The 71,277-nt window shown below is 44.9% G+C and overlaps 2 protein-coding genes across 3 annotated transcripts; both read left to right on the top strand.

The window, feature by feature from the left end:
• The first annotated feature begins 17,269 nt into the window (after positions 1–17,269).
• TMC7 (transmembrane channel like 7) lies at positions 17,270–50,327 on the top strand. The gene is made up of 15 exons (XM_021698029.1): positions 17,270–17,315; positions 18,209–18,357; positions 21,189–21,356; positions 23,120–23,202; positions 27,161–27,306; positions 28,794–28,941; positions 30,195–30,368; positions 32,291–32,448; positions 34,737–34,854; positions 35,173–35,270; positions 37,742–37,928; positions 40,726–40,856; positions 43,603–43,758; positions 48,902–48,980; positions 50,247–50,327. Exons 2-15 carry the CDS (start codon positions 18,228–18,230, stop codon positions 50,325–50,327), a joined length of 1,857 nt encoding a protein of 618 aa, XP_021553704.1. The 5' UTR covers positions 17,270–17,315; positions 18,209–18,227.
• A 5,489-nt stretch (positions 50,328–55,816) lies between these two features.
• On the top strand, positions 55,817–64,308 carry COQ7 (coenzyme Q7, hydroxylase). 2 transcript variants are annotated; one of them, XM_021698242.1, is made up of 6 exons: positions 55,817–55,963; positions 60,193–60,371; positions 61,774–61,888; positions 62,798–62,937; positions 63,624–63,692; positions 64,104–64,308. In XM_021698242.1, the coding sequence occupies exons 1-6, from the start codon at positions 55,888–55,890 to the stop codon at positions 64,179–64,181; spliced, it is 657 nt and encodes a 218-aa protein (XP_021553917.1). In that variant the 5' UTR covers positions 55,817–55,887; the 3' UTR covers positions 64,182–64,308. The 2 variants fall into 2 exon arrangements, with proteins under 2 accessions (XP_021553917.1, XP_044771012.1); XM_044915077.1 differs by lacking the exon at positions 63,624–63,692 and having other exon boundaries at positions 55,839–55,963.
• Positions 64,309–71,277: the final 6,969 nt, after the last annotated feature.

Genomic DNA, 71,277 nt, shown 5'->3' with positions numbered 1-71,277 from the left:
TCATGCTTCTTTGGCTTCTGGGTTTGGGTCAAACTCAGTAAGGGCTTCCCCTCAGTGATACATTAAAAAAAAAAAAGATTTTATTTATTTGACAGAGAGAGAGCAAGAGAGGGAGAGGGAGAAGCAGACTCCCCGCTGAGCAGTGGGCCCCACAAGGGACTCGATCCCAGGACCCTGGGATCATGACCTGAGCCGAAGCAGACGCTTAAGCGACTGAGCTACCGAGGCACCCCCCCTTTTTAAAAAGATTTTATTTATTTGTCAGAGAGAGAGAGAGCACAAGCAGGGGGAGCGGCAGACAGAGGGAGAAGCAGGCTCCCCGCTGAGCAAGGAGCCCAATGCAGGACTCGATCCCATGACCCTGAGATCATGACTTGAGCTAAAGGCAGACGCTTAACCCACTGGGCCATCCAGGCATCCTCGGTGATACTTTTTTAAAAAAAAAACTTCCTTTTTCTTTTTTTAGTACCTCTATGGTTTTACTTTTTCATTTATATCTCTCTCAAATAAATAAATAAAATCTTTAAAAAAGCATTTATATCTTTGTTTGGATTTTCTTTTGTGTAGGTATGATATTGGCATCGAGATTAGGATTCCCCCTGCTCCCCCAAATGTTCTGCCAGGCATTTCAGGTGAGTAATCTCACTACAGACCAGGACCTAGTAATATATCCTCATTTTACAGGTGAAAAAAACAGAGGCTCAGAGAGGTAGAGGCACGTGGTCCAGCTCACTCAGGGAATAATAGGAAACTAGGTTCAAAAGGGAAACCCAGTGACCCCACCCTTAACTACAACAAAAATAGTCTTTATTTTGAGCCAAGCAATTACTGTAAAAAAAATAAATAAATTTTCTATTTTGGAACAGTTTTGGAGTTACAGAAAATAGCCCACGAAGTACAGAGTTTCCATACAGAGAATGGTACAGAGAGAATAGTACATAGTTTCCATACACCCCAGACTCAGTTTCTGATTACTACTATCTTACCTCACTATGATACATTTTTCACAATAGATGAACCAATATTGACACATTCTTATTATCTAAAGTCCATCCTTTATTCAGATTTGCTTAGGTGCTCCTTTTTTTTTTTTTTTAAGATTTTATTTATTTATTTGACAGAGAGAGACACAGTGAGAGAAGGAACACAAGCAGGGGGAGTGGGAGAGGGAAAAGCAGGCTTCCCGCTGAGCAGGGAGCCGGATGTAGGGCTTGATCCCACGACCCTGAGCCACCCAGGCGCCCCAGTAGGTGCTCCTTTTTTTGGTTCCACATCCCTACCCTTCCCCATCCCTGCGACACTTACAGGGGTCATGTCTCCCTAGGCTCTTAGCTGTTCACAGTTTCTCAGACTCACTCTGTTTTTTGATGAACTTGACAATTTAGGGGAGTAGTAACCAGGTATCCTGTTAGAATGTCTCACGTGTGGGGTTTGTCCGATGTTTTCTTATGATTAGACTAGGGTGACAGGTTTTGGGGACAGAGACCCCACAGGTAGTGTAATTCTCATCACATCATACCAGGAGTGCATACCATCAACGTGACTTATCACTGTGGGTGTTGACCTTGAAAGTCTGTCTGAGAAAGTGTTTGCCAAGCATTTCTCAGGTAAAGTTACTTGCCCTCCTACCCATACTGCCCTGTTTGGGAGGAAATCACAGTGTGCAGCCCCCATTTAGAGTGGAGAGTTCGGCTCCACCTCCTTGAAGTATCTCTATATAAATTATCCGGAACGCTGCACAGGAGATTTATCTACACTTCCTCATTTATTTATTTAATTTGGCAATTACTCATATACAAATGCACATAGAACTACATTTACTTAATCATTTTACATTTATTTATACTTGGCAATTACTTTTAATTTTGTTTGAAACTGGCCATGGATAGACGTCTGGCGATGAAACATGGATATGGTGTGAAATGTATAACACAAACTCATTAGGTGGTGACATCCTCCCTTGCACCGCACTGAGCCTCCCAGCTCCCCACCCGCATTTACAAACCTGTACAAATACTCTCCCCCCACCCAACTTTTTGGACCCAAATGGTAACTTACTAGATACACTTGTTCAGAGTCCCGGTTATTTTTATTAATAACCTTTCTTAAATTTAGTAAGACATCCGGGAGGTCGCCCCTTCTCTCGGCCGCTGGGTGGAGCCTTCCGGGGCCTGCGGCTCCGCGGTGTCTCGGATCCCCGCTCCCACTGCCCGCCGCACTCCCACCCCGCGCCTGGGCCCCCGGGGGTCCGGCGGCGGCGCGCGGGGAAAGGGCCGCCTCGGCGCAGCGCCCCGCCCCGGCCTCTGTGACGTCCGCGCCGGAACCTGGAATTTCGGCTCCGGGAGCTGGCGGCGGCGGCGGCGGCGTTCGGAGCGGGTCTCCGGCGGCCTGTCGGGGGCGCGGGGCGTAGCCATGAGCGAGTCCAGCGCCAGTGCGCTCCCGCCAGGCAGGCGCAGCAGGCAGCCCTTCATCCACCCAGGTAGGGCGGCGGGGACCGCGCTCCCGGCGGCCGGCGGGCGAGCTGCCCGGGGCTTGGAGCGGGCCCAGCCCCTCGCCACCTGCCCGCGCCGGGCGCTCCTGGCTTTGGGGGAAAGCGGATCTCTCTTTCTCCTGGTCTCCCTTCTGCAACCCATCCTCGCCCAATTCCGAGGGCGCGTGCCCTCTCCCAAAGAAGCATCAGAGTGGGAGTCCCGACCGTGTGGTGCCTTCCCGATACTGCTCTAGGGATCCCTTATCTGTTAACTGAAAAAGAGTGTGAGAGCCCCGCCAGCCCTACCATTCTGCCACGAGGTGCCTGCCTCCCAGACATTTCAGGCTTTACAGTTAGACAGACTTGGAAAAGAATTCTGCCTGGGCTGTTTATTGCTGTGTGATCTTTGGTAAGTGGCTTGCCTTCTCTGAGCCTCCGATTATTCAGCAGTAAAATGGGATGAGGGTGGTGGTGGGATCAGTTGAGAGAAAAATTTGTGACGTGCCTACCACACTGCCTGCTACGTAGAGAGGCACAAAAAATGGTAGCCAGCCAAGTGTTACAATCTTTGTCCTTTTTTACTGAGTGAAACTTACAGTGACGTGTAAACTCTGTGAATTTTTACATAAACATGTACAACTGCCACCCAGTCGAGACAGAAAAGTTATCAGCACCTAGGCGCGCTTCCTTATAGCATTCCCATCTTACATTTGCCCTTTAACAAAACACAAGACCCTGCTGTGAGTTTTATAAGCAGCGTTTCCTCTGTTTCAATTTGAGAATAGAAGTTTTGTTACAAGGATTTACAGTAAACCATGAGGTAGATTTGGGCATTGGGTCCTTCTGATTGGATTGTTCTCTACATCTAGAAGGAGAAAAAGAAGAAGAAAGACATCTAAAGAGATCCAAACCCTGGGAACTTGCTCAGGAATCAGAAAACAGAAGTCAAGTTCCGTTCGATGCTAATTATTTTCTTGCTCATTATTAATAGTGCTGTTGTCAGCTCAACTTCAGCCTTTCAATGATAGCCATTCAAGTATTTTTCTAGTTGGCTTCCATTTATCTTCCTCTTATTTTAGCACAATCCATCACATTTAAGATGCTGACCCTGGTTTCCCTACAGATGAGATTCATCTATCTTGGATCTTTGCTGGGTGTTAAAGGAGACTCTCTAAGCATCTTTTTTAGAAGTGTCATAAATGGCCCCTCTTACTAAAAGGCCTTCCCTGTCCCTTGCACAAATGATGCTTTATGAACTTGTATCCACCAACATGGCTGGGAGGCTCAGAAGGGACCGCATTTGTAACTTTGTTGTACTTTGTAAATGGTGGCCTGCTGTATGGACATCACGGGAGGACAGTTGGAGCCAGGCAGGAGACAAAGGGGTTCTGGTTTACAGATTGGGAAATATGCATCCTTCTAAATGATAAAACAGATCATATGGCTCCCCTTCTTAAATTAAAACTTCCCAGTGGTTTCCCATTGTGCTCAGACTAAACTCCAGGCTTTAATGTGGTGCCTGGTAAGGCCTGGTGATTCCATCCCAGCCCACCTTTCTAGACCCTCATCACCTACGACTCTCCCTTAACCTGTCCAGCTCCAGCTACCCTTGCTGCTTTTCCATTCCTCCAACATACAGTTACTGCCTCAGGGCCTTTGCACCAGCTGTTCTCTTTGCCTGGACTACATGTCTCTTTGATCTTCTTATGGCAGCTTCTTCCTCCTCCTGTCAGATCTCTGCTCAAATGTCACCTCAGAAATGCAGATCTCTGGAGCCTCCTTGTCTGAAGAAGCACCCCTAGCTCCCTTCCCCTGACTAGTTTCCTTGCTTATTTCTTCAAAGCACTTACCACCATCTGAAGTCATCTGGTTTGATTGTTTTCTTGTCTATTAGCTGTCTCTCCTTCTAGAATGTAGGTGCCATGAAAAGCAGGGACTTTGTCTTCTCCTAGGACCTAGAACAGTGTCTGGCACATAGTAGATGATAAATATGTGTTGAATGAATGAATGAATGAATGGGTGAATGAAGTATACCCGAGGCCACACTGACAGCTATGGTGTAGAGGTTGAGAATCTGGCCTCTGGGTTCCCAGATGCAAATCCTCATTTTTCATGCCCTGGTCTTGTCTTTGGGCAAAGTGCTTAAGTGCTTTGTGCCTCAGTTTCCTTATGGATTAAATGGAAGTCATGATAGTATCTACTTCAGGGGATCAATGTAAGGATTAAAAGAGTTAACACAAAAAAACTTGGTAAGTACTTGTATTAGTTATCTATGCTGTGTAACAAATTATCCGCAAACTTAGAGGCTTAGAACAGTGATAACCACTTCTTATCTTACAGTTTCTGCAACTCAGGAATTTGGGGATGACCTATCTGGTTCTTGCTCAAGGTCTCTTACGAGGTTGGATTCATGATGTGGGCCAGGGATGCAGTCCTCTGAAAGCTTGCCTGGGGCTGCAGATCCCTTCCAAAGATGAGTTGCTCATAGGGATGACAAATTGACATTGGCTTTTGGTAGGAAGCCTCTCTATATGGACCTTGCAGAGGCTGCTTGAGTGCCCCATGGACAAGGCTTTCCCTGGAGCATGTGATCCAGGAGAGAGTATAGAAGAAGCCGTAATGTCTTTTATCATCTGCTTTTGGAGATCACACCTTGTTATTTCTGCAATACCTTATTGGTCACATGGGTCACCCTGTTCAGTGTAGAAAGGACCCATGGAAGGGTGTGAATGTCAGGGCATTTAGGGGGAGAGGATCACTGGGAGCCACCCTGGAGACCTGCTGCCACAGCACCACATGTTAACTGTTGTTATTAATGTCCCTGTTCCCTACTAGATGATAAGCCCCAGGAGAACAAGGGCTGGGCCTGTTTGGCTCACCATCATGTCCCCATGCTTAGTGCAGTGCTTGGTGCATAGTAGGCCTTCAGTAAATATTAATTGAGTAGATGCCTTTCATGATTTGGCCCCATGATGCTTCTAGAGCCTGTGAAGTCCCTTATGTTCCCTGTGCCATGGGTCCCATTCATTACCTTATTCCATTATAAGGCATACTACTCCTCTTTCAATCCGGCGTCACTTCCTCCTGGAAGCCTTCCCTGACTGCCTCCCCTCTCGCAAGCTGGACTCTCTGTCCCTGCTCCATGTCCACATGGCCCACTGGCCTCACCCTGCCCAAGTATCCGTTGAGCTGTATTCTTGCTTCTCTTGAGTTATATCATTTTTAAGAGCAGGGATTTTAGAATGGAACAGACCTAAGTTCAGACAGTGATTTGCCTCAGTTTCCACCACTATAAGTGAAGGTTCTGACAGGAGTAAAAGCTGGAAGACCACCTTCTGGGGCCTCTCTGAGCCGGCCCCTGGCTACCTCTCCTGAGCCCTGCTGCTTTTCCTTGCCCCCCAGGCCCCAGCTACCCACTGGTCCCTTCCAGTGTTCTCCTTCTCAGGTCTTGCAGTCACTATTCCTCTGCCTGATCTCAGCTTGAGTGTCACCTCCTCCAAGAGGCAAAGACCCCACCCTATCTCAGGCACCCCCCAGGAGGCATTTGCCCACACCCGGTCCCTCAGCCCCATGGTTCCTGGCATGTTCTGTGTTTACTGCATGGAATGACTTTTGGTGGCTTTTCCCGTTTACCAAACGTTTATCATATTCCATTCGGTAAATACTTCATCCTAGATCATCTTCAACTAGCTCGTAGTCAGTGACTTTTAAATTGAGTTATGATTCACATAACAAAATCAACCACTTGGAAGTGTCCCCTTTGGGGGTGAGGAAAGGACATTTTCCTCACCCCCAAAGGAAGACCTGTGCCCATTAAGCTATCACTCCCTGATTCCCCCCCTCCGCCCAGCCCCTGGCTACCACCAATCTGCATTCCTTCTCTATGGATGTACCTATTTCGGACATTGCATATAAATGGGCTCATACAATAGCATGACCGTTTGTGACTGACTTCTTCACTTAGCGTAAATAATGTTTTCGAGGCTTGTCCATGTTGTAGCCTGTATCAATACTTCATTCCTTTTTATAGCAGAATAGTATTCCGTTGTATGGTTATCCTACCATCTGTATATCCATTCATCCATTGATGGGCATTTGGATTGTTTCCATCTTTTGACTATTAGGAAAAATGCTGGGGCGCCTGGGTGGCTCAGTCATTAAGCGTCTGCCTTTGGCTCAGGTCATGATCCCAGGGTCCTGGGATCGAGCCCCACATCGGGCTCCCTGCTCGGCGGGAAGCCTGCTTCTCCCTCTTCCACTCCCCCTGCTTGTGTTCCCTCTCTCGCTGTGTCTCTCTGTCAAATAAATAAATGAAAAATCTTTAAAAAAAAAAATCTAAAAAAAAAGAAAAATGCTACTGTGAACACTTGGGTACAAGTGTTTGATTGAACATCTGTTTTCAGCTTTCTTGGGTATATACTTAGGAGTGGAATCACTGGATCCTATGGTCATTCTGTGCTTAACTTTTCAAGGACTGGCCAAACTCAGGGACTTTTTACTCTTATGTGAGGGTTTGCTGTGACCATTATCCCATTGTTCATCGGGGGAACCCAAGTGACTCAACCAAGATGGACTGATTGTCATTATGTCACGGCCAGACAGGATTGCAACTTATGCGATGGCTTCAGAACCACTCGCCTCTCCTCTCCTCCTGGTCAAGGGGCAGCACTTGGGGCAGGGTGACTGTATTTGCATTGACCCCATTTTCCACTGGGTGGGACTCGGTCTGGGCTTTTGGAGCAGGAACACTTGAAAGGGTAAAGGAAGGGTAAAGGGATAAAACTAAACAGCCTCTTTAGACTCCTTCTCTTGGGCGGGGGGGCTGGGATCTGGTTTGTTTTTTATTTTTGTTCTGTTTTAAGGTAAATAAAGAAGACATCTGACAGTTTTTATGAAACCTGCCCAGCCCGTGTACAAATTCCCAGCGTGGCCGATTACCAGGTGTGTGACCTTGAGCAAGTCCTGTTGCCCCTCTGACCTTCCGTTTTCTTCTCTGTGAAATGGGGATAATCATACCCCTATCTGCTAGGGTCGCTGAGAGGATTTTTTGTTTTTAAGATTTATTTATTTATTTTAGAGAGAGAAGTGTGCATATGCATACAACGGAGCACTGTGGGGGGAGGGGCAGAGGGAGAGGATCCCAAGCATACTCCCCACTGAGCCCAGAGCCCCACTTGGGGCTCAGTGTCACGACCCTGAGATCATGACCTGAGCCAAAATCTAGAGTCGGCGGCTTAACCGACTGAGCCACCCAGGCGCCCCGGTTCCTGCGAGGGTTTAATGAGATAAGCATGTTGAAGACTTAGCATTACACCTGGCAGGCGCTGAGCACTCAAATGGTACTGTTGCTATTATTATTATATTATTATTATTTGGGCCTTCTCTAGCCTTAATATTGTAAGACTTGATGACTTCATGTGTTGTATACCTACACTTTCTGGGGTTACGCTATCAGTTATATAGTTAACAACTATTTGGGTTGTTTTAGTCTGACACATTGTCTTAAACTGGAAGACAAGTAACCATTGATCCTGTAGTGTTTATTTTCTTCCCCTCATCGGCTAAGCCCATGGGTCAGGGTCACTCGTCACTAAAGGTGTCCCGGGAAGGAGGGATCTTCTGCAGGTCTGGATGCAGCCGGAGACTGCACAGGCCACGAAAGACCACACAAGGCCAAGTGGTTCTCTGGTGAGCCAGCCAGCCAGCCATCTGACTTGAGTTGTTTTTTCCCCTCTGTCTGAAGAGGCTGAGTGAGCTCTGCCCAGCAACTCAGGCCAGATTAGGCCTAAAGGCCCTTGGTGGCTTTTTTTGTTTTTGTGTTTTTTTTTCAGGAAGTGAAGAATTTAGAGGGATAAAAGGGGGAAATGACTTTTCAGTGTTGTAAGCTTTGTTGCAATCTGGTTGCTTTATAAAGGAGCTTTGTTTAAGTGTGGGACTACCCAGAACTTCGGTGGGGCTCCCCCCCGCCACCCCACCAGCAGGAGGAGGAGGAGGAAGAGAACTGACCTGCCTGACATGACCCAGTACCAGGCGAGGAACCCAAGTAGTGAGAGAGACAGGGCCAGAGACATGCTTTCAGGAAGCGTCTGGTCAAGCAGGGGAAGCATTCGCTGAACAGGTAAAGAGGAAAATAGGGTAGTTAACAGCTAACCATACCTGCTGAGAAGGAAATAAAGGGGTGATGAGCTAGAGAGGGGGAGGGCCTACTTAGCTGAGGCGGTCAGAATGGTCTCTCTGAGGTACAGACTTCTGGGCCCAGCAAGAGCACCGGGTGGAGGTGGGCATGACATTGGTGTATTTGAGGAGGGCTCAGGCTGGAGCCTAGAGGAGGAGAGGGGATGAGGTCAGGCAGACAGGAGCCAGTTCCTGAGGATCTGGTCAGCCCCGGTCAGCAGTTTGACTTTGGACTCAAGTAGGTAGGTTTCTTGAATTACTCACAGCAACTCCGGAAGTGTGATTTGCCTATTTTATCCCCCCCACCCCAACCCCAGAAACTGAGGCTCTTAGAAGTTACTGACAAGCTACTGAAACAGAAGGACATTAATGTTGTGACTCTAGACGCAGTGTGTCCGTGTGTTCATTTGACAGATGTGTATTTGATTTAAGATGTCCCAGGTGCCATGCTAATTGCCACGGGTGTCAGACCTTGGCTCAACCTTGGGCAAAGTTCTTCTCTGAACTTTCTATATTGCCAAATGAAGGTAACACCCAAGAAGGACCCATGCGGTGAAGTGATGGTGAGGATCACAGAAGCTAAGTATATAAAGGGTTTGGCATAATCAAGGTGCGTGGCAAATGCTCAGTAAAGTCTAGTTGTTTTTGTTGTTGCTCCCAGAAATGCTGGAAATCTTTTTTGGAGAAATCGTGGCCAAGGAAGATAAACACTCCACATAAGGAGTAGCGTGGTCCATAGGAAGATCCCTCACAGCAAATATGAAATCTTTCTGTACATTGAGTTCATTAGTAAATAACTGGATGTATAGCACAATGTGCCAGGCACTGCTCTAAGCCAGGGGTCTGCAAATTACAACCCATGGGTGAAATCCAGCCTGCCACCTATTTTTATAAATAAAGTTTTATTAGAGCACAATCATGCCCATTCATTTATGGATTATGGCTGCTTTCCTGCGACAATGGCAGAGATGAGTAGTTATGACAAGAGACTGAGTGATAATAGTAAGGAAATTGTAAGGTTTGCTGACCTCTTTTCTAAGCAAATAGTAACCATCTAATCCTCAGGATGGTCCTGTCAGGTGGGAACTCCTGTCACCATTTTACAGGTGGGAAAACTGAAGCATGGAATGGTCAACAAGGTAGCAAGTGGACCTGGGATTTGAATCCAGTCAGTGGGCTTTGGAGGCGGTGCTCTTAACCACTCTGTCTGTCTCCTCCTCAGACAGAATCACAGTGATTGCTCCACAGATAGCCCCCTGGATGCTCCACCCACTTGAAAACCGGGAGACTCGGGTTCAGGGCCCAGAGTCACTCCTCTTGAACTCTGCTCATCTGGTCATAAAGCCTTGGACCCAGCCAGTCCCTAGGCCCCACCCAGGTGCCAGGTGGTGTGACTCATACAGGTCCTCCCGGTCTGGCAGATGGAGGAGGCTCCCAAGGCCCTTGGATCCTCCCCTCTCAGACTGGGCTTTGGACTCCGAAGAACGAGGCCTCTCTACATTGTCCAATCCAGTAGCTACTAGCCACATGGGGCTATGCAAATATAAATTTAATAAAGTCTGATAAAGTTAAAAATTCATTTCCTTAGTCTCACCAGCCACATTTCAATTGCTCAGTAGCCACGTGTGGCTGGTGGTCACCATACTGGACAGTGCAGATATAGAACATTTCTCTCGTTGCAAAAGGACAGTGAAGCGTGACACATGATGCCCTGGCATGGGATATAGCCATGCCAACCTGTGCAGCTCAAGGACAGAAATAGCCACAGGGCCAGCCAGAGAGATCTTGTTAAATCTGAGTCAGATTATGTCATTCCGCTGCTCAAAACCCCTCATGGCTCCCACCTTACTCGACTAAAAGCCAAAGTCCTCACCATGGCCCACAGATATCTATTTCTCCCCAGAACTCTTACCCCATCACTCTCCTCTCTGTTGACTCTCTTTCAGCCACACTGGCCTCCCTCTTGTTCCTTGAACTCACTGGGCACGGTCCTGCCTCAGGGCCTTTGCACTTGCTTCTCTCTCTCCCTTGGATGCTCTCTTCTCCCAGATAGCCACATGGCTCTTTCCCTCCCTTCCTGTAGGCTTTGCTCTAACCCATCCCTGCCTTATTTTTCTCCACACACTCTCAGCATCTGAAATATATTGTTCCTAACTTGTTTACCGTTGGTCTCCTCTGGCTAGAATGCTAAGTCCCATGAAGGTAAGGGAACTTGTGTGTCATATTCAAGGCTATGTCCCAGTCTTAGAACAATGCTTGGCTGGCACATAGCAGTTGCTCAGTAAATGTTTTTGAGTGAGCGACTGAATGGATGGATGGATGGGCAGGTGTGTGGCCTTTCCAGGAGGAGGGCAGTGATAAAACTCAGGCCTTGGACCACTTGGTGGAGATGTCCTAGCAGCTTCAACTAGATCCCCTCGACTGTGAACCCTTGGGTTAGGGTTAGGGTGAGCTGTGAGCACAAATTACTTGAGGTATGCCAGTTAGCATCCAAAATAAAAACAATGTCAAAGAATATGAGTGGAAAGAAGTCCAAGAAGTTCTGAAATCAATGTCTACATTGCCTTATTGGTAATCTCACACAGGATGTGCATGAGCCATTTGAGCATTTCTTGAGAAATAACAGCAAAGCACGCTTCTAACAGGACTCGTTTGTGTGAAATACCTTAAAAAGGAAGGATATAATATACGGTCAACATCCCAGTCATTATTTTTTGCCAGCTTATTTTTTCTCCTTTAAAATTTTTTTTCAATTGGGAAAAAAAAAATATCATCCATATAGAAAAGAATAATATTCAGTGCTTAAATTCCTTAAATCTTTTTCTCCCTTTTTGGTGCCCCTGCTTTGCTGGTGTGCTAAACGCATGCTTTGGTCTGCCTGGTAGGTGAGCGAACATTGCCCGTACCCCACACACCAGATTCATTCATTCATTCATTCATTCAGCAGGTGTTTATTGAGCATCCACCATGTGTCAAGTTCTGTGCTAGACCCTGGGGACTCAGCAGTGCAGGAGAGAGATGGGCTCCCTGTCCCCGTGAAGATTGCTAGTCCTAAGGGGGGGAGGGAGAGGGTCAGAGACAAGGTGCAAGTGAACAATTAGGGATGAGTGCAGTGGGGTGGGCACTTGGGAGATAAGATTGAAAGAGTGAGTGAAAGGTCGTTGAGGCAGGAAGCAAGTCTGTAAACCTTCCTCCTCTCTAGAGCCTCGCACAGAGAAGGGCTCCATGCAATTTGTCAAACAGAACTCATTCCCCCAGCGGCTGGCGAGAGGCCTGAACCAGATGACCCAGAAGGTCCCTTCTTGCCAGGAGTTTCCATGATTCTGCAAGTGGGAAGAAAACCCTGAAGTGAGCCCAGCGCCAAATATGGTTGGGCTAGGTTCTTGGCAGGCACTCGAGGGAGGCTGGTGGTGGTTTTAGTCCCATTTAGATCACAGTTGGCCTGTGCCCACATCCTGGGAGTGTTCGTGCCTATGGATAGGATCTCGTGACCTGTGGAAAGAGCTGCCAAGAAAGTTGGGACCTAAGGATGCTCTCCAGGTTTCCCCTCTGCCCATTCATTCATTCATCCTTCAGATGGAGGGCTCTCCATGAGCAAGACACTGCTTTAAGTCTCAGAGAGACTAACTTTGTCTTTAACCTGGAAGAATGCCAGGTATCAGAAGTACTTAATGCCCACCCCTGCCCCCGCATCTCCTGTAATTACCCAGTCCTCCTCCCACCTAAATAATAATCTCCTAATTGCTGAAATCCAGCTCCAGTGGCCAACAGATTCTAGACATTCCTAGATGGAGGCCCCCCAGTGTCTCAAAAACGCTCCTGCCTCCCATGCAAATGGCCAACAGGCAGCCCACACACTGACCACAGGACTTCATTGGCCATGCTGACAACAATCTCAGCTGGACCCACTCGGGAGAACATCTGACAGTAACTATAATGAGACATTCTTATTCTCTAAGGATGAGAAAAGCAAGACTCTGAGAGATGATGCAACCTGTCTTTCTAAGAAGATAGAACCGGGAGTCTGTCTTGACAGCAAAGCCTGGGGCAAGCCGCCATTTCTCTGGGCCCCAGTTTCCCTGTTGAAAAGCCGGGGCCATGAAGCCTTCCCTGGCTCCCACTGCAGGTTGGCGTGGGAAATCAGGCGATATCATGCTTTGACATGTGTGGTGGATGAAAATGAGCGGAGGTGGATCTTTGTGATAGAACTAATGATGCCTGTGTTCAAAGGTATGCTTGTGATTTTTTTTCTCTATTTGAAGATGAAGCACTTCCCAAGAATGTCTGAAGAGGAAAAATCATTGCTCTTCGATGATGGCCATTTTGAAACTACAGTTTTCCACCAGGGACTGTTGTTATGGAACATGAATAGGAGTATATGGAGGAACAGTGAAATAATTTCTATCTTTAGTGTTCACAAAGCACTTTCAAATCCATGGCCCACCGAATCATTTCATCCTGAGGACTTCAGCTTTGGCATTTGGAAGACCCATGATAGGGTCCTCATTCCAACACTTACTAGCTGGGTGAGTGGGCAAGGCCCTTCACCTCTCCAAACCTCAGTTTCTTCATCCATAAAATGGGATGATTCTATTTAAAGAGTAGTTCAGAGTATTAAGTGGGGTGACACATACTGAGTACCTCAAATAGCCTGGCACAAGGTAAGTGCTCAGTAAATCCTAGCTAATATTATTGGTTTTGTTTGTAACGCCACCCTCATGATCACACTGATGAGGTCCGTGGTATTATATACCCCATTCCTGAGACGAGAAACATGGGACCCAGAGACAGTCCTTGTCTCACCCGGGGTGGCCCGGCTAGTGGGTGACAAGCCAACCCAGGCTCCAGCTCCCGCCCTTGGTCCCTGACCCTACAGTTGCTGAATATTCAGTTGGTCAGTGCTGCTCCATATTCAAAGACCTTTGTTTGAGGTTAATAAGAGCCCTTTGTTGCTGTCCAGAAGGAGTGGCCTCCAGCCAGGGCCTGGACCCTTTAGCCTCTAGGCCCCCACCCGTCCCACCCACCACGTTGGCTCTAGGGAGCCGCTGTTACTAATGGAAGTGGATCATATCCGCAGGGTGCGCAGGGGCAGGGAAATGGAAGGTTGAGTGAGATTCGCCGGCAACTGGCAGGGTTCCAGGCGCGTGTCTGTGTGTCATCTGCAGTGAGACAGCTGACCGTTGTGTCTGAACATGCTCATCAGAGAGGCCAACGTTCCAAATCTGCTCTGTCAGACTCCAGCTCAGAGAGCGAGGCCTTGGCTGGTTTCCCCCTCCCCAGCCCTCCCTCCTCCTGTTAGCTGTAAGTACATTTACGGAGCCCACTGCGTGCCAGGGCCTGTGCTGGTTGCCTTTCTCCCCATGTGGTTGCCTTCACTGCTCATAGGCTGGTCCCTGTGGGTGGGTCCCGTGCTTGGCCAGGCAGCCTCCAGGGTGATCCTTGAAAATGTGGTCAGATCTCGACGGGCTTCGGCTCGAGCCCTCAGTCCGCCACATCCAAGCGTCACACCCAGCCCACAGAGTCTGACTCAGTCTGGCCCCAGGCACCTCTCTAACCTCTGCTTTTCCTTGCTCCCTGTCCCAGTTACCTATTGTTGTTAGCACACTACTCCAAACGTGATGGCTTACCCTGTTTTATTGTTTCTGCTGACTCTGTGTGCCGGGAAATCAGCAGGGCACAGAAGAGATGGTTTGCTCTGCTGCATGTCCTGTCTGTCGGGTCTGCAGCTTCCAGAAAGCCTCTTCGTACCCATGGGGGCACTCCATGAGGATGACCCAAGGGCTGGGGACTGGCTGCAAGAGCTCACTGGGGTCAGAGCCAGAGACTTTGGTTCTCGCTGTCCACTGTTTCCTTGGGTCTCTTCCTTGGACACTTGGGGCCTCTTCCTCTCCACATGGTTGTCCCAGCAACATTGCCAGACTTCTTACACGTCAGCCTTGGGGTCCCAACAGCACAAAAGTGGGAACTTGCAGGCCCTTTTAAGGCTTGAGGCTCGAATTGGCAGAGCAACATTTCTGTTGCAGTCTTGGCTAAAGCAAGTCACAGATCCAGCCCAGATTCGAGGGGACTGCAGAGGGGCTGGTGTGGCTCATTGGAGGTCGGCAACAACAGAGCCTATGAGGCTCCTGTTCATTCACTCTCCTCTAGCCACATAGACCTCCATGCTCTTCCTCAAGCATGCCGTACACACCCCTGCCTCAGGGTCTTTGCACTTGCTGTTTCCCTCTCCTGGGATGCTCTTCCCCAAATATCCATAGGGCTCATGCCCTCTATTCAGCCTCAGCTTAAATGCTACTTTAGTACAGAGACCATACCTGACCCACCTTCTCAGAACCAGTGCACTCCGCCTATCACCTGTCTCCTTACCCCACTCTGTTTTTGTTTTCGCACTTATCACCTCCTGGCATAATATTCATCACCTATTTACTGTCTAATTTTCCCCTCCCCCACCTCAAAATATAAGTGCCATGTGAATAGGGCATTTGTTTTGTTCATGGCAGTATCTCTAACTCCAGACCGGACACATGGTGGATATATTTGTTGAATGAATGAGTATTTGAGATAAGGAAACTTATCTCAAAGAAGTTCAGAGGTTTAAGTAACTTTCCCAAAGACACACACGCTAATTATCAACAGAGCTAGGATTCAAGCCCAAGCAATTTAGCATCTAATATTAAGTCTTAAAAGTTTTGCTGCCTATGGGGGTAACTACTTAGGTAATTATGACTGTTTCCTACTTCCTCTCCCTGTGTCCTGTCTCCATTCAAGGTAGTCTTTCCACAACTAAAATTGGATCAGGCATAAAACCCACCTTGAAGGTAGTGTCCTTCAACTTCAATGGAAGGCCCTTCCTTCTTGGACCACTGCATAAGGCTCAGCAAAACTTGGCCTCCAGCAGTGGCATGATGTAGTAGAGCAAATACAGATGTTTGAGTCAGGCAGACCTGGTTCTGTTTTCAGCGCCCCCACTCACAGGTTAAGCATGAGCTAATTAGTAATGTCATCCATCCATTCATCCATCCATCCATCCATCCATCCATCCATCCATCCATCCATCTTCCCATCCATCCATCCATCCATCCATCCATCCATCCAATGAGCATTTATTGAATTCTTCTCTGAATCAAGGATGGTACTAGGTCCTGGGGTGCAGTGGTGAAGACATCATCACAGTCCCTGCCTTTGGAGAATTTCCAGTCTCCTGGAGGAGACAGATGTACTCACACAGTCACACAAATACATTTATTTACAAATATTATTTACAAATTGAGTAATTTATTTACAAATTGTGATGCGCTGTAAAGGACTTAGTGTGTGGGGGGGGGAAATGTAACAAGGTACCGGTAATAGTGCAGTGGGGCAGGGGGCGGTTTCCCTGAGGAAGTGACATGTGATAGGAGCTAATAGGATAAATAGGTGTGGCAAGTTCATTCCAGGCAGAGGGAACAGCATATGCAAAGGCTCTGAGGAGGAGGAAACAGGGCCCATCTACATATCTGAAAGATCCTAAAAAATACGTGGTTGGAGGGCAGAGAGCTTGAGGAATTGCAGACACAGACAAGAATCCGACCACGCAGAGCTTTTAGGACCTGGGCATGGGGTTGGGCAACCCATCAACTTTATTTTCTCATCTGTAAAATGGGACTGATAATAGTACCTACCTCAGTATGTGTGAGCATCTACGGTCAGCTGAGTGACAGCTGGCTGCAGGCCGGCCTGGATGGTCTCAGCTGGGGTGATCATCCCTGCTCCAATGGTCTTATCCTTCAGCAAGTCAGCTTGGGCTTGTTTACATGGCGGCAGCTGGGATCCAGAGAGCAACCGAAGCTGGCAAGGCTTAGAACTGGCCAGCATCACTTCCACTGCATTCTGTTGGTCCGAGCAGATCCCACGGCCAGCCCAGATCCATGAGTGCGTGTGAAGCTCTTAACACAGTGCCTGGTGCACAGGAAGTGCTCTGTCAGTGCTATTATTATTATTGTTGCTGTTGATGGTATCATTATACATTTGCATAATGCTTTATGCTTTTCGGAGTTTTATCCTATACATCATTATAGCCCACACTTTGGGAAGATAGTTGGGGCAAATAGTACTAGTCCCATCTGACAAATGTAGATGAGTTTAGATAACTGGCCGAGGTCACACATTTAGCTGGTGGCTGCATCCAAACACTAGACCTCAGATATCATGTAACCTAAAGCATATTTGCACATGCAGCTGCTGAAAGTGAACCCATTTGCAGATGATGGCATTGTCCTGAGCACCATCCTGGTAAATAGAATAATGAAGGTACAAATGATTTTGTCAGGGGCACAGAAAAGTGACCGTCTGCATGATTTAGGTAGGCAAAAAAAAGATTTTTTTTTTTTATTGGCTCCCAAGCTCACTGTGGTTAATGATGGTTCTCTTTTTTTCTTTCTTGCCCAGAGAACCTCTCTTTGGACTCCAGTGGCTTTTCTTCTCCACCTGTGAATTTCCTTCAAGAATTGCCAAGCTATCGGTCCATTGCACGCAGGAGGACGACCATTCTTTCCCGAGATAAGCAAAGTGGCACTTTGCTGAAGCCGACAGACTCTTACAGCTCCCAGCTGGAGGGAGGAATCACCGAAAACCTCAATAGCCAATCGATTCGGAAGTATGCACTGAACATCTCTGAGAAGCGGAGGCTAAGGTTTGTTCGGTGGCCATCTAGAAGGCATCTGATGTATGTTTTGGGCAGAGGTGTGTTTTATGCATGGAATGCATTTCCTGAAGAGTTCACGTAATTAGAAATGTATTACTTAGGGTCAGCCAAGCTGCAGCAACAAAGTTACCCAAACATGTAGTAGCTCAATGTATTAGAAGTTTATTTCTTGTTCACATAAAAGTCCTGGGTTCAGATCAAGGGGGAACTTTGCAGTGATTCAGGGACCCGGGCTCCTTCCATCTTCTGGCTCTGCAACCCCCCCCAGAACCTAATTGTTGTCTGCAGTCCCTCCCTGCTTCCCCTCCCCTCAGCCCCTGCCAACCTCTGATCTACCCTTTGTCTCTAGATTTGCCATTCTGGACATTTCAGGTAAATGGAATCATACAATATGTGACCTTTTATAACTGGCTTCTTTCACTTAGCATGATGTTTTCAAGGTTCATCCAAGTTATGGCATGTATCAGTACATGATAGTCATTCCTTTTTATGGTTGAATGATATTTCATTGTATGGATGGATATGCCTCGTTCTGTTTGTCCGTTCATCTGTTGGTGGACATTTGGGTTGTTTCCGCCTTTTGGCTATTGTGAATAGTGCTGTAATGAACATTTATGTGCAGGTTTTTGCTTGGGACCCTGTTTTCAGTTCTTTGGGGGTATCTACCTAGGCGTGGAATTGCCCAGTCATAATGGTTAATTCTGTGTTTAACGTGTTGAGGAATATCCAGACTGTTTTTCCTAGTGGCCACACCATTGTACATTTCCACCAGCAGTGAATGAGGGCTCCAGGTTTTCCACATCCTCTCGGCTGGGGTTTTATTTGATGCTGAGGCTTGATGATACTTTCCTGATCATTGTCACGATTGTTTTTTAATGCAGGAACATTCAGGAGACCCAAATGAAGTATTTGTCTGAGTGGGACCAGTGGAAACGGTATAGCAGCAAGTCTTGGAAGAGGTTCATAGGGAAGGCTCGGGAGATGACCACCCACTTGGAGCTGTGGCGGGAGGACATTCGCAGCATAGAAGGTACCATACCCCCCACTCTGCACGTGCTTCTCTGTGGAAGACTTCTGTGCCTGGGAGAACGTACAGCTTCGTTTCCTCTAAGCTGTAGATGAAATTTAGCACTTCCTTCCACGATGAATGGGAGCAATGGCACCAGTTAGGATTAGCAGAACCTGTGTCTTCGTCCCCAGGAAAATCAGATATTTTCCTATTCCTTCCAGTTGTATTATCTTGGAATATCACTTGTGCTCATCACTACTTTGAAATTGCAGCAGGGAATCTGTAAGATCGGCCACTAGGTCTTGTCATTTAATGTGCTAATGAAGAAGCTCGTGTATTATTCTAGCACAAATTTGGTTTTTAGTATTATAACCGTATGTCCATTTGTATTTGGTGCATTTATTTTTTTTATTTTTAAGATTTGATTTTATTTTTTAAGTAATCTCTACACCCAACATGGGGCTTGAACTTACAACCCTGAGATCAAGAGTCCCATGCTGAGCCAGCCAGGTGCCCCTGTATTTGGTGCATTTATTATTTTATTTTATTTTATTTTATTTTATTTATCATATATATGCAAAATATATGATTCCATTGATTTTTTCCAAATTTTTAATTTAAATTCTAGCTAGTTAACATATAATATTTGGTGCATTTATTTATTTATTTATTTATTTATTTTTTAAGATTTTATTTATTTATTTGACAGAGAGAGACAGCGAGAGAGGGAACACAAGCTGGGCGTGTGGGAGAGGGAGAAGCAGGCCTCCTGGCTGAGCAGGGAGCCCGATGCGGGGCTCGATCCCAGGACCCTGGGAACATGACCTGAACCGAAGGCAGACACTTAACTGACTGAACCACTCAGGTGTCCCAAAATTTATTTTCTTATACTGGAAGTTCAAGAGCAGACTGCCTTCTCACTGTGTCTTTACATGACCTCAACTTTGTGCACTCTTGGGGAAAGAGGGAGAAAGAGAGAGCGGGGGGGGGGCTCGAGTTCTGATGCCCCTTCTGGTAAGGCCACTAAATCCCATCATGGGGACCCACTCTTACGACCTCATCTAAACCTAATCACCTCCCAAAGGCCCCGCCTCAAAAGACCATCACATTAGGGGTTAGTGCTTCAGCATGTGAATTTGGGGCAGGGGGTGGGGAGCGGAGGATACAGTTCAGTCCATAGCGAGTATATAGAAACTGGAAGTTGTGCCAAAATATAAAATTAGGAAAAAACATTGGAACATTTGGATGACATAGCAGAGCTGGGGGGAAATACCTCTTAGGATGACATAGTTTCTATCATAAAGCAAAAACTATTTACAAACAACTCCTCAAATATGCTAAAGTGGGGATTTTGTCAAGTTTGTAGGGAATGTGGCAGGGTGAATGGAAGAAATGCTGTCATTATTACTATTTTAAGACCTATAAAATACTCGGGCCACCTGGGTGGCTCAGCCAGTTAAGCGTCTGCCTTCGGCTCAGGTCATGATCTCAGGGTGCTGGGGTCAAGTCCTGCATCAGGCTCCCTGCTCAGCAGGGAGTCTGCTTCTCCCTCTCCCTCTGTCCCTCCCCGCCACTCATGCGCGCACTCTCTCTCACTCAAATAAATAAATAAATAAAATTTTTATGAAAAAAAAACTATAAAATACTCTTGATAACTTATTCAACGAAATACCTTTTTAAATTGTTGTTTTATTGGGGGAATGTAAATGCAATCACAAGGGGCTTCATAGGCTCACTTAAAACTTAACCATCTAGGGGCACCTGGGTGGCTCAGTCATTGGGCGCCTGCCTTCGACTCAGGTCATGATCACAGGGTCCTGGGATCGAGCCCCGCGTCGGGCTCCCTGCTCAGCGGGAAGTCTGCTTCTCCCACTCCCCCTGCTTGTGTTCCCTCTCTCTCTGTGTCTCTCTCTGTCAAATAAATAAATAAAATCTTTAAAAAAAAAAAAACTTAACCATCTAGTTGTACTTTTTCTGAGATCTGAGCACAGCATCGTGTTTGGAGCCAAATAATAAAAGCTAACCCCGATTGAGCTTTTTTTTTTTTTAAAAAGATTTTATTTATTTATTTGACAGGGACACAGCGAGAGAGGGAACACAAGTAATGGGAGTGGGAGAGGGAGAAGCAAGCTCCCCACGGAGCAGAGAGCCCAGTGCAGGGCTCGATCCCAGGACCCTGGGATCATGACCTGAGCTGAAGGCAGATACTTAACAACTGAGCCACCCAGACGCCCCCCGATTGAGCTTTTACTGTGAGCGGGGCATTGTGTTAAACATTTTCCTCATATTGAACATTTCATATAGGTATCATTTGCATGGCTCAGAAAGGTTAAAATACTTTTCCAAAGTACCCTCAGCTAGGATGAAGCAGACCCAGGATTTGAAGGATTTGATCCAGGCCGTCAAGCTTCCAAGCCCAGGGGTTCAGCCACCATGCCCCAGCTTCCTTTCTCGTTTAGTGGTGGCCTTTCTGGAGGTTTTGTTCAGAACGTGGCTTGTGAGAATTCAGGAAGAGATTCATACATTTAGGCTCAGTTACAAAAGCACTGCTGCAATTCAGTGGGGAAAGGGTAGTCTTTTCAGTAAATGGTACTGAGTCAATTCGATATTCATATAAGGAAAGATGAATATTGAGTCCTGCCTCACACCATTGTCAAGTAGTTAATTCAAGGTCGAGTGTAGATTTAGAAAGGAGAACCTTAAAGCCAACAGTAGAAAAACAAAATATTTCTTCCTCCTTCCCCCACCAAGATCACTCCAACTTCAGCTTTCTGGCTGATTGGATCTACTGTGGGTAACGCATGTGTAGGTCAATACTCTTGGTCACTGATGTCTGGATTTCTTTTTTCCAGGGAAATTTGGCACTGGGATTCAGTCCTATTTCTCCTTCTTGCGGTTTCTGGTGTTGCTGAATTTGGTGATATTTCTGATCATCTTTATGTTGGTTTTGCTCCCAGTCTTGCTCACCAAGTACAACATCACCAACAGCACTTTTGTGCTCATTCCGTCCAAAGACACGGGTGAGTCTAAGGCTTGGTTTGCTGTGAGAATGTTCTTGTCACTCTGTACGTATCTACAGTGCTTCCTTCTCTGGAAATCTTTGTATTCTAAGTTGTGGGTGCCTGCATCAGGATGGGCTCAGTTATGCTGCAGAAACAAATGACCCCATAACTCTTAGCACCTAATAACCACAAAAGGTTCTTTCTCACTCCTAGTACATGTCCATCACTGTTTGGTGGTGGCTTTGTTCCATATTGTCTTCACTCTGGAGCCCAGGCTGATGGAGCAGCCTCTCTCTGGACCACTGATGGTCACTACGTCCAAAAGAAAAAGAGCCAGTGCAAACATACTGGCTCCTAAAACTCCTGCCTGGAATGACACCTTTCATTTCTGCCACATCTCATTACCCAAAGCAAGTCACTTGGCCCCTGCTGATTTCAGCAAGGCATTTGGGAGGAGCACTGTGGGCTAAGAAAGTGGAAAATTTAGCACATATGATATCACCTACTCCAACTCCAGTAACTTTACTTTGAGATGTTTATCTCTGATAATGAGATAAACTGGCCTCCACCAGTCATGTGCCAGACATTATGGCAAGTGCCATAATTCTCAACATAGGTCCCATCTTTTGGGCATCCTGCGTTGTCAAACAGGGAGAGTTTCTGTCATTCTACAAACATTTATTGATTCCCTTCTAGGTACCAAGCTCTGTGCTAGGGGCCAGAAGTAGGCGAGCTGAGTCAGAGCCTGACTTACGTGAGAATTATAAAATGGCAGAACTGGAATTGGTCTTGGAGAAACTGGTTCAACTCCCTTCTTTAGCAAAGGAACATAGGAAACTAAGGCCCAGAGTAGGGGTGGTAGGTTGAGTTATTTTTCTCGATTTGTCACTCCCCTGTAATTGTGACTTGTAGGGCCTCCCACTGTGGGCAGAGGATACTTTCTGCTCCATTGGTATTGCACTTGGCCGTGTGGCTGGTTTTGTCCAATGGAGTATTAGTTTGAAATGGCTTGTGTGGTTGGCTTGCCCATGAGAAGAGCATCACCAGATAACCATTGCCTCAGCCTGGGTCCCAGAATGAAGTCATATGGTGTAGACCTGAGCCCAGCTGGAAGCGTGGGATCCATCCTAGCTCAGCCTAAATCAGCTCAATGAACTCAAATTGCAGCTCCATGAATGAGAAAATAAACGTTTGGTATGTTCAGTCACTGAGACTTCGTGGTTCTTTGTTACGCAGCAATAGCTCACTGATACAGGGAAAGTGAATTAGCTGTTCAAGGATAAGGTAGTGTCATTAAAATTGGTATTCAAATGATTTCTTGGTTATTTATGCCTATGTAAATATATAGGTTGTCTTAATGAAGCTGCGTGTTTATTTATACACATGTAGAGATCTTTTAAAATTGGTCGTACTTACAGTGGAATCACAGTTATATCAATCACATCTTCCAAAACATGTACAAACATGAACCCCAAACCACAAAATACCCATACAGACAGGAAATGTGCACTGTAAGTAGACCCACATACAAAATATATAGAAAAAGACATATATCAATAGATGTGTAGGGAGAATAGCGAGAGGAGAAAATGCTGCTGTACTTGCTCTATTGGAGTTTGCACTGCAAATAGAAAACCACAAATTCACAACGTCCATACATAATTAGATGTGACATCTCTAAATGTATATACATGTGCATGCCTATATACACAAATTATGATAGACAAGTTGTAGCGACTGTAAAACTTTTCCACTGATGTTCTTGTTTTTGTTTTTTACAGATGTCCAATGCACAGTATATCCAATAAGTAGCTCTGGACTCATTTACTTTTATAGTTATGTCATAGACTTGCTCTCTGGCACTGTAAGTATTTAACATAATTCCGCATTTGGACCCTCGATAGGCTGAAAATAGGTTAATTTAAAGATCAGGCTCCTGAATGTCTGTGGTGAGAGCCAGGCACAAGAGTTGACACAAATACTAGTAAAAGGAACAGGATTTGCAGTGACCTCATCAGCAAGGATAATGTTCACCCACCCGCTGCTAGAACATATAGGAAACAGGCTTCAGCCACTGGCCATTCCTTAGTCCCTGCCCCCTTTGTACTGACTTGCAACAAAATACTGAGTTCCCCCAAAGAAAGAAGTTTCAGTGGAAATAAACCCAGAGAGAATTTATTTAATTTCTCAGACATTATAAAACCTTACATGTCAGGGCCCCAGACCACCCGGCTGAAAGCCATGGCTCTTCCTCCCAGAAATCACACACAAAGACATGCATCATACAGATACGTGCTCATATGTGTGTGTGCACACCACATTTGTACACGTCCATATACATTCCCCGAAATCCAAAGTCTGTTGTTTTTTTTTTTAAAGATTTTATTTATTTATTTGACAGAGAGAGACACAGTGAGAGAGGGAACACAAGCAGGGGGAGTGGGAGAGGGAGAAGCAGGCTTCCCGCCGAGCAGGAAGCCTGACGTGGGGCTCGATCCCAGGACCCTGGGATCATGACCTGAGCCGAAGGCAGATGCTTAACCACCAGGTGCCCCTAAAGAAATCTTTCTGAAAGTTGCTGGCCTTAAAATGCCATGTCATTGAGCTTTTGCTTTTCCAAACGTACAAAGCTTTGAATTTGTCCACTGCATTTGATTTTGAAAAAGTGGTTTTTACATCTCTGAGCTTATGTTTTCCTCAGAGCAATTGAGAGGGACTGCCAGGTGGGTATTAAAATGTCCACCATGCAAAAGAAGAAACGGAAGCTATATAAAACATACGAGGAGGAAAGAAATTCAGTGACTAACCCAAGGTCACTAGTGAAAGAAAAGTGGGATCAGATTCCCATAACTGCTATTAGCCCCATTTCTGTAGATGACATCCCACAAGAGAAGTTTCTCTTTGTGGATCTCTACATACCATAACCTCCTTATAGGAAAAATTGTGGGACACTTAGATGCACTTGATCATAAATTTCAGTAGACTATATGTGATGAAAGGAGAATAGCCAGAGAGATTAAACACTAGCTTGTCAAGGCACCTGGGTGGCTCATTCGGTTAAGGGTCTGCCTTTGGCTCAGGTTATGATCCCGGGGTCATGGAATCGAGTCCTGCATCAGGTTCCCTGCTCAGCAGGAAGCCTGCTTCTCTCTCTCCCTCTGCCCCTCCCATTTGCTCTCTCTCTCTCTCTCAAATGAATGAATCTTTTTTTTTAAAGATTTCTTTATTTGACAGAGAAAGAGACAGCGAGAGAAGGAACACAAGCAGGGGGAGTGGGAGAGGGAGAAGCAGGCTTCCCGCAGAGCAGGGAGCCCGATTTGGGGCTCCATCCCAGGACCCTGGGATCATGACCCGAGCCGAAGGCAGACGCTTAACGACTGAGCCACCCAGGCGCCTCTGAATGAATCTTTAAACACTGGCTTGTCTTTGCTGAAAACAGGTGGGCTCATGATCAAATCAGATTATTTTCCAGGCCCACTGGATCTTTGCCCTATAACATTTAATTATTTTGAGGGAGATATCGATGACAGCCCTGATACCAACCTGGGGCGATAAAAACTGGTTTCGTGTAGTTGGGCAAGTTTTTATGGCCAGTGTGCCCAGCCTTCAGGAGAATTAAAGGTGGAGTCTTCTGTTTCTACATTTTTCTTCTAATAAAAAATTTACTTTAATACTCAGTATAAGCATATATGGTTATCATAAAAAATACAGAATTTATAGAGTGAAAAGTGAAATTACCTTTCCCCAGAGGCCACCGAACCTTTAGCGCTGGCTCATAGCCTTCTCCACCTTTCTTGTGTACTTTCTTCGTATGGTCTTGCTTCATATTTTGTATGGGTTTTTCATGGTCTAGCCAGTCCCCTGTTGCTTCCATATTCACCCTTTATAAACAGTGCTATACGAAACATCTGTGTACTACGTATGCTATACATATATTTCTGCTTTCTGTAGTACTGTCTTCCCACTCTCCTAGAATTTTCCCGCTATCCAAGGAGACATGTGAGGTATTCAATTATTCCCTCCCTAAGTAGTCAAGAACTTTTCTGTGCTATATTTTCACATGGGGCACCTTTGGGTTTTTTTGGTTCGGTTTGGTTTTGGTAACAGCTTTATTGAGATATAATTCACACAGCATACATTTCACCCATTTAAAGTATAGAATTCAGTGTTTTTTTTACTGTATTCACAGGTAAGTTCTGTCATCGCTAGTCAATCTTAGAACAATTTCATCGCCTTAAAAAGAAATGCTGTACCTTTTCCATAACCCCTACCAATCCTAACTGGTGCTAAGCAACCATTAATCTACTTTCTGTCCACAAAATGCTTATTCCTGACATTTCATATACACGGAATCCTATAATACATGGTCTTTTGTCTCTGGCTTCTTTCACTTAGCATGTTTTGTTTTTTTTAATATTTTATTTATTTGAGAGTGAGAGCAACAGTGGCAGGCAGAGGGAGAAGCAGGCTCCCCACTGAGCAGGGAGCCCGACATGGGACTCGATCCCAGGACCCTGGGAATCATGACCTGAGCCGAAGGCAGACGCTTAACTGACTGAGCCACCCAGGTGCCCTGACTTAGCATGTTTTTAAGGTTCATCCATGTTGTGGCATCTTACCAGTCTTTCATTCCTTGTTCTGGTCAAATAAGATTTCATTGTGCAGATACATTGCATTTTGTTTGTCCATTCACGGTGGACATTTGGGTGGTTTACACATTTTGGCTATTATGAATAATGCTGCTATGGACATTCATGTGTGAGTTTTTGTTGGGGACAGATCTTTTTAATTCTTTGGGGTATATACCTAGGAGTGGAATCCCTAGGTCAAATGGTGACCCTGTGTGTAACTTTTTGAGGAATTGCCCAACTTTTCCAAAGCGGCTGCACCATTTTACATTCTCACCTGCAGTGTATGAGGGTTCTGACGTCTCCACATTTTTGTCAATACTTGGTATTTACCCTGACTTTTTGATTTATAGCCGGCTACTCTAGTTTGTGTGAAGTGGGATCTCTTTGTGGTTTTGATTTGCATTTCCCTAATGAGTAACACGGTGTTGAGCATCTATCTTTTCATATGCTTATTCTTATTGACCATTGTGTATCTTCTTTTTTTTTTAAGATTTGATTTATTTTTTTATTGAGAGAGAAAGTGAGCGCATAAGCAGGGAGAGGGGCAAAGGGAGAGGGAGAGAGAGAATCTCAGATTCTGTGCTGAGCGTGGAGCCCAACGTAGAGGCTCGATCTCACCACCCTGAGATCATGACCTGAGCTGAAATCAAGAGTCTGATGCTTAACCCCTAGATCTTTAATTTCTTAAACAATGTTTTCTAGTCTTAAGAATGTAAGATTTACACTTGATATGTTAAATCTATTCCTAAGTGTGTTACCCTTTCTGCTGTTGTTGCACACGGAATTGTTTTCTTAATTTCATTTTTGGATCACACACCTCTGTATTTTTTTTTTTAAAAGATTTTATTTATTTGACAGAGAGAGACACAGCAAGAGAGGGAACACAAGCAGGGGGAGTGGGAGAGGGAGAAGCAGGCTTCCTGCGGAGCAGAGAGCCTGATTTGAGGCTCGATCCCAGGACCCTGGGATCATGATCTGAGTCGAAGGCAGATGCTTAACGACTGAGCCACCCAGGCGCCCCCACACTTCTGTATTTTTAATGCTCAGGTTTTATCCATGCTTTGTTCCCCAGACACTAGCTGAGCACTCCTTATGACACTGGAATGTGGGTTCCTTGAGGCAGAGACTGGTCTTCTGGTTCCCTGCAGTGAACGTAACCAGTCTGACCTCATGCCTTTGGCTTTGTTTCAGGGTTTCTTGGAGGAGACCTGCCTCTTTTATGGACATTACACCATTGATGGAGTAAAATTTCAGAACTTCACCTATGATCTGCCCCTGGCTTATTTGTTAAGCACAATTGCCTACCTGGCCCTGAGCCTTCTTTGGATAGTGAAAAGGTAAAATTTATCAGGTCATCGCATTCTTTTTGAATTACCCTTGATGGCTGGGGTTTATTGGTGGTCTGTGGACTCTGGGAGCCATTGCCCAAATGATGAGCAGAGTCCAGAGTCCCATAACAGGTATATGGGAAGAAAAGTTTGTGAGTACGTTGTAGGCCAAGGAGACCTGGAGGTAACGGAGGCAAGATTTGGGATCTGGAACCACAGCCAAATCATTATTGCACACATTTGTCAGGGCTGTAATGTGACCTCTTTGATCTGGTGTGGTTGCTAATCAGGTCTCTATTGGGTTGTAAGTGGCAGAAACCCAACTCTGACTAACTAGAGTAAAGGGGAATTGAGAGAACCAAGGAAGGGAGGAAACTCCAAATTACAGGAAGGATAAGGATATGGGTATGTCTTCCAAATCACCAAAAGCAAGGGCTCCTTCATCCCTGGTGATTCTCCTGGTGGCAGCTTCCTTATGTAGACTCCCAAGGTCACAGGTTCAGAAATCCTTTTGAAGAGACGTGTTGGCTCTTCATTCAGGTACCCAACTCTGACCCTTCAACGACAGCCAGTAGGTCAAGATCATATGAGAACCTCGTATTTTCCATGGTAGACAGGTGGTTCAGTGGGAGATGCCAATTCCCAAGAAATGAATAGCAAGGAATATTAATTAAATTTTAAAATTTTTATTTAAATTTTAGTTAGTTAAATGAATTAAAATTACAAAGTGTGCGACAGCATGGCATCTGACCTGAACAGGTGCTCACTAAATATTTGGTTATTTTACTATTTAAGTCATTTATTCATTTATCCATCAGCTGGATCGTGGTCATATTACAGTCCAGGCATTCCAGATATAAACGTGGCAAGAAAGCCTGTGTACCTGCCCTCAAGGAATTTAAAATGTAGTCAGGATAAGGGGCTACAGGCAGTAAACACATAATGACTGCAGATTAGATTCAATGCTGTGAAGCAAATAGACTAGCCTGAAGTGAGGGGTCACAACTTTAGAAGGGGTGGTGAGGAATCTTTGGAAGGGATATTTGAGCTGACACCTGAATGATGGGAAAGAAGCATCCATGAGAAGAGGCAGGGGAAGAATTGACTGAGGAATGGGTAGAGCAGACCTGTACGTACAAAGGCCCTGAGGCCAGAGAAGTTTGTGAGTTTATAGAACGGGAAGAAAGCCATGGTCATCCCAGCAGCATGGCCGAAAGGGAGGAAAGATGGCGTAGTGCAGCCTCTCTAGGCTGTGCTAAAGAGTTGGGATTTTATTCCAACTATGAGAAAAGCCCTTGGATAGATGAAAGGAAATGATTTTCCACCATGAGCTACCTGGTTAGCTGCCACACATATGTAGCATGGTCCAGACTTGTCCCTGTCAAAACGAGTGGAAAATGCAGCCATGTATAATGTTTTTATATTGTCAACAAAGCCAATCCACGGGCCTGTATTTTGTTGTTCTTCTAAGAAGGGTCATCGTGTTTTGGGGCCAGGTCAGTGGAAGGGTTCAAAATCAACCTGATCCGGAGTGAGGAGCACTTCCAGAGTTACTGCAACAAGATCTTTGCTGGCTGGGACTTCTGCATCACCAACCGCAGCATGGCAGACCTGAAGCACAGCAGCCTGCGGTACGAGCTCCGAGTGAGTGCTGCTGGGTTTTCTCTTGGCGGGGTCCTTGCCCGCCAAGTCGTGCCTTGGAAAGCCAGGGGGCTGCAGCTTGCAGAGGAGCTGGGTGCGGCCCAGGCTGTCTCTAGTGCTTAGCAAGTTTCCCGTGTTATCTTCAAGAACTTCCCACAGAGGGGGTGCCTGGGTGGCTCAGTCAGTTAAACGTCTGCCTTCGGCTCAGGTCATGATCCCAGGGTCCTGGGATCGAACCCCGCATCGGGCTCCCTGCTCGGCGGGAAGCCTGCCTCTCCCTCTCCCGCTCCCCTTGCCTGTGTTCCCTCTCGTGCTGTGTCTCTCTCTGTCAAATAAATAAATAAAATCTTAAAAAAAAAAAAAAAGAAAGAACTTTCCATGGAGAACTGCCTCCTGGGGTTGATCACCTTCACCGAAGCATGGAGTTGGTGGACTGGGGATGGGCGGGAGGTGGGCACACGAGGGTGGGTGGGAGGGAATGGTGTCTTCCCTCCTTCCCCACCACCTTATACTGTTATTTTTCCACCTGATGAGAACCTGTCATGCATCACTTATACCAGGAGAAACTAGAACTAGGGGGGGATGCTATGATGATAAGGTGGAGTGGAGAGAATAGGAGAAAGTACAAGAGAATTTCCAGATTCATAAGGAGAGAAAGAGGAACAAACGGTATCTTGAACAAACCCACCCAAAAAAGGAGGAGACGATCATAACAAAAGCATAATAAAGTGAGATGGAAGGGCTCAAACCAAATGTATTCTTTGTCTAAAGGAATGACACATACTACATCTAAGTAATGCCATGGATAGGTTATGCTTCTGTTTTCACAGTTATTGTGAAGTCTAACTGCAGTCTTTTTTTTTTTAAAGATTTTATTTACTTGAAAGACAGAGCATGAGTGAGGGGGAGCAGCCAAGGGAGAAGGAAAAGCAGACTCCCTGCTGAGCAGGGAGCCCAATGCAGGGCTTGATCCCAGGACCCTGGGATCATGACCTGAGCTGAAGGCAGACTCTTAACTGACTGAGCCACTCAGGCGCCCCTAACTGCAGTCTTAGGAGGTTCTATCTTGACTTAGACCCGTAGTAGACATGAAAGCTAGTTGGGCTTGGTCTGGGAAGATATCTACACAGAGATCATTTTTTTTATTTAAGGAAGGTCTTAAAGATGGATGGATGGGGTATGAGGATGAATCACAGGTTCCACCCCTGAATATCCCTTCATCCCATGCTCACAGATGAGTTTTCTTTGGCCCTCAGGCAGATCTGGAGGAAGAAAGAATACGGCAGAAGATAGCAGAAAGAACATCAGAAGAGACGATACGGATTTACTCTCTGAGACTGTTTTTGAACTGTATTGTTCTGGCCGTTTTAGCCGCGTGCTTTTATGCAATCTACAGAGCGACAATATTCTCACAAGAGCACATGAAAAAAGTAAGTACTCTGTGAAAGCCAGCTTAACTTTTACTCTGTTTGGACATTAGGTATGCCAAGTGCATTACAAGCCTCTGACATAGAGACCGTCATCATTTCTGTTTTTTTTTTTTTTTTTTTTTTTAAAGATTTTATTTATTTATTTGAGAGAGAGAGAATGAGAGAGAGAGAGAGAGAGCATGAGGGGGGGAGGGTCAGAGGGAGAAGCAGACTCCTCGCCGAGCAAGGAGCCCGATGTAGGACTCGATCCCAGGACTCCAGGATCATGACCTGAGCCGAAGGCAGTCGCTTAACCGACTGAGCCACCCAGGCGCCCATCATTTCTGTTTTATACATAAGGATATCAGTTTGACTGCTATGACAGAGAACTGAAAATCAGAGGTGACCAATTTCTATCTTTTTTTAAAGATTTTATTTATTTATTTATTTATTTGAGAGAGGGAGAGATAGCAAGAGAGAGAGAGCATGAGCAGGGGGAGAGGGAGAAGCAGGCTCCCTGCTGAGCAGGGAGCCCGATGCGGGGCTCAATCCCAGGACCCTGGGATCACGACCTGAGCCGAAGGCAGACCCTTAACCAACTGAGCCAACCAGGAGCCCCCAATTTTTACTTTTTTCTTTTTTTAAGATTTTATTTATTTATTTGAGAGAGAGAGAGTGAGAGAGAGCACATGAGAGGGGAGAGGGTCAGAGGGAGAAGCAGACTCCCGCTGAGCAGGGAGCCCGATGTGGGACTCGATCCAGGGACTCCAGGATCAAGACCTGAGCCGAAGGCAGTCGCTTAACCAACTGAGCCACCCAGGCGCCCCCCAATTTCTACTTTTAATAAAAATACAGGAGCATCCAAAAAGAGTGTTTGGAATTCCTCCTAGAATCCATAATATTCAAATTCAGGTTTACCTACCTAGATTTAATCCTCAACTCCACTACTTACTAGCTGGGGCTCCAGTTTACCTAAAATAGCAGTGGTTTTAAAAATGTACATTGGTCTGGTGGCTTTGATTCATGAAATCAATCATTGGAGTAGGGGGGTAGATCCAGGTTCCTTCCGTCTTGTGGCTCTGCCATCCTTAGGGTACGCCCTCTCCTATATGGTACAAGATAGTTCAGCATGTCCACATTCTAACCAGTGGGAAGGGGATGGGAAGGTATACCCTTTTCTTCAAGGACAAGACCTTTTAAGTGCTTGCACTTAAAACATCTTCTCACATCCCTTTGGCCAGAATTTAGTCAGATAGCTGTACCTCGCTATAAGGGAGGCCAGGAAATAATAGTTTTATCCCAGATAGCCGTATATGTGACCAAATAGTTTATTACTCTGAAAGGAGAGAATGGCTAGTCCAAATCAATAACTACTATGGCCTTGAAAATACTTTAATTTGCCCACAGATACAGACTACATGGATTTTTTTTTTTTAACTTGACCTTAATTAATCCACTAGAGCTAATTTTTCTTTCTGTGGTACTAGAGCATGATACCTCTATTTGAATATCCAAGGAAGGAAATGGCTTATGTTTATTTTTATTTTTATTTTTAAAATTTTTTTAGAGAGAGAGTGAGGGACAGAGAGAGAGGGAGAGAGAGAATCCCAAGTAGGCTCCATGCTCAGTGCGTAGCCAGACATGGGGCTCGATCTCATGACCCTGAGATCATGACTTGAGCCAAAATCAAGAGTCAGATAAGCGACTGAGCCACCCAGGCGCCCCAGAAATGGCTTGTGTTTAGAGGCCATGTTGAATGACATACATGTTTTGTGTTGTTTGTTTATCTAAATATGTATAGTTGAGGTTTTTTTCCAGTTTTATTGAGATATAATTGACATATAACATATAAGGTGTACAATATAATGACTTGACGTACGTATAGTTTAGTTCTTTCAAGGTCAATTCATTTGTGATGTAACTTCCCTTTGATATCTTCATAGGAAATTGACAAGATGGTTTTTGGAGAGAACCTTTTGATATTGTACCTGCCTTCTATTGTGATTACGCTGGCCAATTTTATCACCCCAATGATCTTTGCCAAGATCATCCACTATGAGGATTATTCCCCAGGCTTTGAGATCCGGCTGACAATACTTAGGTAATGCCTAGACACGCCAAGCAGGTCACCACTTGCCCACTTTCCTGCCCATGGCAGACATTGCTAATCAATTGTGGCACCTTTTCCTGTTGAGCCAAGAATCCTTGACAACCTTCAGACAGCCCACATGAATGAATCAGAGTTTGCTTATGCATTGAAATCTCTTTGACTTAAGCGTGTACTCAGTGGTATTATATTTTTGGTTCATGTATTAGCACATCCACAGCTGAGGGCATAAGGTGCGGCCCTGGGATTGCTTGGAAGATGTTAGAAATGACAAGTGTGTACCAGCAAGGGAATGAGGAAATGAGAGCGTGAAGGGAAGGCTGTTGATAAAGGGTTTCTTATTGGGGCTGTTGGCAGCTGGGGCTTGGTGCTACCGGACAACTGGGTGTTTGGGTGGGATATATCTTAGTGGGTTCCCACCCACCAAGGTGTCCATCCTGTACTTCATAAAAGTAGCTGGCTCCCAGAGGCATCGATTCCCCCATGCTCCCACCTCGCTACCCCCGTGCATGGGCCTTGGGAGGAGAGGAGAGGAGAGTTACAAGCACTTACACCAGGAACCTGGGGCATCGGCCGGGATAATGAGTGCTAAGAAGGTGGGGCCAGGTCACTGACTTGTTGTAATAGCTCTTCTCATTCTAAATAAATACTCAGTTTCTTAAAAAAGAAAGAAAGAGAAAAGAGAAAGAAAGAAAGGACAGCTGTAAAGCAGGGTCTGGGGAGTGAACACAAGTAAGTTGAAGAGGACCAGGTGGGGACTGTGTGATATAGAGCGTTTCATGCCTCAGATGGTATTTGCACTTTTTTTTAAACTTTTTGTTTTGGAAAATTTCAAACAGAAACGAAAGGTGTAGTAAACCTCCATATGCCCATCCCTTAGTTTTGATCATTACCAACAATTTGCTAATCTTGTTTCATCCGTCCCCCCAACACACTTTTGCTGGATTATTTTAAGCAAATCTTTTTTTTTTTTTTTTAAGATTTTATTTATTTGACAGAGAGAGATACAGCGAGAGAGGGAACACAAGCAGCGGGAGTGGGAGAGGGAGAAGCAGGCTTCCCGCAGAGCAGGGAGCCTGATGTGGGGCTCGATCCCAGGACCCTGGGATCATGACCTGAGCCGAAGGCAGACGCTTACCTGACTGAGCCACCCAGGCGCCCTGAAGATTCATTTTCTTAATAGTAACTTTCAAATAGTAGAAGTTTAAAATTTTACTGAAATCCAATTTATCATTTTTTTTTCTTGGATTATGCCTTTGGTGTCACATCTAAGCAATCTTTGCTTGACTCCAGATTTACAAAAATTTTCTCCTGTGTTTCCTTTTTTTTTTAAGATTTTATTTATTTATTTGACAGAGAGAGACACAGCGAGAGAGAGAACACAAGCAGGGGGAGTGGGAGAGGGAGAAGCAGGCTTCCCGCGGAGCAGGAAGCCCGATGCGGGACTCGATCCTGGGACTCCAGGATCATGACCTGAGCCGAAGGCATTCGCTTAACCAACTGAGCCACCCAGGTGCCCCCACACATCTCTTTTTTTAAAAGATTTTATTTATTTTTTTGACAGAGAGAGACACAGCGAGAGAGGGAACGCAAGCAGGGGGAGTGGGAGAGGGAGAAGCAGGCTTCCCGCTGAGCAGGGAGCCCGATGTGGGGCTCAATCCCAGGACCCTGGGATCATGACCCGAGCCAAAGGCAGATGCCCAACGACTGAGCCACCCAGGCGCCCCTGAAAGATTTTATTTTTAAGTGATCTCTACACCCAATGTGGGACTAGAACTCACAACCTTGAGATCAAGGGTCACCTACTCCCCTGACTGCACCACTCAGGTTAGACATTTAAAAAATATTTGGGGCCGCCCAGGCGCCCCTAGACATTTTTTTTTTTAAGATTTTATTTATTTATTTATGAGAGACAGAGAGAGAGAGAGAGGCAGAGGGAGAAGCAGGCTCCCAAGGAGCAGAGAGCTCGATGCGGGACTTGATCCCAGGACGCTGGGATCATGACCTGAGCCGAAGGCAGACGCTTAACCATCTGAGCCACCCAGGCGCCCACCCCTAGACATTTTTAAGTGTACAATTCTGTGGCATTAAGTACATTCCCAGTGCTTTGCCACCAGTGCTGCTATCCATTTCTAGAACATTCTCAGAATCCCAAACAGAAACTCTCTAATTATTTGTGGGTTTGCTTTGGAGCTTTTCTGCTCTCTAGCCTCAGTTCCAAGGAGCCGGCCTGCCCTGAGGCCTCCTCTTCCCACCCCCTCTCCTCACTCTTCCCCCCGCAGGTGTGTCTTTATGCGGCTGGCTACCATCTGTGTGCTGGTGTTCACCCTGGGTTCCAAGATTACATCCTGTGATAACTACTCCTGTGAGCTCTGTGGCTACAACCAGAAACTCTACCCGGTGAGCCTGCAGGGATGGGGGCATCTTGCAGGGGGAGGTCATTGTGGGGTGACAGGCTCAACATCAAGAGAACGGCCCTCAAAGCTATGGGTTTGAATCCCCAGTTGATGCACTTTCCTGCTGTGTAGCCGAGTCACACAGCAGACACTTCTGTAGGCTTGGAAACCAGAGTCTGTGCTGGAGCTCCACGGAGCGTCCGCTGATGGCCTCCGGAGGCAGCAGGATCTGCGGGTGGACGGGGCATTGGAAGGAGTGTGAGAACCTGGCTTTCTCTGCCCCAAGTTGCCCCTCATTTTCTCTTGATCTCTTTGGTTTCAGTGCTGGGAGACCCAAGTTGGGCAGGAAATGTACAAGCTGATGATCTTTGACCTCATCATCATCTTGGCTGTGACACTTTTTGTGGATTTTCCCAGAAAGTAAGTGTGAGGGATACCCCTCTGATTTCCGCCTACCCCTCCCAGTCCCTTCCATATCCCCAGCGGAGGCTCCCATCACAGCTGCTCTTCATAAAGTGCTGACACACATCACTGACAACCATCCAGTGACTTTGAGCTGGCTCTAGGCCATTGACCCCATAGTCCATTAGGTGCCCCCTTGAAAGACAGCATGAACCAAAATGGCGCTGCTTTCCATGAAGTTTCCATGGAGATGGCTTCTGACCATTAGCACAGCAACTATCAGGGGAGACCTTCCAGGTTCACGCCCCAACACTGCCACTTGCTGGTCATGTGACCTTGGGCAATAAGCTCTGTGCCTATTTTCCCACCTGTGAAATGGGGATGGTAGCCGTAGCCACTTCACAGCACAGTTTGAGGATGACGTGAGAAAATGCAGATAAAAGTACTGAGCACTCAACAAAATATCATCTGTCGCTATCATGATTATCATTACCACATTGTCACTGCATTATTATTATTGGCATTTCCTTGAGCCTTAGGTGAAACTGTTTACTTAACCACGTTTTTACCCAGCTGTACAAATTATCCAGGCATATAAGTAGTCCAGTAAGCCCTTAAAAATAAACTTTAAAAAAGAAACTATCCTGGGGCGCCTGGGTGGCTCAGTTGGTTAAGCGACTGCCTTCAGCTCAGGTCATGATCCCAGGGTCCTGGGATCGAGTCCCGCATCGGGCTCCCTGCTCTGCGGGGAGCCTGCTTCTCCCTCTCCCACTCCCCCTGCTTGTGTTCCCTCTCTCGCTGTGTCTCTCTCAGTCAAATAAATAAATAAAATCTTTAAAAAAAATAAAAAATAAAAAAAAAAGAAACTATCCTTTTATTTTTATTTATCTATTTTTAAAATTTTATTTATTTATTTTAAAGATTTTATTTATTTATTTGAGAGAGAGAGAGTGAGAGAGATAGAGTGCATGAGAAGGGGTAAGGTCAGAGGGAGAGGCAGACTTCCCACTGAGGAGGGAGCCTGATGCGGGACTCGATCCTGAGACTCCAGGATCATGACCTGAGCTGAAGGCAGTCACTTAACCAACTGAGCCATCCAGGTGCCCCCAAAATTTATTTATTTTAGAGAGAGAGCGTGTGAGCACACAAGCAGGGGAGGGGCAGAGGTAGAGGAAGAGAATCTCAAGCAGACTTCCCACTGAGCTCAGAGCTGAATGTGGGGCTTGATCTCAGGACTCTGAGATCATGACCTGAGCAGAAACCGAGAGTCAGACACTTTACTGACTGCGCCACCCAGGCAACTCTGTTTTTATTTATTTATATATTTTTTAAATTTTTTTTAGAGAGAGAGAATGAGAGAGTGGGGGGTGGGGGTTAGGGGAGGGGCCGAGGGAGAGAGAGAATCTTAAGCAGGCTCTGCACCCAGCACGGAGCCTGACATGGGGCTCAATCTCACAACCCTGAGATCATGATCCGAGCCAAAATCAAGAGTCAGATGCTTGACTGGTGCCTCAAAACTCTCCTTTTAAAAACCTATACAAATATGACATGAGTGTGTACTTATTAAAAAACGTTAAATATTTAGAATACAGAAATAAAAACAGAGGCCTAGAGAATAGTGAGACTTCTCTTTTGTTACCGTCCCCCTACCTCCCCATTCCCACCTCATTTTTCAGAGGTGGCCATTGTTAACACTTTGGGGTAAATCCGGCAGTCCTTACAAATAAAAACACATGTACAGAACTACCTATGCAAATAAACACACAGTCTTGCTAGGAGTGTTCTTTTTCTCCCTATAAATAGGATCACAGTACATCCACATTGGTCTGCAGCTTGCCTTTTCTTCCCCCCTTCCTTGGACACACAAAATATCATGAACAACTTTCCATATCAGGACACATGTATTTTCCTCATTTATTTTAAGGACTGTATGATATAAGTCCATGCCCTATAATTTGTCATTGTAGCCCCTACTGATGGGCATTTAGGTTGTCTCCAGTGTTTTTGCTAATATGAGACAATCTACAGTGAGCAACTGTGTGTTAATCTCAAGCCCCTGGTCCTAGGGTTTCTGCAAGAAGCGTGTAGGATTCCAGGAAGTGGTATGCTAGGCAGCAGGGTTCTCATAAGCCATTTTCTGTGTGAATGCACATTACTTTTTGGACTTAGTGGCAAGCAAGAGCACAGAGACTGTTTGTGTCATTCATTGTCACCACAACCTGGTGAAGTAGGTTGTTATAATTCCCCCACATTCCAGATGAGGAAAACAAACGTCGTCTAACCTTATTTGGCTGCTGAGCTGTAGATCTGAGATTCAGACTCTGGTCTTAATGATTCCGGAGTTCACTGCATTCTGTATCTTCTAGACATGTAACTAACCAGTTTCCAGGAGAAATGTGTGTGGAAACAGCCCTGATTTGGTGGACGTGGTTCTGTGGCCTTGGCAGGCACTGGCAGTCCAGGTGAGAAATTGTCCCCTTTGTTTCCAGGCTCCTGGTGACCTACTGTTCCTCTTGGAAGCTGATTCAGTGCTGGGGACAGCAGGAATTTGCCATTCCTGATAACGTTCTGGGGATCGTCTATGGGCAAACCATTTGCTGGATTGGAGCGTTTTTCTCACCTCTTCTCCCTGCAATTGCAACCTTGAAATTCATTATCATCTTTTATGTGAAAGAGGTAAGGAGAGCGGGGGTAGGGGGCTGATATTCTGGACCATTCTTGACCTCACAAGGCATTGGGCAGGTCATGTGTCTGCAGCCCACACACATCCCACGAATCAAAATTACATCCTTTGGGACACCTGGGTGGCTCAGTCGGTTAAGCATCTGCCTTTGGCTCAGGTCATGTCCCAGGGTCCTGGGATCAAGTCCTGCATCAGGCTCCTTGCTCAGCGGGGAGCCTGTTTCTCCCTCTGCCGCTGCTCCCCCTGCTTATGCTCTCTCTCTCTCTGACAAATACAGAACCTTTAAAAAAAATTACATCCCTTATTTGGTGTATATTTTTATTCTGGAAAAAAGACTTTGAATGGATTTCCACATCTTTATAATTTTGAGAGTTTTGTCAAGACCTTTTTTTTGCTCCTGTGATTGAAATGTTTCTGTAAGTCACTGTCCAAGAGGGGAGCCGCAGTTGAGCCATCACTTGGCGGTGGCACATTTTGGTGATGTTTCACAAGACGTCTGTTAATTGAAGTTCTGTTACTTTTCCGTTTGGATGTTGGAGCCAATGTATTTATTTTCAGGTCTCAAAAGTATTTGTGTAGCTCTTCCAGTGGCTCACAGGCCCCGAGCACTGTGCCTGAACTAAGTGCTTATTGGGTAGAGTGGTCCTGTGGATGACTAACTGATCTGGGCTTATTAACTGAGCTGCTTTTTATTATTATTATTATTATTATAATAGAGGCAATATATGCTCACTATTAAACTATATACAGGGACGCCTGGGTGGCACAGTCGGTTGAGCGTCTGACTCTTGGTTTTGGCTCAGGTTGTGACCTCAGGGTCACGATATCGAGCCCCACACCCGGCTCCGCGTTCAGTGCAGAGCCTACTTGAGATTCTCTCTCCCTCTGCCCCTCCCCACTGCCCACGTGCTCTCTCACTCTCTCTCAAAATAAATAAGTAAATCTTTTTTAGGAAACTATAAACTATATACAGATATGCGTATAGTAACTTCCATCCCTTCTTCTGGAGGTACTCCCTGTTAACAGGGCCCACGCTTACTAATTACCTATTATGCCAAGCCCTGAGGATTTAGAAATGGAAGTAATAATAATAATAAAAGTATTAATAATAATGACAGTAATGATGGTTGTAAGAATACCACGTGCCTCCACTCTGCTGAACACTTTACACAGGTTATCATGGAATGCTCACACACATCTTTTGAAGTAGGTACTGATGTTAACCGTATTTTGTGAATCAGGAAGCTGAAGTTCAGAGAGGTTAAGTAAGTGGCCCAAGGTCACAGAGCTTATAAGTGACTCCAGATTTACTTCACTCCAGGACCTAAGCTATTTAATCCTTCCGTAAGCAGGGCCTTGGATTGGGCCATACTTCTGACCCAGATGTTTTTTGGCCTTTGAAGAATGTTCTGGTGCTTTCATGTGGAAATTTGAGTTGGTCGAAGGCACCAAAGGAGAGATGGATGTGAGAAAACTTAGAAGAAATTTTTCCTTTTCCAGAAAATATTGGTCACCCAGTGCCTTCCTGGTATGTAGTTTAGCAAAGATGTGTGGGGGTAACGGAATAGGTCATGGGCACTGGGCTGAGTTCTGACACCACAGGCCTGACCAGCCAGCCACCCCCAAACAGGACACCAGGGGGCCCTAGCACTCATTGCTGTTCACCTCACAAGATTTTCCGGCTACTGCAGCAGTCAGAACAGCTTAAGGCTCCCTCCCAGTAATGTAGTTTTTAAAAATATTAAGGAGAAATTGTATGCCTGTTACTAGACCCCTCACCCCCTTTCCACTTGATATTTCCACAAGTCTTTTTTGCCTCAATAGAAATATTTGTTTTTATTTTTTATTTTTATATTTTTAAAGATTTTATTTATATGAGAGAGAGAGAGAAAGCAGGAGGAGGGGCAGAGGGAGAAGCAGACTCCCTGCTGAGCAGGAAATCCGACATGGGGCTCAATCCCAGGACCCCAAGATCACAGCCTGAGCTGAAGGCAGATGCTTCACTGACTGAGCCATCCAGGTGCCCCAGAAATACTTGTTTTTAATACAGAGGAAAAATAAATATGCTTATAAAAAATTCAAACAAAATCTCTCTTCACTCGTTCCTTGTTAGCGTAGATCCATTTAATACATATTTAAACTCCTATAAAGAATACTTTTTAAAAAACGTAAATGAGATCATAGGGCATATTTCACAGTGCCATGTGGGATGTAGCGCTCTCTCACTCTCTCTAAGGGCTCCCCGGTATTGCACTGTGCAGATGCACTTGAACCTTCGCGCAGCCCCTGTTGATTGCTATTTAGGTTGCTTCCAGTTATTCCCAGATACCAACACCTGCAGCAGTAAACATCCATTTCTATGTATTTTGGCCCCTGTATTCTATTTTCTTTCTTTTTTTTTTAAAGATTTTATTTATTTATTTGACAGAGAGAGACACAGCAAGAGAGGGAACACAAGCAGGGGGAGTGGGAGAGGGAGAAGCAGGCTTCCCGCCAAGCAGGGAGCCCGATGCGGGGCTCGATCCCAGGATCTTGGGATCATGACCTGAGCCGAAGGCAGACGCTTAACGACTGAGCCACCCAGGTGCCCCCTGTATTCTATTTTCTCATCGGGATGAATTTCCCCAGGGTTGGGGCCTGGATTAATCATGTTTCATTTTGATCTAGATTGCTGACTACCCTCTGGAAAAGTCATACCAGTTTACATTGCCACTGGAATGCATAAATGTGCTCGTTAATCCTCAAGGGAGCTAGACTCTTACTTTTTTCTCATTCTTTCTCTCCCTTTAGATGAGTCTTCTTTATACCTGCAGACCCTCCCCAAGGCAGTTCAGAGCATCCAATTCTAATTTCTTCTTCCTGTTGGTGTTGTTGATTGGGCTGTGTTTGGCCATAATACCTCTGACAATCAGCATGGCACGGTAAATATGACTTTGTTTTCTAGAACATTTGCTTGCTTCTTGGCATGTCCCTCTTTTCTATTCAAGGGTCCCTTGCATTCTTTATTGGCTTTCCTCATGGGGTTCCACCTGCAGAAGCCAGTAAGTCACTCCTGGTTTGGCCAGGCCCACCTTTGTTTTAGAGTCTCTCTCCGGATACTAGAATGTCCTGGCCCATTTCTGGAAGTTGGGCTTGCACTGTTGCCATTGTTTTAAGAGAGTGCCAGTGGGTCTGTCCTGCCCTACTCCTTTTTCCTCGGACTTCTCTTCTAGTCTCCTTTGTTTCTGATTACAAAAATAACACATGCTCACTGTAGAAGACTTGGAATATCTTCAGTGTGACAAGCACTGTGCTAGGTGCTAGGAGTATAAAGATGATTCAGACATGGCACAAGGAATGTAGAGTCTAGTGTGGAATTTGGTAAGAGCAGAAATGCTTAAGACTAAGGATCAGAAATTGAGGGTTCAAACCCCAGTGACCCTACTCCCTAGGACTATAACCATTTATATCAAAGGCAGGCAAACATTTTCTGTAAAGGGCAAGCCTAAATATTTAGGCTTTGTGGGCCATATGGTGTCAGTAGCAACTGTTTAACTCTCTTGTGCCATTATGAAAGCAGCCATAGACAATATACAAACTAATGGGCATGACTGTGTTCCAATAAAACTTTATTTATAAAAAACAGATGGTGGGCCAGATTTGGCCCATGGGCTATAATTTACCAATCTCTCTGACTTATATTCTCATGGAATTCCATTTCTTCATCTTTAAATTAAAATTCTTGAACTTTGAATCTGTGTCTCAGATCTTATTTTTTAACCAATTTGAGTGTATATATTTTTATTGTTTTTTGTTATAGTGATAGGTATTATATAAAAAGTGAAACAGTACAAAAGGATATAAATTAAAGAGAAAAAATTGCCCCTTATCCTCCCTTCTTGGTCCCATTCTGTCAAGGTAACCACGATTAATATTTTATGACTACTTCCAGAAATTCATATGAACAATGTATTTACTTTTAAATGTTTGCCTGCCTTTGATATAAATGGTTATAGTCCTAGGGAGTAGGGTCACTGGGGTTTGAACCCTCAATTTCTGATCCTTAGTCTTAAGCATTTCTGCTCTTACCAAATTCCACACTAGACTCTACATTCCTTGTGCCATGTCTGAATCATCTTTATACTCCTAGAACCTAGCACAGTGCTTGTCACACTGAAGATACTCCAAGTCTTCTACAAGGTTATATAAAAACACATATGGAATAATGCTAAAACCCTGTTTGGCTGCTTATTTTTTCCACTTAATTTTATATTGTGCCCTTTTCATGCCAGCATATACAGAACTGTCATTGTCTTAAAATGTTTTTTAGCTTTGATTTCTTTATATAATAAATACATTCACATGACACAAAATTCAAAAAGCATGAGGATATGATGGAAATTCCTTTTCCAGTCCTGTTTCCCAACTACTTAGTTTCTGTCTGGGAGCCAGTCACTTCACATCTCTGTCTCTTTCAGTGGTTTTTTAGTATTCTGTTTTATGAATGGATCATAAATTATTCATTCATTTCCTTAAGCATTAGTTAGGTTGCTTCTAAGAATGTTTTTTTATCCATAAAGATAGGACTGCAATGGAAAATCTTATACACAGAACTTTGTGATGTGAATGTAGGCAATTCTTTGTAGGCTTTAATTACAAATTTTTTCCATTGTAATTTTATTTGATTCCCCCCCTTTTTATTTTGAAAAATTTCAAATCTGTAGAAAAGTTTAAAAAAATAGCAACAATGAAGACTCCTATACGCTTCAACTGGATGTCCCAGGTGTTAATATTTTGCTACATTTGTTTTATCTCACTACATACATTTTTTATGTGTGTCATGACCCAATTGAAATTGTTATAGGCATCATGACATACCTAAATAATAACCTCAGACACCCCCATTTTGAGATCTGGGGGTGCACAGAAGATTGGAGCTAAATATTTGAGCATGCAGCTCCTAAAAATAAGAGCATCCTCCTTCCCACACATCCACAGTAACATTATCATATCTAATTAATACATCATATTTCTGCTGTTTTCAGATTTCTCCTATTGTCCCCCAATAGTCTTTTATGGCCTTATTTTAAAAATGAGGATCTTTTGAGTTTTACCCATTGCTTTTGATTGCTGTGTCTCCTTACTCTCCATTAATTTTATTTATTTTAAGTAATCTCTACAGCCAACGTGGGGCTCAAACTCACGACCCTGAGATCAAGAGTTTTATTTTCTTCTGACTGAGCCAGCCAGGGGCTCCTCCTTATTCTCTTTTAATCTTTGATTCTTGAGGGGCGCCTGGCTGGCTCTTGGTGAAGCATATGACTCTTGATCTGGGGGTCATGAGTTCGAGCCCCATGTTGGGCGCAGAGCCTTTTTTTTTTTAATTAATTAATTTAAAAAAATCTTTGATTCTTTGAAGAGTCCACAGTAGTTTCCGCACCTCCAAATTAAGAGACTGGTGAATAAAATCACCACCACATTCTGGATCTGTTTGATTGTTGTCTCATAGTGTCATTTAAATTGCTCTTCTGTGCTAAATTTCCTGTAAACTGGAAGTCAGTCTAGAGACTAGATGAAGTTTCAGGGTCAGCGTTTTTGGCCAGAATGTTCCAGAAGGCCCGTACGATCAGGCAGTTCCTCTCGGGTCACTGATAACAAGCCTGAGCCCCTGGGTCTATGTCTTGGCAGCATCCCTTCCTCAAAAGCCTGTGGGCCATTCACCAACTTCAACACCACCTGGGAGGTGGTCCCCAAGACAGTGAGCACCTTTCCCAGCTCACTGCAGTCCCTGGTCTATGGCGTCACATCGGAAGCCTTTGCAGTGCCTTTTTTCATGATCATCTGGTGAGTAACAACTGCCTGGACCCTTGCAAGTATTTTCCATTGAGGCACATGGAGCTTTCCCCACTGGGAAATGGGAGCTCACCTGTCACACTTGATAAGTTACCAAACCTCCCCTTTCCCTCTGCCCCCTCCCTGCCTGTGTGCTCTCTCTCTCTCCTCACTCTCTCTCTCAAATAAATAAATCAAATATTTAATAAAAAGGGCGGGGTACCTGGGTGGCTGAGTCAGTTAAGCATCTACCTTTGGCTCAGGTCATGAGCCAGGGGTCCTGGGATCGAGCCCCGAGTTGGGCTCCCTGCTCAGCAGGGAGTCGGCTTCTCCCTCTCCCTCTGCTGCTCCCCCTGCTTGTGTGCTCTCTCTCCTACTCTCTCTCTCTTAAATAAATTTAAAAAAACAAAGTTTCCAAACCTCTGTGAGCCTTACTTTCCCATCTTTAAAATGGGCATCATAATAGTGATTCTTTTTTTTTAAGATTTTGTGTATTTATTTATTTAGAGAGAGAGAGAGAAAGCATGCACATGTGAATGGGGGAGGGGCAAAGGGAGAGGGAGAGAATCCCAGACTCTGCGCTGAGCAGGGAGCCTGCCACAGGGCTCGATCTCACGACCTTGAGACCATGACCTGAGCTGAAACCAAGAGTTGGAAGCCACTGGGAGGCTCCATAATAGTGACTCGTTAAGAGGGTCATTGAGTGGGTTCGGTAAGATCCCACAGCTAAAGCAGTTAGCCTAATGCCTGCCATAAAAACCCAATAAACATTGCTGATTAATATTATTGATTATTTACAAACTCACTTGCACTTTGATAAAGTGACTGGGGCGCCTGGGTGGCTCAGTCGTTAAGCGTCTGCCTTCAGCTCAGGTCATGATCCCGGGGTCCTGGGATCGAGCCCCACATCGGGCTCTCTGCTCAGCGGGAAGCCTGCTTCTCCCTCTCCCACTCCCCCACTGCTTGTGTTCCCTCTCTCGCTGTCTGTCTCTCTGTCAAAATAAATAAATAAAATCTTAAAAATAAAGTGATTACTGGGCAGAGAAGAGCACTAGATTAGAAGCATGCACTTGAGGGCGCCTGGGTGGCTCAGTTGGTTAAGCGACTGCCTTCGGCTCGGGTCATGATCCTGGAGTCCCGGGATCGAGTCCCGCATCCGGCTCCCTGCTCGGCAGGGAGTCTGCTTCTCTCTCTGACCCTCCTCCCTCTCATGCTCTCTGTATCTCATTCTCTCTGTCTCAAATAAATAAATAAAATCTTTAAAAAAAAAAAAAACGAAGCATGCACTTGAGGGGCGCCTGGGTGGCTCAGTTGGTTAAGCGACTGCCTTCGGCTCAGGTCATGATCCTGGAGTCCCAGGATCGAGTCCCACATTGGGCTCCCTGCTCAGCAGGGAGTCTGCTTCTCCCTCTGACCCTCGCCCCTCTCATGCTCTCTCTCTATCTCATTCTCTCTCAAATAAATAAATAAAATCTTTAAAAAAAAAAAAAGCATGCACTTGAACCCTGGCTTTACTACTTATACACAGTACGTGTTTTCCCTGTGCCTCAGTTTCCTCACCTGGAAAATGGGGATAAGAATGGCACATACTTCATAGGGTTGTGAGAAGAAGGAAATACGATTAACAAAGTGAAATGCATAGCAGAGGACCTGGCCCTTAGTAAAGGCTCAGTAAATGACAAGTGTTGTACATCAAGGTAACAAGAGTCTTTGCTGCATAGTGATTCATTTTGAGTGTTAAAGTAATTCTAGGGCCACCTGGGTGGCTCATTTGGTTAAGTTTTTTTTTTTTTTTTAAGATTTTTAAAATTTATTTATTTGACAGAGAAAGAGAGAAGCAGGGGGAGCGGCAGGCAGAGGGAGAGGGAGAAGCAGGCTCCCCGCTCAACAAGGAGCCCGATGGGCTTGATCCCAGAACCCTGGGATCATGACCTGAGTCGAAGGCAGACGCTTAACTGACTGAGCCACCCAGGTGCCCCTAAGCGTCTGACTTGATCTCAGCTCAGGTCTCAATATCAGGGTTGGGAGTTCAAGCCCCGCATTGGGCTTCACCCTGTGTGTGGAGCCTACATTAAAAAATAATAATAATAAAATAATTCGAATCACAAATGTACATTGAGGTCTTACTATGTGCTGGGTGTTCTAATTGTAGCCTATCCTCATTATTCATGGATTTCATTTTTTGTGTCTGTGTTGCGAATATGCCTACTTGCTAAAAATATTCTGTAACCCCCAAATCAATACTCGAAGCAGTTTCATGGTCATTTGTGGACTTGCACAGAGTAGCAAAAAATTGGAGTCACCCAAAAAGCACTTAGTCTGTTTGGGCTGCTATAACAAAATATAGACTAGGTGGGCGCCTGGGTGGCTCAGTTGGTTAAGCGACTGCCTTCGGCTCAGGTCATGATCCTGGAGTCCCGGGATCGAGTCCCACATCGGGCTCCCTGCTCAGCAGGGGGTCTGCTTCTCCCTCTGCCCTCCTCCCTCTCGTGCTCTCTGTCTCTCATTCTCTCTCTCTCAAATAAATAAATAAAATCTTAAAATATATATATATAGACTAGGTGGCTTATAAATAACAGGAATTTATTGCTTATAGTTCTGGAGGCTGCAAGTCCAAGATCAGGTGTCCGTCAGTGTGTTAGGTGAGAGCCCTCTTCTGGCTTGCAGACTTCTCATATCCTCACGTAGCAGAAGGGACAAGCTAGCTCTCTGGGGTCCGTTTGATCGGGGCACCAGTCCCATTCCTGAGGGCTCTGTCCTCATGACCTAGTCACCTCCCAAAGGCCCCACTTTCTAATACCATCACCTTGGGATTAGGATTTCAACATATCAATGGGGGGGGCACACATTCTCACCATAGCATGCTTGTTACCGGCCAGCGTCTAAACAACGCGGTAGTCTGCCTTCTTGTTTCAGCTCTCATACTATGAATGTCCTTTTGTGATCTCTGTGGGGCCAGGTTTCTTGCAGTTTGTGCTTTTGGTGGGTCGTTTCACTGTTTAAGTTGGCCCCAAGCATACTGAAGTGCTTCTTAGTCATTCCTAAGTGCAAGAGGGCTGTGATGTGCCCTACAAAGAAAATAGGTAAGTTAGATAAGCTTTATTCAGGCATGCGTTATAGTGCTGGTGACGCCGAGTTCAATGCTAAGGGATCAACAATAATATTTTTTTTTAAAGATTTTATTTATTTATTTGAGAGAGAGAATGAGATAGAGAGATCATGAGGGTCAGAGGGAGAAGCAGACTCCCTGCTGAGCAGGGAGCCCCGTGCGGGACTCGATCCTGGGACTCCAGGATCATGACCTGAGCCGAAGGCAGTCGCTTAACCAACTGAGCCACCCAGGCGCCCCAACAATAATATCTAAATAAGGTGTCTTTAAAGAGAAACAAGGTTATATATTGATAACTTTCTTTTTCAATAAATAAGAAACATAAGGTATTGATCAGTTGACAAAAATGTTGTGACTCAAGGAACCTACCCCTGTACATCCCCTAGGGGCACTGGTTCAGAATTCACTAATTCATTGTTCCTGGAGACTTTATAGAATATAACTACCACAAATACCTGGAACTGATTGTAGCTAGCGTGTATTAACTGTAATGACATGATTACAATTATCCCATGATATAGTCTTACAGTAAAAGCCCACCACCATGCAAGAAGAGAACCCCCAAAATTTATTTGTTCAAGGCAGGATACCTTTGATGGAGATTAATAAAATGATTTGGGGAAACTATACAGACAGCGTGGAATTCTGAGTATCTCAGGATCCGGCTACTCCATCCTCCTACTCCAGCTGTGGCTTGACTGGCACCATTTGGTGGCGGTTTCCTCATCTGGCCATTCTTGCCCTGTGGCCATGGTGTCTTCCAGAAGAGTATCATTGATATCAGTGATTCCAGTGGCCCTTATTTCCTCAGCCCTATCTGGGGGGATTGGACAGAAACCACCTCCCCTTCATGGAACGGAATGAGGTTGCCTACTGTTTCCCTGGGAGCTTGCCCTCCACTCCACGTGCCCCTCTCCCCAAAGATAATAACTTCAACCACCCCCATTTTGAGGGCTGGGACCACACAGAAGATAGGAGCCAACTGCCAATTGCTTTTATTCAAAGATGTATTATCCTAGGCTTGTTGTCCCCAGGTTTTACTGTATTATCCCCATTGTACAGATGAGGAAACGGAGGCCAGGGAGGTATCACAGTGATCATCCACAGCCAGTTCATTCCATACTGATCTGACTGTCTGGACCATTTCCTTCTCTTTCCCTGTCATATTGCGTGTGCCCGGGAACATCAACAACTTTTAATATTAACGTAAAAAGCAAGGCATGAATCAGTCTCTGCTATCCCTGCCGACTAAAAACCCCTCTGCTTAGGAGAGATTTCTTTCTTTCTTTCTTATTTTATTTATTTTATTTTTTTAAAGATTTTATGTATTTATTCATGAGAGACAGAGAGAGAGAGAGAGAGGCAGAGGGAGAAGCAGGCTCCCAAGGAGCAGGGAGCCCGATGCGGGACTCGATCCCAGGACCCTGGGATCATGACCTGAGCCGAAGGCAGACGCTTAACCATCTGAGCCACCCAGGCGCCCTTTATTTTTTTTTTTTAAGTAATCTCTACACCCAATGGAGGGCTTGAACCCACAACCTCAAGATCAAGAGTTGTGCCCCAGATTTTTCCTCCCTTCCTTCCTTCCTCCCTCCCTTCTTCCTTCCTTCCTTCTTTCCCCTCCCTCCCTCTCTCTCCTTTCTTTTTTCTTTTTTCTTTTTCTTTCTTTCTCTTTTTTTCTTTCTTTCTCTCTCTCTCTCTCTTTCTCTCTCTCTTTCTCTCTTTTTTTCCCTAACAAAAGTAAACCTGTTCTGGGGTGCCTGGGTGGCTCAGTCAGTTAAGCAGCTGCCTTCGGCTCAGGTCACGATCCCGGAGTCCTGGGATCGAGCCCTGCATTGGGCTCCCTGCTCAGTGGAGAGCCTGCTTCTCCTTCTCCCTTTGCCTGCCGCTCCCCCTGCTTGTGCTATCTCTCTCTCTCTGTCAAATAAATAAAAAAATCTTAAAAAAAAAAAAAGTAAACCTGTTCTGGGCAAAATGGAACCGGTTGTTTTTCCAGTGGCCGTCACATGGCACAAACTCCCTAGTGACCTCTCCCTTCTGTTGCAGCCTCATCATGTTTTACTTCATCGCCCTGGCCGGAGCACACAAGCGGGTGGTGGTCCAGCTCCGAGAGCAGCTGTCCCTGGTAAGGAAGAGCAGGTCCAGAGGGTCATGGCTGGGGACATCTACCCAGGACACCTCAAGGAAAGTGCCGCTTTCCCCAGGGAGAGGGTGGAGTGCCGTGGCCCTGCTCACCACCGCTTCCCAGAACTGCCTTCGGCCCAGGCCTTGTCCAGCTTCATTCAGTCATGGGCTCATCCATGCCTTCAACGTGTGCATTGATCACTGTGTGCTCCTCATACTGTGCTAGGATACAGTGGTGACCGAGAGAGATGAGACTGCTAAATAGTTACAGAAAAACCAATTCCAGTAGCGGGAGCCGCTGTGAAGGTAATACGGACGAGGTAGTTAGATGAGGAGTGGCCCTCTGCTGCCGTAGATGGTGGCTGCGGAGGGCCTCTTTGCGGAGGTGACATGGGAGCTGAGACTTGAAGGACGAGGAGCCGATTGTGGGAGGTCTCGGGGGTGAGAGTAATAGCCAGAGGGGACAGCGAGGGCATTCCCGGGAGCTGGACGACAGGTGGCATGGCTGGAGAGGCAAGATGATGCTGGATTATCAGCTGGGATCACAGCACAGGGTGTGGGTTCTGGTGACAAGTTTGGGTTTAATTCTGAGTGTGATGGGAAACCAATGAAGTGTGTTAAGGAGCAGTCTGATGTACATTTCTTTTTAAGATTATTTATTTATTTAGAGAGAGTGTGCGTGAGCCAGCGAAGGGGGAGGGCAGAGGGAGAGAGAGAATCTCAAGCGTACGCCACACTGAGTGCAGATCCCGACTCAGGGCTCAGTCTCACATGGCCTTGAGATCACAACCTGAGCAGAAACTGAGAGTGAGATGTTCAACCGACTGTACCACCCAGGCCCCCCATCAGTCTGACGTACATTTTTTTTTTTAAGATTTTTTATTTATTTGCGAGAGAGAGAATGAGAGACAGAGAGCATGAAAGGGAGGAGGGTCAGAGGGAGAAGCAGACTCTACCGAGCAGGGAGCCCGATGTGGAACTCGATCCCGGGACTCCAGGATCATGACCTGAGCCGAAGGCAGTCGCTTAACCAACTGAGCCACCCAGGCGCCCTGACGTACATTTTTAAAAAGACTGTTGGCCCCTTTGTGGACAAGGGGCTGTGGAGGGGCAAGAGGGCAAGAGGCAGACCAGTCTGGAGGCCGTCACCACCGTCCAGTGGTTAGGATCCTTAACCCCGAGTCTGACAGGGAATTGACTAGGTTGAAATGATCATATTTGCTTCCAAATATATTGAATGTGCTCTCGCACCGATTTCTATCTTCAGGAAAGTCGTGACAAGCGTTACCTGATCCAGAAACTAACAGAAGCGCAGAAGGATATGAAGAACCGACTGGACTGGCAATGAGGATCCTTCCACGTGTTGCTCATAAGCTGACCTGGTGACCTGCCGAGCCTACAGAGTCCACCTGGGTTTGGAGCAGAACTTTTAAAATACATTTTTCTGGAGTTCAGGTCTTCCCTGAAGGTGGCTCCCTGAAGGTGGTGGTGGTGTTTATGGCACCCAGCCCCTGGGGAGGGCTTTCGTGACTTAGAAAAAGCAGGTTCAAACCAAGTGTTTGCCTGTAGACCAGCAGCTTAGTGACTGTCCCCCAAAACTGACTTATTAAGCCGTTTAAGGTGTCAGAACAAAAATTGAGGAGGGAGAGCCCTTTTGTATTTTTCAAAGCTTATTTGTGTTGTCTTTTACGGTTAACATTAGTAGAGGTCACCCATTCATGAGGCTGAGTTAGTTCTTTTGCAACCAGGTTCTGGGGGTTTGGGCTGAGAAGTGTTCCTGAGAAGTGTTCCTTAAGAAATGAGACCTGATTTTTTTTTTTCATAAAGAGGGATCCTTGAATTGGGATGTTTGGAACAGATGGTGGAAACATGGAGAGGGTGGGTGTGTGATCCTAGCTACCTGGTGATAATATGAGAGAGAAAAGCCATTCCTGCTGGGTGAATAAGCAGTCTCTGAATACCCTGGATGAAGCTTTAGGAGGAGGGGAATGGCTACGGATTGAGGGCCTTGACGTCTTAGCTTCCGGGGCATTTTGCTGTAGCCTTCTTACTCAGGGGGAAGCTGTCTCTACAGTGCTGGGTCCCTTCTGGTCCTGAGTTCTGAGACTTCGCAAAGGGCCCTGGGTCATCAAAATTAAGAGGCAGAGTTTGTCTTTCAAGTCTTCCAAATGCCATTTCCCTCACTGCACTGAGGTTCCCAGCTCTAAAGGACACTAAACATTCCAGGCTGGAAAGGGCGGTTGAGTACGTGCACAGAGCATGGAGCTCCATAGTTTACGTGCGGGACTGTTGGAGGCTGTGGGTCGCAGCATCAGACCGGCCTGTGTCCGTGTCCCAGAGTACACAGAATGCTGGCATCTTCAAGGCACATATCCATATTTTAAGGGCTATTGTTTTGTGCCGAAAATTTTGACTTCTATTTTATAAAATATGCAGAGTATAGCTTCAGGGTTTCCATTACAGCAAAACAAAAACAAAAACAAAAAACAAAACCCATGTGCAATAAATACTTCATCATAAGCTTACCCGAAATTGATAGCTCTGAACCTTTCAGTATAAGCCTAAATTATTGTTTCATGTAATCAGTTCTCATCTTGGTATCTTCAGAATCTTTTCCAGAGTACTTAGTTTTGTAACAGACTGCATGAGCCTTTCTTCTGTTGTTTTCCTTCCTTTCACTGGTTCAAAACCTTTTCCTAGGGAGTAGCCTGGAGTTTAAAGCTGGGTACATATTTTAGAAAGCTGCCCCTAAGAGTATTTCCCACCCCCACTCCTACCCTCCATTACTCCAAAATGATTGACTCCTTGCTCTGAGGAGCAAAGCAAGCTTGCCATAGCTTACACATTTCTGTATATTTGCCCCTTTGCCACATCATTTTCTCACTCTTCCCCAAAGTTAGCATTAACACGGGATATTTATGTACCTGTGAGACCAATGAGCTTTTCAAGCTAATAACTAGTATCATGGAATTCTGAGTAACCAAAAGTTCATTCTGTCCTCACTTGAAAAAAATTCTAATTGGAGTTAGGGACTAATATGCGTTTTTGTCTAGCACACTTACATACATATATGTTTTTGTCTTCACCATGATTCTGAGGACAGTCAAGTTGTGTGTGTGTGTGTGTGTGTGTGCGTGCGTGCCCGTGTGCATGTATGTAAGTGTGTGAGATGGAAGCTCTGTTCTTTCCCTCTTATAAAATTGATACTGATGTATGCTAATATATTCATTTTGGTTAAATGCTGCTGATTTGCATACCTCTTACTTGAATGTTTTTATATATTTTGATAACTTTAATAACTTCAAGTGATGTCTGTGTAATTGTTGAAGTGCAGGTCTAACAAATGTGCCTTAAAACTGATTAAACAGTATCTTGAAGGTTTTAAAGTGTGTTTGTGTATATTGGAATTCATGGAGGTTTCCTGTCAGCCATCAAGTGATCATAGAAAACTATAGCAGTTTGTAAAGTCGCTCTTTGCCTTTTCCTAGAATCACAGAAGTATTTAATGCAATCATCGGATGAGTGCTTTTAAGACTCCTTGGCTCTGCTGAAGCCAAGGAGGGGTATATGTGTGTGTTTTAAACTGAAAAGACATAAAGTTATTTCAGGCACTCCCCTTCCCATTCCCCACTCCCCAGAGGGAACCACTGCTAATGATGTCTATTCTCCCAGAAAATTATAATCCATATTCAAGCAGATATATATGTGTGGTTGAATGTATGAAATATATGTTTCTGAGCTTCTCCCCTTTTTCTCCTTAATAACATCTTGAAGATCTTTCCATATAAGTAGCCACCTCATTCTTTTTAATACACACCATTCCATTGTATCAGTGTGTAAGGGTTAGCTCCTTGCTAGATACTTTGTTTTCAACTCACCAACATCCCCTATCCTGTTACAAACAGGGAGAGCTGGAATTTTAAAAGTCCCTGCAAGGGCGCCTGGGTGGCTCAGATGGTTAAGTGTCTGCCTTCGGCTCAGGTCATGATCCCAGGGTCCTGGGATCAAGTCCCGTGTCGGGCTCTCTGCTCCTTGGGAGCCTGCTTCTCCCTCTGCCTCTCTCTCTGTCTCTCATGAATAAATAAATAAAATCTTTAAAAATAAATAAATAAATAAAATAAAATAAAAGTCCCTGCAAGCCTGTCTCTGTTTCTCTGTTCTGCCCCATTCTCCTAAAGAACAAGTTCTTGTTCTTTATCAAGGCAGGCTTCCATATTCTTTTTTCTTTTTTTTTAAAGATTTTATTTATTTATTTGAGACAGAGAGAATGAGAGAGAGAGAGCACATGAGAGGGGGGAGGGTCAGAGGGAGAAGCAGGCTCCCTGCCCAGCAGGGAGCCCAATGCGGGACTCGATCCAGGGACTACCAGGATCATGACCTGAGCCGAAGGCAGTCGCTTAACCAACTGAGCCACCCAGGCGCCCAGGCTTCCATATTCTTGAAATCACAAAATATTCTCATCCTAGCAAAGAGAAGAATCCAGTTAGGCAAGTTTTTAGTTGGCAATATCTGATTGCAGCTACTCACAAGTAAATAATGATGAAGAAAGGAATTAATTTTGCCAGAGTGGAGCTGCAAGGTCTGATCCCTGGGAAGATAGGACTTCTGAATGTATCTTTAGATAGGGTATGGCTTTGTTAGTAAATTCCATCTGGTGTATTTTCTCTCCAACGCATGGCGTGCTTGGGGCCTGGGATGGCTTTGCTACTTGCTTAATTGTATAATTTTGTACAGATGTCTTCACTTTTCTGAGATAAAATTCCCTTATCTTTAAATGTAAATTAAGGGGCGCCTGGGTGGCTCAGTTGGTTAAGCGACTGCCTTCGGCTCAGGTCATGATCCTGGAGTCCCGGGATCGAGTCCCACATCAGGCTCCCTGCTCGGCGGGGAGTCTGCTTCTCCCTCTGACCCTCCTCCCTCTCATGCTCTCTGTCTCTCATTCTCTCTCTCGCAAATAAATTAAAAATCTTAAAAAAAAAAAATTTTTAAATGTAAATTAATACATATATTTACTTTTATTTTTGAGAATGGAGTTAGGGACCAATATATATTTCTTTTTGAAATTTTGTTTTCTTATTTTAAAAATACTCATTTATTATAGAAAATACAGAGGACACTGAAAGCTACAGAGAAGAAGTAAAAAATCACACATAAGCACCATTTATGGACATTCACTGTTAATCTTGCCAAATTCCTTTTAAGATAAAGAGCACAGGGCGCCTGGGTGGCTCAGTTGGTTAAGCGACTGCCTTCGGCTCAGGTCATGATCCCGGGGTCCTGGGATCGAGTCCCGCATCGGGCTCCCGGCTCAGCGGGGAGCCTGCTTCTCCCTCTGACCCTCTCCTCTCTCATGCTGTTTCTCTCTCGCTCGGTCTCTAATAAATAAATAAATAAAATCTTAAAAAAAAAAAAAAAGATAAAGAGCACAGAGGGAGGATGGGATGAAAAGAAAGAAAAAAATATTGGTATTCTGATTTCTTTTTCACTTACCATGTTTTTTCAAAAGTTCTTTATAAACATTTCAATGGGCTACATAATATCATACAGATGGGTCATAATTTTTAACATTCCTTTGCTGCTTAACATTTTGTTTTCAGATTTTCCTGACAATAACTGGGACATCTATAAATTTTTTTGTTAACGCTTAAGGACAGAGACCTAGAAGTGGGATTACGACAAAGGTTTAGAAAGAACGTTTTAGGGCCTTTGAGAGGTTTACACTCTCAGTAGCTTTACATGAGAATGTTACATCATCCTCGCTTTCACTAAGTATTGGGTTTAAAAAACTATGGAATAGTTCACCATAATTTAAAAGTATTGTAGTTTGTTAGAGTAGTTTGAAAACAACCAGCACCTTTCATAGTGTATATTAAATGTTTCATAGTAACTTGGAAAAACGATATAATCCAAGGGTGTAAAGTAGAAAGTGAAAGCTCCCTTCTCACAATCCCAACCGTCTAAAATTACCAATATTAAATATTTTGTTATATATCCTTCCAGATATGCATCTTTGATCTTTTCCTTTCATATATATACCCTACACATTTGAAAAATTATTTCTATTGGATAGATCCCTTGAAGGAGGGTTGCTGTATCAGTGAATATGCATTATTTTTAAAATATACAACAAAACTTTTTTCATAAGTCTTTTTTAGTAGTTTTAGAATCACAGTAAAATTGACAGGAAGGTAGAGATGTCCCATATACCCTTTGCCCTCCACATGCATAGTCATCCCCACCAGAGTGGTACATTTGTTAGAATTATGAGCTGACACACACAGAGTATGCAGGTTATGTTATACGTCCTCTCTCCCCCCACCTATGCCCCCCAAAACAATTTGCACTGATATGGATGAACACCAACAGTAAAGTGGAAACAAACAAAAAAACATGTTCTTTGTACAAAACCTAAAACTAGAAAGAAGATAAAGCTGTTGGCTGTTAGCCCCACCACCTAGAGGCACTACTGACCACGTGGTGAGTTTAATTTTATCATGCAATTTCTACTATTTTAAAGTCGCTGTAGGATACACATAGAGAAAACTCTCCTTCCATGTTGGTAAAGCAAAAAATTCAATGGCTGTGCCAATAAAGAATCCCTTCATGATCCTTTTTCCCAGGAATTTACCCTGGCAGGATCTTGAGAAGAGCAATCTAGCATCCTCATCTCCCTCGCAACCCAAGTCTCTTTTACAACCGTCGGTCTACTGAGTGATTGATGGTGATCATATTCAATATCATCTTCTCACTTGCCCTTTCCAGCCAATCGAATGGAAGCGGGGGCTTAGGGCGTGTCCACCGATGCAAAGGCGCGCAGCGTATGTCTTACGTCTGCTGTGTGTCATCAGTCTGCGCTGACCGCACGTTTAGCCCGCCTCGCGCAGTGGAGCTGTTACCTTGTCACGACAATGAGCTGGACCGCGGCGGCGGCGGCGGTTCGCTGCCTGTGGCGGCTGCGCACGGGCGCCCTGCGGCCTCTCTCAGGTAAAGGAGGAGCGCGGCCGCGTACGCGCGCTGTACCGGCGGGCCAGGGGATTTTCTCCTGTCACCTGGGCCGGAGAGGTCACGGGGGCAGACGTTCATAGACGTCATAAGGCTGCGACGGAGCGCGCCTTCGAGGCGTGAACCTTGGGGCGGTGATAGGCGGGGTGGGAACTGTAGTGTGTTGGGAGACTGCGGGGCGGGTGTTCGGCAGGGTGAAGCTGTCCGCTCACAGTCGACGCTCTGTGGATGACATAACTGCACACCCGTGCCGGGCCGTCACTGCAGGTGTGGTCGGCATTCCAGGCTGAGCACAGGTGGCGACCTTGAAAGTTCAGTGCCCTACGGGTGTCATCGTAACCTTCGCTCAGGGCATTGCTATGCACAGCGTGATCATGCGATCAGCGGCATGGGCTTGTTAGAAGTGCAGGTTCAAAGGACCCACCCCTGACTTACAGGGTCGCTTTGTCTGTATTTTAACAAGACCTTCGAAAGACTTGCATGCACTATAAAGTTTGAGAGGCCACCAGGGTGGTGGAAGAAGCATAGAAATTGGATTAGGGAGGTGGGTTAGGACCCCCGGTCCTTCTCTGATCCTTTTTTCATCAGAGCTGCCTCAGAAAATTGTTGTGAAGTCGTTTTTTCAAAGCTAAATCATTCGTGTACCACCTAAATATTTTTGTCTTTTAGCAATACCACTTGTACTTCTGATTACTAAATGTGCTTTTTCTACAACCGTGTTCCATTTTTAAATTAAATAATTTCACGGAAACTAAATCCTTATGGTAAAAACGGAAAACCAGTATTACTTGCCCCTAATAATCAAAAAATAAATGTGCTGAAAACAAGTTAGTAAATTGTATTAGATACTGTTGTCTACCAAGGCCTGAACCCCAAACTGTCTTTCTTTATGGTTTAAAAAAAAAAAAGGAGGGATGGGATGGGAGATTAGCAAGTATTAGGAAGGCATTTGTAAACTGAAACATTCTCCTTAATGAAATCAAAGGAATTGTGAAAGAATTTAAAAGAGAGTAACTCTTACTACATGGGTGTATTTAATGCATGTTCATAAACCACTTAAGATCTTCCCATATACCACTTAAAATCTCCTAGGTACCGGGGCGCCTGGGTGGGTCAGTTGGTTAAGCGACTGCCTTGGGCTCAGGTCATGATCCTGGAGTCCCGGGACCGAGTCCCGCATCGGGCTCCCTGCTCAGCGGGGGGTCTGGGGGTCTGCTTCTCCCTCTGACCCTCTTCCCTCTCGTGCTCTCTGTCTCTCATTCTCTCTCTCTCAAATAAATAAATAAAATCTTAAAAAAAAAAAAATCTCCTAGGTACCATCATTGGTAGGTGTTTCACACTTTGAGAAAGCACTAACATAAAATGATGCATTTGAGAGCTTCTAGCACTGGGCCTCAACTTTATTTTTACTCAATTTTAAAATGTGTGACAATGCAGGCAAAACTCAGAGGGTTGTTAAACGTGACTTTTAATGTTCCTTTGTTGAGCCAATGAGCATAACAGAATAAGAATCATTCTTTTTCATTTATAAAGTTACTTGCTTCCTGTATCTCATTTTATCTTTATGATAACTAAGTAAGAAAGGTGTTACTATTGTATGTTTCCTTAAAAAGGAAATAACCTGATTATTATTGCCAATTTTTTTTTTTAAAGATTTTTATTTATTTATTTGAGACAGAGAGAATGAGAGAGACAGAGAGCACATGAGAGGGGGGAGAGTCAGAGGGAGAAGCAGGCTCCCTGCCGAGTAGGGAGCCCGATGCGGGACTCGATCCCGGGACTCCAGGATCATGACCTGAGCCGAAGGCAGACGCTTAACCAACTGAGCCACCCAGGCGCCCTATTATTGCCAATTTTATATGTAAGAAATGGTGATTCTAAAAAAAAAAAAAGTGCTGATTCGGATTTGTCCAAGGTTAGTGTTAGAGACAGGAAATGCATTTTCTTTCTTTCTTTCTTTTCTCTCTTTTAAAGATTTTATTTTATTTTTTTTAAGTAATGAAGTAATCTCTGCCTCCAGTGTAGGGCTCAAATCCACAACCCCAAGATCAAGAGTCACATGCTCTCCCAACTGAGCCAGCCAGGTGCCCCAACCATCCCATACTTTTTATTTTTTTATTTTTTATTTGTTTAAAGATTTTTATTTATTAATTTGACAGAGAGAGAGCGCAGCAGGCAGAGGGAGAGTGAGAAGCAGGCTCCCCACTGAGTAGGGAGCCCGATGCGGGGCTCGATCCCAGGACCCTGGGATCATGACCTGAGCCAAAGGCAGACGCTTAACAACTGAGCCACCCAGGCGCCCCCATCCCATACTTTTTAAAGACACCTTGCAGAGATTTTGAAAAGGTAGATGGCAAATATTCCACACACCCCACAAAAAAATCATTTATTAGGTGCCTGAATCTGGAAAAGTGGTGCAGTGCTAGGGAACTAGTATGTTTTTAATAGAAATACAGTCCTGCCCGTTAGAAGTCAGCTGTGTATTTGAACTCATCCTGTGTACTCAGCCACTTGGCTATTTCTCCTTAAATTTTTTTTTTTTTTTTAAATGAGTACTCGGTTGTCTTTCCCATTAACATGTTTTTGGATGGGAATAACAAATGAAAGAACAAGCCATCAAGATTATCTTGAGAAATAGGGCCAGCTCATCATTTTTAATTTCAATTCCTAGGAGTCCTCTTTCTGCAAGGAGGTCAGATTAATCCGAGCACCAGTCCTCGGACTTGGAGGCAACAACTTGGGACAGGCTACCTTGACTTTGTCAAATGTGTCAAATTGTTCTCCATACAAAAACATGGTCATGGACCATAGTGACCTGCTCTGTGATGGCACAGATCTTAGTGGTACATTATACCTAGCAGAACTTGGACTCCATCCAGTTGTTGGTGTCCACTTCCTAGATTCCATCCAGTTTCTTGAGACAGATATGCTCAGTGAGATGGAGCACGTCATGTGGAGGAGTGGATCAAAGCTGGGTCACTATGTTTCAGAACCCCGTGTCCATTCTACTTTCTTTAGTGAGACATTTAAAACTCTGGTCGAATCTGGTCGAAAAGTTCAAATGCAGAATCACCCCAAATTTTATCCAGCCTATCCCATCAACTTGTGTCCAAAGTACTCAAGCCTTTTAATGAAAACCCTACAGATGTACTCAAAGTGAAGTTTTCCTCACATTTCCAGAGTATAGAAGTTAGGCTAACTGAGAAGAGGTCTGTCTTAAAGATATGGTAGTCATGCATAAGAGCCTTGAAACACATCTCAAGATGATACCAATACCCGTCACAGTTCACATTACAAACTGACTGGCTTCCCTGGCTCTCCATTTTTCATATCTGCAAAATGAGCTGATAACCCCTTACACACCTAAACACATTGTAAAACTCTTAGGGGAAAAAACTCTGGGGATGCCTTAATGCAAGGCTCAGAGAATACAATCAAGGTATTACTACTATGAGATCTTTTAAAAGACAAAATTTAATCTGTCCTGAAGAATTTATATTTTGAAGAGAAGCATTGAGTTGAATTGATAATGTGCCATAACGAGATCAAACCTAAGCTCTAAGGTTCATTCTCCAAATCACATGCCCCTGGGTGTTTTGAGAGAACTTCAATCTGTGGTTCTCAACCTAGGCTGCAGAAACGATTCGTGCACAGAGCTTGTTAAAAAGATCCACTCCAAGATTGACTTGGGTGGAGCACCCATGGTTTTGAAAGCTCTGTAGGAGGTTTTGTGCCCAGGGGTGGGAACAAAGCAGGCCCAGAGGGGAGGACAGCTGGAGAACCATGCTCATCTAGAGACCACATGCCTCACTGCCACATTAGCTGCATGCTGAAAAGACAGGTTCAGTATTTCCAGATCTTTTTATGCTTAATGTGAAGCCAGAGATCCAGATATTTAGGTAAAATCTATGTTTTAAATGTTGGTAACTAATTCACTTTTTAAAAAGGAGGGGGCTGCCTGGCTAGCTCCGTCAGTAGAGCATGTGACTCTTGATCTCAGGGTCATGAGTTCAATCCCCACGTTGGGCGTGGAGCCTACTTTTAAAAAACAAAACAAAGCACTGCAGGTTAAACAGAATACATTTATGGGCATATCCTACCTATGGGGAACTCATCTGTGACCTTTGTTCTAAAGTGCTCCTTTCTTCTGCCTGGAAAAGGAAACATCTGTTTTACCCGAGAGTAATAAAGAATAAATATTTGCATTGCAGCTTATGGAAGAAGAATCAGCGTCAGGTTTTACAGTTTAGGAATGACCTTAGACAATATCAATCGGGCAGTTGTGGATCGAATAATCCGGGTGGATCACGCAGGTGAATATGGAGCAAACAGAATCTATGCAGGACAGATGGCCGTCCTGGGCCGGACCAGTGTCGGGCCAGTCATTCAGGTGGGTACTTCATTATCCCTCTCAGCCTGATCTTACTGAGCAGCATGGTGATCCAAAGGCCTTAAAGTCATGAATCACATTATGTCATTATTTGCAGGGGAGAGCAAAAATTGGTTATTAGGGTGGGGGCAGGGGAATGAAAAGTATATTATTCTTTTTTTTTTTTAAAGATTTTATTTATTTATTTGAGAGAGAGAATGAGAGAGAGCATGAGAGGGAAGAGGGTCAGAGGGAGAAGCAGACTCCCTGCTGAGCAGGGAGCCCGATGCGGGACTCGATCCTGGGACTCCAGGATCATGACCTGAGCCGAAGGCAGTCGCTTAACCAACTGAGCCACCCAGGCGCCCAAAAAGTATATTATTCTTTTTCTGTATAAAGCACAGACAGACATGTAGTACATAAACAGATATGTAGTATATCTGAAGTATTAAAATTTCATCGTGGCGTGGGATAAAAAAGGGTTAAGAGTCATTGCGTTAGGTGAAAGCACCAGTTGCTGAGAGTTTGTGATCCTGTCCCTAGTGGGGATATTTTATATCTTACAGTGAGAGGCAGAGGGAGGAGCCTGGACTTTGTAGTCACAAAGACCCAGGTTCACATTCCAGCTTTCTTCCACCTCCTACCTGTGTGACCTTGGGGAAGTTACATGACCTCTCTGGGTCTCCATTTCCATATCTACAAAATGAGCTGATAACACCTACCTCACTGGGTTTTGGCGAGGAATAAATGAACTGGCATAGAGCAGCTGATACCATGTCTGGCTTGCAGTAGACACTCAGCACAAGTTAAATTGTCTGCTCTGAGTTCTTGGGCAAGTTACTTAACCGCTCTGTGCCTTACTTTCTCTATCTGTATAATGAGGATGATAATAATAGTTTGTGCAGATTAAATGAGTTGCCTTCTTAAAGCTATTTGACAGCACCTGGCACTTAGGAAGTGCCTAAGTGTCAGCTCTTTTATCATTCTCCCTTTTTCCTTTGATGTAAATGATACATTCTAGCAGTCGAGAAGGAAATGACACATTAGGTGATACACTGCCCTCCTGATGTTGGAGTGGGCTGAACCTCTCATTTCTCATTAATGTGGACCTTGTCCTTTAATAGGCTATGCAGATCCAAGAACTTCTGCTAGAATAGTGGTTCAGGCCCACTTAATCTGGAATTGAGAGAAGAGGCTCTTCTCTTGGTTTGTTGGCACTCTCTGTATCCGCGATGCTTGTTAGTCTGATCTTGTGTTTTTTCCCTCCAGTGATTCAGGGGGATTGGGGGAAATAGCAGTTCTCATTATTCGTTCCATTACCATTTTGCTTCCTTTTTCCCACATGGACGGGGCATAGCTTCCTTGGTATATAGCAGGTGGCCTCTATGATGCTTGTGTGTCTTTATTGTTATGTTTCTTACAGAAAATGTGGGATCAAGAAAAGGACCACTTGAAAAAGTTCGACGAGTTGATGGTTGCATTCAGGGTGCGGCCGACGATTCTGATGCCCTTTTGGAACGTGGTGGGGTTTGCACTGGGTATGTGTCTGTCCCGAAGAGTTTACATGAGCTTAGGGATCTGGCACGATTAAACTGTTAAAGTATCGATTCCATAATTCTTCCCATGTCCTCTTAAAACCTTTTTATTTCCTTAGTATTTTTAAAAGTTAAATGGACTTTTTTGGGGGGCTTGAATTTATTTAAATATTTTTAAATTTAAATCAGTACTCTTATAAATAGAAGGTACAGTAAAAACAAATACAACAGAGGAGGAAAAAACTAGAGCGGTTCAGGTATACCCAGATGACGTTCCCTGACAAAGGTTCTAAACCCTAGATCAGCTCACTCTTAGAGAGAGAAGAGTAAATGTTAGAAGAGAATCAGAGACACATTCACCCCAAATGAAGACTTTCTTCTTGCCATAAGCCGAGGGTTAATGGGGTGCCTGGGTGGCTCAGTTGGTTAAGTGACTGCCTTCGGCTTGGGTCATGATCCCAGGGTCCTGAGATCGAGACCGGCATCAGGCTCCTTGCTCCTCGGGGAGCCTGCTTCTCCCTCTCCCCCTGCCTTTGCTGTCTCTCTCTCTGTCAAATAAATAAATAAAATCTTTAAAAAAAAAAAAAAATCACAGAGGGTTCAGAAGAGCCTTGAAAAGAGAATAGCGTTCTTATTCTGTGATTCAGGATTTAATCATGTGACCTGGTACCACCTAAAACAGCGGTTCTCACTGGAGGCAGGTTGCTCCTAAGGATACTTGGCAGTGTCTGGAGACATTTTTGGTTGTCACGACCAGGGCTGCTGCTGGCATCGAGTGGATAGAGGCCAGGGGTGCTACTAAGTGTCCTACGATGCCCAGGACGGCTGCCCCACGACAGGGACTTACCCAGCCCCAGAGCCCATAGTGCCGAGGCTGACGAACCCCGACCTGACATGACTTGACCATTCCAGGTGCAGGAACCGCCCTGCTGGGGAAGGAGGGAGCAATGGCCTGCACCGTGGCTGTGGAAGAGTCTATAGCACATCACTATAACAACCAGATCAGGACGCTGATGGAGAAGGAGCCTGAAAAACATGAGGAACTTCTTCAGGTACTTGAATATACTCTGGAAAGGGGCCAGTAAGGGAGTAAAGCGTAGGTATGCAACTCTGTAAGAAGGAAAAAAAATAGAAAGTTGGGGAATGACAGGCCTTAGAAACCGAGGACAGTGCCTCATTCTTAAGGCAAGAAGCACTGAAAGCTGAAGCCATGGGCCCTGGTCATGGCTGTGACCCACCTCTGTCTCAGGCAGAGCTGGACCAGAAACCATGTCTCCTGAGCCCACGCCTGTATTCTCCACTTCTGGATCATTGATAGCTTCTGAGCGAATGTGAGCACACACCCCTCAGAATAAATAAATGAACTAATAGATACCTTCAGATAATTTTCTATAGCAGATAAGGAAACTTTAATTTTTTTTAAGTCTAAATCGGGGCTTGGTAAACCCTGGCCTGGGGCAGACCACCTGTTTCTGTAAATTGTTTTGTTGGAGCATAGCTGTGCCCATCCGTCTGTATGTCCATGGCCGCTGTGCCCCGTGCATTGGCAGAGTTGAGTAGCTGTCACGAGGACCATACAGCCTGTGGGGCTTGAAGTATTGACTCTCTGACCCTTTATAGGAAGTTTGCCTACCCCTGTCTTCAATGGTAATATGAGGCTTTAGCTAAATTCCAGAAGAAGACAGGATAGCGGGAGAGTTGGATGCTGACTTGCTCTGATTTCTTTGTATTTAACCAGGTGATAAGGAAATTTCGGGATGAAGAGCTAGAGCACCATGACCTAGGCCTTGAACATGATGCACAGCTGGTAACCTCCCTTTACTATTTGCTTGTGGTGCTTTCAGCACCTTATTTGGAAGATTAAGGGGCAGAAGGGTTTTTGTTTCTAGAGAAATAGATTTCAAAGTAACCACCAAAGAAAGCAAACCAATATACTGCTTTGACAAAAAGGCAAGCAAATCATTGCTCCCAGCTGGGAATCTTATTTCTTGTCATCATTTCCCCTAGCAGCTTCTTTCCCCTTCCCGATAAGAAACCAGGTGATTCAAATGTTCTGGCAGTCCTGGAACCATCCCACCGTTATGAATTAAAACAAATTGTTTGTTAGATCTTATGTCTTACCCAGAGAGTTCCAGTCCTGCCATACCAGGCCGTGTCTTACTGCTACAAGTGAACATAGAACATGTTTCTTTTGTTTCCTTATTGTCATTTTTAACAGGCTCCAGCATACACTGTTTTGAAGAGCCTTATCCAGGCAGGATGCAGCGTGGCGATATATTTATCAGAGAGATTTTAAAGTATGTCCACTTTTCCCTGTTTGTAAAAGATGACAGTGATTGAATAAGTAGCATTGACAGAAAAGGAAAGTGCAATTATCATTATATGAATTTTGTTAATAAATTGCAAGAGGTTTTTTTTGGTCAATAAAACTCTGTAGTGTTGTTTTTTTTCCTGTGCTGCCTTATGCCAGAAGGCTGATCATTCACCAGGTTCCAGTTAAAACAAGCGAAGCTGGTCTTTGTTTGGTCCATAGTTAATTTCTTTGTAAAACATCAAGAATGAATCATTAGGAAAATAATGGAAATCTTTTTTTTTTTTTTTAGATTTATTTCTTTTGGAGAGAGAGAGTGAGCACGTGAGTGGGGGGAGGGGCAGAAGGAGAGAGTCTCCAAGCAGACTCCCTGCTGAGCGTGGAGCCCAACTTGGGGCTCAATCTCAGGACCCTGAGATCATGACCTGAGCCAAAACCAAGAGTCCGACGCTCATTCAACTGAGCCACCCAAGTGCCCCCAAAATAACAGAAATCTCTAAGAAAATAAATTTGACTTCACTTCTAACCAAAGGTAATTTAAAACACAGGGTTGTTGAAGATCGACAAAGCCAGACTGTCAAATCCATCAATTAAGTGGAAGACTGTCATTGTTTCCAGTGGCCTCCCTAGCCATTCTCTTCTGGATTTCTCAGTACCAGAGGGTGCCAGGGTGTGGTTCTTGGCCCTGTCCTGTCCATCATCTTTTTCTTGGTATCCCATCTGGCCTTTTGGCTCGTTCCTTCGCATTCCTATTTCAGCCCAGCTTTCTCATTTTCAAATATCCAACTGCCTACCCGGCCCCTGCACTTGGAAGTCAGAGAGAACCTCAAGTCCACGTGCCCCAGGCTGAACTCCTCCCCACCCCACCCTCCCCATCCTGATGCCCCAGTGGCCTTCCTTCCTTATCACAGTTAATAGCAGCTCCATCCTTCTGGTCCTCAGGCTAAAATCTCTGGACTCATCTTTGACACCTACCTAAATCACACCCCCATCCAGTTGGCCGGGACATCCTACCGGCTCTACCAAAGCCTTTTCACTGCCTCAGGTGCTGCCACCCTTGTCTCACCTGGATTATTTTAGAAGCCTACTTACTATTCTTCTGGCCTTACCCTGTCCTCCCACAATCCATTCTCAACCCAGCAGCCACCGGTGGTCCTTTGAACCTCAAGCCAGGCCATGTTCCTACTCAGCTCAGAACCCCCCCCAGTGGCTTTTCCCATTTCCCTCAGCATCAAAGTCAAAGTCCCTAAAATGGTTTCCAAGAACCTGCATGATCTCACCCTATGACTGCTTCCCCCTTCCTCAGTCTGCTCAAGTCACACTGGCCTCCTTGCGATTTGTCAAAATACCAGGCATGCTCCTTTCTCAGGGCATTTGTCATGGCTGTTCCATCTCTGCCTGCAGTGCTCCTTCCCAGATAGCCAAACAGCCAGATCCCTCACCAACTCTCAAACTTTTATTTCAATGTCACCTCTTAAAGGAGGCCCACCCTGACCATCTATTTCAAAATTGCAAACCCCACCCCATTGCATGCCTCATGCCACTTGCTCAGCTCTTCCATTTTTTTTCCCCATGACACTTAACCACTTTCTGGCATATTATATAACATACTTGTTTTTTGTCTGTTTCTCCCTGCAAGAATGTAAGCTCTATAGGGCAGGATCTTTGTTTTAATCACTGGCACATAGTCATCAATGGGATCGAATGAAGAAATAGCTCTCCCTTATTCTCAGTCATTTTCATATAACTAGTAATTCAAGACTACTCCATGTGCTTGTCCTCAAACTTCAGTAGAGATTTATCAAAAAGATGCTGTCAAGTCAGGCTGGGCCCCTGGGTTCTGGGTCTGTAGAGTATGCTTTGCTATAAAACTCAAGATCCTCCAGCCAAAAAAAAAAAAAAAAAAAATCCTCCAGCCAAGACGGGGGAAAAATGCTACCAAGAAACCAAAGAAAGGACATTCTCCATGCTTCTTGCTGATTATTTAAGAAAACAAAACAACAACAACCAAAACCAGGCTGGACATCCACATGCAAAAGAATGAGTTTGGACCCTTACTTAACAGCTTTTACAAAAATTAACTCAAATGGATTAAAAATATAAATGGTAATGCTAAAACCCTAAAACTCTTAGAAGAAGACATAAGGATAAGTCTGGTGACCTTGGATTAGACAACAGTTTCCTAGATATGACACCAAAAGTACAAGTGACAAAAACACAGATTGGACTTAATCAGAATAAAAACTTTTGTGCTTTTCAAGAAGGTGAAAGACAACCCACAGAATGGGAGAGAATGTTTGCAAATCATAGATCTGATAAGGGATTTGTACTCAGAGTGTATAAAGAACTCTTACAACTCAACAATAAGACAAATAGCCCAGTTAAAAATAGGCAAAGGATTTGAATAGACATGTCTCCGAATTAGATGTACACATGGCCAATAAGCATTTGAAAAGCACAAAAATATTAGTCTTTAGGGAAAACCACAATGAGAACACTTTCCCACAAGTACAGCTATACTCAAAAAGTGGAAAATGATGTCTTGACAAGGGTGTGGAGGAACTGGGTCCTCATACACTGCTGGTGGAAATGTAAAATGGTGCAGCCCCTTTGGAAAACAGTCTGGTAGTTCCTCAGTCAAATACAGTTACCATATGATACAGTAACCCCTCTCCTAGGTATCAACCCCATAGAAATGAAAACATAAGTTCAAACAAATACAGATATATGAAAGTTCGTAGCCACATTATTCATAATAGCCAAAAAGTGGAACCAATCCAAATGTCTATCAGCTGATTAGTAGACAAGCAAAATGTAGCATATCTATACCATGGAATACTATTTGGTCATAAAAAGGAGGGAAGTACTGATACATGCTACAACATTGATAAACCTTGAAAACATGATGTTTGGGCGCAAAGTTTCAGAACGGGAAGATGAAATTGCTGGAAATAAATGGTGGTGATTGTTGCCCAATGATGTGGATGTACTTAATGCCACTGACCTCTACACATAAAAATGGTTAAATGGTATTATGTATAATTTACTACAAGTAAAGAAAAAAATGCTAAGTGAAGGAAGCCAGACACAAAAGGCCACATATTGTATGATTCCATGTATATATGAAATGTCCAGAAGAGGCAAATCCATAGAGACAGAAAACAGACTAGTGGTTGCTAAGGCTGTAAGGAGTGGAGGGCAATGGGGAGTAACGGCTAATGGACACAGTTTCTTTTTGGAGTGATGAATGGTTTAGAATTAGCTGGTGGTGATGGTTGCACAACCTTGTGAACGTATTGAAAAAAAGCCCTGAATCGTACACTTGAAAATGGCGAATTTTAAGGCATGTGAATCATAGCAATAAAAAAACACAGGATTTGTAGTTTTAAGCTGTATTTGAAAGCAAATTTCAATTCCGTCTATTGAATGGGGAAATTATTTCTTTAACGTGCCACCCTTCAAGTCAGCAAAGCATGTAGAAGCCTTGATCTTCTGAGATGCTGGTGCTGTTTCTTGCCCTCCCGTATCAAAGCTAATTTTGTAAGTATTACACTCAGGAATCTTAGTCATATAAAGACATTTTGTACAATACTTATTAAAAGCCCAGATTCGTTGCTGTTTGTTTAGCACCCCCTTCAGAATTGATGGCTGATGGTTTATGCTTCTGAGAGCTTCCAGAACAAGACCAGAGAGATTTTCTGAATCCCCCTGTGGTTGTTTTTAATTCCATTACAGCTTGTCCTCGTGTATTAACAAGGTAACCTTGTCTTTCCCTTACTTTACTGCTCCGACCTTTCAGGGAAAATGTGATTTTAAAATTGGACACCATCCCAAGATGATGCCAGGAGGACAGAGGATGTTATTCTTGCAAGCAACATAGTTCCAAAGAGGCAACCCAAGGAAGGTACAGTTCTTTGCATGTGTTTGATCCCCTTGCTACTCAAAGTGTTGTCCACAGACCAACAGCAGTGCTATCACCTGGCAGAATGTTAGAAATGCAAAACTTGGGGCCCCTTCCCAGACCTTCTGAATCAGAATCTGCATTCTAACAAGATGTGGTAGTTTTAGACTATGTCCACAAATTCACTGATACTCCTCTGTTCAATGGAGCCCAATTCCCCTTGCCTTGAGTGTGGCTGTACTTGGTGACTTGTTTCTTTCTCACCAGTGGTAGAAATGATGGAGTGTGACCACCAGGGCTGCCGGGTCATAAAAGACATTGCAGCTTTCACCTTTCTCCCTGGGATCACTCCGTCTAGGAAAAGCCCGCTGCCATGTGGTGAGAACACTCAAGCAGTTAATCTGTAGAGAAGGTCACATGGCCAAGAGCTGAGATCGCCTGCCAGTAGCCATGTATGGGCGCCATCTTGGGAGTGAATCCTTCAGCCCCAGGCCTACCTTCAGATGATGTAGCCCCGGGTGACATCCTGCCTGCAACCTCATGAGAGACCCAGAGCCAGAATTGCCCAGCTAAGCCACTCCTCAGGTCCTGACTCTCAGCAACTACTTTATTTATTTATTTATTTATTAAGATTTTATTTATTTATTTGAGAGAGAGAGAGAATGAGAGAGAGCACATGAGACGGGGGAGGGTCAGAGGGAGAAGCAGACTCCCTGCCGAGCAGGGAGCCTGATGCGGGACTCGATCCAGGGACTCCAGGATCATGACCTGAGCCGAAGACAGTCGCTTAACCAACTGAGCCACCCAGGCGCCCTCAGCAACTACTTTCAATAATAAAAGTTTACTGTTTTCAGCTGCTGAGTTTGGGGGTGATTTGCTATACAGCAGTAATTAACCAATACACAACACGTCCAGGTGATTTGGAAGCACATTAGTGCAAGAAGCTGAACTAGACCACGAACTCCTGGACGGCAGAGACCGTTTTAGTCATTTCCATACCTTCGGAGCTTCGCACAAGTGCTTGACACTCAGTAGATTTTTGTTGGACCAAATACAAGGTTAAATTGCTCTGGTGTTGTTTTTCTTTTTTTAAGAAATGAAAGCTTTTTTTTTTTTTTAATGAAAGCTTTTTGTAAAAAGTAATGCACACATTCGCATGGTGAAATATTCCAACAGTGCTAAAGGGTATTTACAGTGACAAGTAAATCTCTCTGTAGACCGCTGTTGCTTATCAGGAAACTGACCACCTGCCTTACTTTGTGATTAGCTATTAGCAGTCTGTCACATAAGACAGTGCAGTTTTCTTTCTTTTTTTTTTTAGATTTTATTAATTTATTTGAGAGAGAGAGTGAGAAACAGCATGAGAGGGGAGAGGGTCAGAGGGAGAGGCAGGCTCCCTGCTGAGCCAGGAACCCGATGCGGGGCTCGATCCCAGGCCTCCGGGAGCGTGACCTGAGCCAAAGGCAGTTGCTTAACCAACTGAGCCACCCAGGCGCCCCTCATTGTTTTCTTTCTTCTCCCCCTTCCCACCTCCCAAAGAAATAGTTGCCTCGAAATGAAATAATATAAACTACATATAGGTTAAAACACACACACAAAACACTGCTTCCAAACTTATCCCTAAGAAGTAACCACTATTAATAATTCATCGTGTACCTCCCCAGACTCTTTTTTTTTTTTTTTAAAGATTTTATTTATTTATCAGAGAGAGAGAGGGACAGAGGCAGGCAGAGGGAGAAGCAGGCTCCTTGCTGAGCAAGAAGCCCGATGTGGGACTCGATCCCAGGACCCTGGGATCATGACCTGAGCCGAAGGCAGAAGCTTAACCGACTGAGCCACCCAGGCGCCCCTACCTCCCCAGACTCTTAAAAAGAAATCTTTTATCCATACATGTACACCTTTGGGTTTGGATCATTCCCCACATGGAATAATACTGTGCATCTTTGATCTGCAGTTTGCATTTTTCTTTTGGTGACCTCTATTGGCCATCTTTCCAATACAATGTGTATAGATCCACCACATTCCTCTGGCTGGCTGCAATACTCTTCCATTTCACAGCTGAGCCACGGCCCCCACTGACACTGCCTCCCTCCCACCCTGCCCTGACTGCTTCACCCACCCAGTTCCTGCCACGGCCCTCGGAGCCCATGCTCTCCTCACCCCCTTTACAGAAACAGTCCGCAGGCCGTGGAAAGCCTTGAACTTAACCACCAGGCCAGTTGGCCTCTAATTTCCCCTCTTTCTCTATCGGTGGACATTTGGGTTATTAATAACACAAAATTTGGAGATCTCTAATGCTTCAGGGGACCACCACTGAATACAGTCTCTCTGTAATTTCAGGAGGAAAAACCTCTCGGGGTTCTTACCCCTTTTGGAGATTCAGTACTCTTTTGAGAATGTGATAAGAAGTCTGGATCCTCACCCCAGGGCCTAAGGCCCTCCTTAAAACTTCTTGATCTGGTGATTTGAGGAGAAGAAAATGTGACCTTTCCCAACCAAGGGAACAAAAGAAACCTTTCCTCAAAACTGCTCTTTCCTGGCTCTGCCCAGAGCACAAAGCACTCTACTGCTGAATATGTTTTCAAAGGTTTAAAAGGCTCCTCTTGCCTTCGGGGACGTGCTTCCTCCCACTCCTGTCTCCCGAAATGGCAGCCCTGCAGGGCTGTGACAGAACACGACGGGTCCTTTGATCTGGGATCGTGTAGGAAGATGGGCCCCCCGGGGCGCCAAGGGCAAAGGAAGGTCCTGGGCTTCACGACCCCCTCCTGCGGCCACCAGAGGGCACCCTCGCCCTGAGTTCCGAGTCGGCCCCGCCCCCCCCAACAGCCGTCCCTGCTAGTCACGTCCAGGATGTCACAAGGACAACGCCTAGTGAGCAAGGCGAGGTCATTGCTACGTGTTGTGATAATCGGGCCCCAATAATCCCACCTCCTGATCTCCGCTGGTGAACGGGAATGGGTTGTCACACTTGCACACCGCAAAAAAAAAAAAAGGTGGAGGGCTTAGCTCGCTGTTCCGATCTGCGCTGGCCCACTGACTTGAAAGCAACCTTATCAGGGAGGATGCATTTTCTTTTTTTTATTTATTTTTATTTTTTTATTTTTTTTTTTTTAAAGATTTTATTTATTTATTTGACAAAGAGAGACACAGTGAGAGCAGGAACACAAGCAGGGGGAGTAG

Source organism: Neomonachus schauinslandi, chromosome 5 (assembly GCF_002201575.2).
Source record: "Neomonachus schauinslandi chromosome 5, ASM220157v2, whole genome shotgun sequence".
Lineage (NCBI taxonomy): Eukaryota > Metazoa > Chordata > Mammalia > Carnivora > Phocidae > Neomonachus > Neomonachus schauinslandi.
Note: the sequence above shows the minus strand (reverse complement) of the source record. Positions and strands in the feature narration are given on the sequence as shown.

Coding starts and splice junctions, on each gene's coding strand:
- TMC7 (XM_021698029.1), top strand. CDS start 18,228: ATGAAGTATTTGTCTGAGTGGGACCAGTGGAAACGGTATAGCAGCAAG. Junction 32,449..34,736: donor ATCCGGCTGACAATACTTAG/GTAATGCCTAGA, acceptor TTCCCCCCGCAG/GTGTGTCTTTATGCGGCTGG. Junction 34,855..35,172: donor ACAACCAGAAACTCTACCCG/GTGAGCCTGCAG, acceptor CTTTGGTTTCAG/TGCTGGGAGACCCAAGTTGG.
- COQ7 (XM_021698242.1), top strand. CDS start 55,888: ATGAGCTGGACCGCGGCGGCGGCGGCGGTTCGCTGCCTGTGGCGGCTG. Junction 60,372..61,773: donor GTGTCGGGCCAGTCATTCAG/GTGGGTACTTCA, acceptor TGTTTCTTACAG/AAAATGTGGGATCAAGAAAA. Junction 63,693..64,103: donor TTGAACATGATGCACAGCTG/GTAACCTCCCTT, acceptor CATTTTTAACAG/GCTCCAGCATACACTGTTTT.